The sequence below is a fragment of the Hemicordylus capensis genome, chromosome 5, assembly GCF_027244095.1.
Source record: "Hemicordylus capensis ecotype Gifberg chromosome 5, rHemCap1.1.pri, whole genome shotgun sequence".
In the NCBI taxonomy this organism is placed as follows: domain Eukaryota; kingdom Metazoa; phylum Chordata; class Lepidosauria; order Squamata; family Cordylidae; genus Hemicordylus; species Hemicordylus capensis.
The window spans coordinates 222550669-222622757 of NC_069661.1; the positions used below are offsets into that span (position 1 = coordinate 222550669).

At 44.9% G+C, this 72089-nt stretch overlaps 1 long non-coding RNA gene across 1 annotated transcript; it reads right to left on the reverse strand.

The window, feature by feature from the left end:
* Positions 1-40463: 40463 nt before the first annotated feature.
* LOC128326604 (uncharacterized) lies at positions 40464-47159 on the reverse strand. The gene is made up of 2 exons (XR_008308136.1): positions 47050-47159; positions 40464-40607 (listed from the first exon to the last, which is right to left on the reverse strand). It is a non-coding gene; the product is annotated as an uncharacterized LOC128326604 (long non-coding RNA).
* Positions 47160-72089: the final 24930 nt, after the last annotated feature.

A 72089-nucleotide genomic window follows, 5' to 3' on the forward strand; every position in this document is an offset into this window, starting at 1 on the left:
GCTCGCCTGCTCTAAAGCTCTGGTGCAGGCTTCACACCTGACATTTCACTTCTCATGAGGCACAACACCACAGGTAGGAATGCAGAGAGATTCTTCCTTCCACTGCAGAATGTGAAAGACATGCTTTGGTGGGTGGTAGGTGGAAATTTAGCTTCCTCTCACCTCCCTCCCACTTGTCCCCTCTGGATCAAAAGCCAAAGTGACAGGACGGACTTGCGGGGGGGGGAGTTGTGTTGTTCCCTGTGGCGAGTTGTCTCTGCGGCGTGTTGGCTGTGTCCAATTGACAGGCGGCGAGTTGGCCACAGCGAGTTGGCCACAGCGAGTTGGCCCATTCGCCTCCCAAGCAAGGCTATTTTGCGCCCTAGGCATGACTAAGTACTTACACCCCCAACTGTGTTGAAAACAACGAACTGTTTTTTTAACTCATATTTCTACTCATTATTCTGGTTTCTCACATTCTTAATACATTGACACTCTACACTCTGCACCCCTCTGAGGTCTGCGCCCTAGGCGGCTGCCTAGTTGGCCTAATGGTAGCACCGGCCTTGCTCCCAAGGGAAAACATCAGATAATTTTCTTTAGATTATGAGTCCTTTGAGGACAGGGATCCAGCTTTAGCTAGCTAGCTATATTTCTCTAAGGCATACCCGTCGCTAATCCCATGCATGGCAGCTCTCGTGAGATTTCATGAGCGAGGGGAGGGGGAGAGGAAGGTGAGCAGCCAGTGAGAGGAAGTGGAGGCCAGGCAGGTCGGCCGCCAGGTGGCGAGAGGAAGCGGTGGCCAGGCCATCCGTCAGGGGAGAAGGAACTGGGGCTGAAGGGAGAGGGGAGAACAACTGAAGGGATGTGGGGGAGAGACAGGGAGAACTAAGGGCACAGATGCTCTGTGCCAGGTCAGCTAGTTTATTTTTATTTCTCTATGTAAACTGCTTTGGGGGCTTTTGCTGAAAAGCAGTATATAAATATTTGTCATCGTCATTATCTTACACAGTTTCTCCACATCCTTAGCCAGGTTGGAGTCCACAGTGACAGTACCTTACTATCTGCCCAGCAGTCTCCCGGAGTTGCATTCTGAAGGAGGGCAAGCACATTCCTGTAGGCCATTTCGACAAGAAGCTCGAATGTGCATTTGGCCTGATTAATGTCGAACTCTCCAGCAGTCCTAATCTGAATTCATTCTGTGTATAGCATTTAGCACTTTATTTTGTCTGAAATGCTTTGGCTATCCCTCCCCAGGCCATTTAGATAAATGAGGTTTTGCTGGATTTCTGTATGGGTCATTTGGGGTCTCACAACAATGATAGTTCCAGGTTGCTTCCAGCACATTCCCTCCTCCCCTCTGTAGGCCTTGATCCCTGATGAAACAACATTTTCCATAATGCACTTGGGCCTCTTTCTGTTAACTTGCTAGAGTGGCGCATCATGGGCATGAGCATTAGAACCACATTCTATCAAAAAAGAAACCCTTCCACTGCCCTGGAACCTCAGAAGCAAAGGCAAAGTCTTGCCAGGACCGAGGTTTGGAAAGCAGGGAGTTAACTGAACCTGATCCTGAAGATGAACCCCAAAACCTTGTTCAGTGAGGTTTCTTTAGTCCAGGGTTTCTTAACCTTGGGCCCCCAGATGTTGTTGGACTACAACTCCCATCATCATAGTCCAACAGCATCTGGGGGTCCAAGGTTAAGAAACCCTGGACTAAAGAAACCTCCTTTTTGTGTTTGCAGGTTTGTTTCTGACTCAGGTTGAAGGCTAGCAAGAGATTTGAGATTTGGGTTCAGTCTAGGGATGAGCACGGAACTGGCTGGCCTGGTTCAGTTTGACTTGAACCAGACTTGAACCTGACTGGACCGGTTCGGTCTGGCACCACTTAGAACCCCCTTGGTTTGGTCTGGTCTGGGGGAGGGGGTTTCGTGATAAAAAAAAAATTAAAGGGTTTTTAATCTTTAGCCCTTTCAGGGGGCTTCCTCTAGGCCGCGGTGCGTGTGTGTCTGTGAAGCCCACCCCCCCCCCCCGCAGGCCTCCCTCATCACTGCTGTGGCCTGTTCTGGCCCTTTGTTCAGCCTGTTCAGGCCTCCATATTTTTGTGTGGCGGCCATTTTGCCCACCGCCACGCATGTGCAAATGGCCTCTGTCAGGTCTGGCATGGCCAAGGGCATCGCAGAGGCCATTTGCGCATGTGCAGTGACCATTTTTAAAAAAATAAAATTAAAAACTGACCACCGCCATTAATTTTTTTTTAAAATGGCTGCCGTGCATGTGCAAATGGCCTCTGCAAGGCCCTGGGCCATGTCAGGCCTCACAGAGGCCACTTGCACATGTGCGGCAGCAGGCAAAATGGCCACCACACAAAAATATGGAGGCCTGAACAGGCTGAACAAAGGGCCAGAACAGGCCACAGCAGTGATGAGGGAGGCCTGCGGGGGGGGGTGGGCTTCACAGACACACACGCACCGCGGCCTAGAGGAAGCCCCCTGAAAGGGCTAAAGATTAAAAACCCTTTATTTTTATTTTTTTAATCACAAAACCGCCTCCCCCAGACCAGACCAAACCAAGGGGGTTCTAAGTGGTGCCAGACCGAACCGGTCCAGTCAGGTTCAAGTCTGGTTCAAGTCAAACTGAACCAGGCCAGCCAGTTCCGTGCTCATCCCTAGACTGAACCCAAATCTCAAATCTCTTGCTAGCCTTCAACCTGAGTCAGAAACAAACCTGCAAACACAAAAAGGGGTGACAAAGGAAGCAAATTCATAACCAGGCATTTTATAATAAATGTTATAATTAATGTTTTGTTTTTCTGTTTTTAATCCTCCTTTAGTAGAATTCAGAAATAATCAGTTTAAAAATAAATATTTTTCTCAAATTAGAGAATTGCGTTCATTTTAGATACGTACATTGCAAACAAAAGTGTTTAATATTATTCTGCATGAAATTTATCTAAACCAATGCAAAATTGGTTCACAATGCGTGAACCAGTTACGAAACAATTGTTTTAAGCTAGCATCTGAATTAGTACTGAACTGGAGAGTTTAAAAAATGTCAGTGCAATTGAATTGTACCCACTACCCTAATGGTTGACTTTCTTCTGAAAAGCTGGTAAGCTTCAGTGCTGACACATCCACATTTACTGTCAGGACTCACATGGACTCCAATCCATATAAGAACCTTTCAGAAGAAGAGGAGGCACTTACCCCAAAGAATCCCGGCCCTGATGAAAGGCTGCTAGATCCATCAGTCTCTGTGCAGCCACAGCTTGTCACCTCTGCTTAAGTCAGCCCTTTGGAGGAATCCTGGAGCCTTGGGGACCCAATGCCCCTCTCCAGTTGGGTTCCTGTTCTATCTCTAAAACTCCTTCCACCGCCCTGAGACCTCAGAAGCAAAGGCAAAGCCACGCCAAGGCCAAGCTCCATCTCCAGAAGTGGAGTGTTGGCTGCTTGGAACCTCCCTCCTAGTGGATCTACTCTGGAGGAGGGAGAGGCCAGCTCAGACAACTTCTTCGGATCATGGCTGACCTGCAATCCAAGAAGGAGCAGGGCTCCTGGCTATTATATAACCCCTTCATTTGGAGCTAGCTTTTGCCTGGGTCAAAAGCTACTTGACTGAGCTGCTGCACTGCTGAACTTTAGCACAGACACAGCAACACACCGACACATCTCACCAGGTTCTGACAAATTCTACCAGCTTCTGATCCAAGCCTCCCATATGCCACCCTGGATATGTACCTGATGGTCCAAATTATGCCTTGGCTCCACCCATGATTGATTGGCTCCACCCATGACTGAGAGCCCTTAAAACCTATCTGTTTGGCCTGGCCTTCCAGGGTTTTTAAGTAGTTTTAATTGTTTTAATATTGTAACCTGGTTTTCAGGGTTTTAATTGTTCTGATGGTTTAATTGTTTTTTCAGTGATGTTTTAATTGTTAATTGATGTTTATATTTATATTTCTGTTTTAATTGTTATTGGTTTTAATGGTTCCTGTTTTAATTGTAAACTGCACTGAACCATTTTGGAAGGGCGGTATAAAAATCGAATATTTAAATAAATAAATGATTGATGACATTTCTGCCAAGTTTGGTAGGACTCCATCTCTGACCCACCAGTTCCCTTCTGTTCTACTGTGGCTTTGCCCTCCGGCTCTCCTCAGGATGACAATATTTTTTAAAATTCAGAAGTTGAGCGGCATTAAACTTCATTTTCAGAGCTATTGCTTCATTCAAGTCCATATCATAGACTCCCATTATACCCAAGGGGAGAAAAGGGCCAGTGAAAATGTAAGAACATAAGAAGAGGCCTTGCAGATGAGATCAAGGCCCCATCTTGTCCAGCAACTTGTTTCCAAGAGATTCCCAAAAATTCCTGAGGATTGTGCTGCCTTTGGGGACATATTGTTGGGAATCACAGAGGGCTTTAGAGTGAAGGGGAGACTGACAGAAATCCACCTTCTTCTTCACCTGCCAAATGAGCAAAGAGGCACCTTTTTTTAAAGTCATGTTTCTCTTTATTTAGCAGGGGGAGAAGAACTGGCCCTGTCCCTCCCCAGCACAGCATTCTTCCAGTGGCTCTTGCTGGTGTCTATCTTATGTTTCTTTTTGAGATAGTGAGCCCTTTGAGGACAGGGAGACATATTATTTTATTTTATTTTAATCTATAAGAACATAAGAACAGCCCTGCTGGATCAGGCCCAAGGCCCATCTAGTCCAGCATCCTGTTTCGCTCAGTGGCCCACCAAATGCCACTGGAAGCCACAGACAGGAGTTGAGGGCATGCCTTCTCACCTGCCATCACTCCCCTGCAACTGGCACTCAGAGGCATCCTGCCTTTGAGGCTGGAGGTGGCCCACAGCCCTCCAACTAGTAGCCACTGATAGACCTCTCCTCCATGAAGTCATCCAAACCCCTCTTAAAGCCATCCAGGTTATTGGCTGTCACCACATCCTGTGGCAGAGAGTTCTACAAGTGGATCACGCATTGTGTGAAAAAGTACTTCCGCTTGTTGGTCCTAGACCTCCTGGCAATCAATTTCATGGAGTGACCCCTGGTTCTAGTGTTGTGTGAAAAGAATTTCTCTCTCTCCACTTTCTCCACACTATGCATGATTTTATAGACCTCTATCATGTCTCCCCGCAGTCGTCTTTTTTCTAAACTAAAAAGCCCCAGGTGTTGTAGTCTTGCCTTTGGGAACTTTTTCCCAAACCACTTTGGGAACTTTTTGTTGAAAAGCAGTATACAAGTATTTATTTATTGATTGATTGATTACATTTTCTATCCCGCTCTTCCTCCAAAGAGCCCAGAGCGGTGAGCTACATACTTAAGTTTCTCCTCACAACAACCCTGTGAAGTAGGTTAGGCTGAGAGAGTCACCCAGCAAGTATCATGGCTGAATGGGGATTTGAACTCGGGTCTCCCCAGTCCTAGTCCATGCTGGCTTGTATTGTATTGCATTGCACATGTGCAGCATTAACTACAGGAACAATTGGTTAGTTTGAATGTCAGCCACTATATTTTATTATTCTACCCTGGCCTATTTCTAATAATTTTTTAATGTTGCTGCATATCTATCCTAGCTCTCATCTATCATAGAGCTGAAGGTGTGTCATATATAGGATTCCACAACAGTTTCCCATCCATTCACTTACCAACAACTAGGGGTGTGCACAAAACTGGCTGGCCTGGTTTGGTTTGGTTCAAGGCCAAATTGGACTCAAACTGGACCAGACTAGTTCAGTCCCCCCACCCGCAGACCCTCCCCCCGCCCCGCAGATCAGTTCGGCTCAGGGAGTTATTTCACATTTATTTATTTATTTATTTATTTATTTATTTATTTATTTAATGGTACTTACCCCCTCTGGGGGGCTTCTCCGAGGCTGCAGCGGGGGGGGGGGTGTCCGCGGATGTTCCCACTCCCCCCACCGGCCTCTGTTTTGCTAAAAAGCGCCTGGTTTGGATGATCTTCAGCCCTTTCCAGGCCTTTCTCCATCACAATGGCCATTTTGGAGGCCACCACGCATGCGCAATGGGCCCTGCATGACCCAGGCCATGCAGGAGCCCATTGCACATGTGTGGCAGCCTAAATGGCCATTGCGACAGGGGAAAGGCCCAGAAAGGGCCAAAGATCACCCAAACCGGGCACTTTTTAGCAAAGTGGAGGCTGGCAGGGGTAGGGGCAACGTCTGTGGACACTCCTCCACCCATGGTCTTGGAGAAGCCTCCCCAGAGGGGGTAATTACAAAATATAAATATATTTTTTTCTTAATTTGGTCCAATTTAATTTGGTCCAATGTCGAGCTGAACTGGGGCGGTTTGACTCGACATCAAGCTGTCAAACTGAACTGGTTCAACTTCGAACAGGTTCAGATTAGAACCTGTTCATACATCCCTAGCAACAACCAGACTTGCTTCTTTCTGATTCCCACTGTGCATATATCCACTAAACCAACATTGAGCTCTCATTTATATTCCTTTTAGGCCCATGATTGCCAGGATACTTGCAAGAAGTGAGCCAATCACCTACTGGCAATTTCATTTTATGAATAATTGATTATATAGAATGTAAATGCTAGGGGGGGGGGATGTAGAAGACCGCAACTCTGCTGCAGAATCACATTTGTGGAGAAATTAGTGCCTTTTATCAGCAAGATTGTTGCCTTTCATCCCCCAAATCCCATCCCACTTTGGGACTGCACCTTCACTGTACATCTGATTATGCTAGACTTATTTGTCTTCCTTGATACTTGACCTATCAGTAAACTTCTATGAGTCTAATCCTGTAATATACTGCTACTCCATGCAATCTGAGGCTGCTGTAACAGGATTTCTCTTGATGAAAAAGACAGAAAAGTTTATGAAAAAGTCTGAGAGGTTTAGCTGGGGCCCTGCCAGATGGCGATCTTACTCTGGAAGGGCAGGTGTGCATTCACATATCATCCAGCTTTATGTCGAAGTCCCTGCAAGCTATCGGAGAGCACTTCATACATGATTTGGCTTTTTCATTGTGCATTGGAAATTAGCCCAATTTATGTCCAGGGTAAAAAAAATCCACTTTTGGGGTCTTGGTTTTGGGCAAATTCAAAATATCCTATATACATAGAATATACATAGGAAGCTGCCATATACCGAGTAAGACCATTGGTCCATCTAGCTCAGTATTGTCTACTCTACACAGACTGGTCGCGGTTTCTCCAAGCTTGCAGGCAGAAATTTCTCTCAGCCCTATCTTGGAGATGCCAGGGAGCGCCTCTACACACCCTGGGGGCCCCAAAATTGCCTTTAATCTGTCCTGGGAGATGTGGTTTATGCCCTCAAGAACCTACGTGTTAAAAAATGATGCTTAACTTGCAGTGGGGGGCCTCCAAAGGCCTTTAGGTCCAGGATCCAAAATTACCTAGGTGCACTTCTGCTAACATGGAAGGTTCTCCATGTATTTTTCAGTGCACTTGGCTAGATTCAATGAAAGACCAGAATTCTATGATAATTCCACAAACATGTATAAGATTGGGCAGTACATTGGTAAAATGCAACCCTAAGCTTGGCCAAAGCTGAGCGTGTGAAACTTTCAAAAATATTTATCCTCCTCATCATCATCAGTCATCATCATCATCGTCGTCATCAGGGATAGATAGGCCTTAGTGGCAGGGGTTAAGCTGATGTGAGAAGATGATATTACATCTCATTTATCAGCTTTGCTGCTTTTTAATCCATGTGTTTAGAGGGATAGCCTGTATATGGAAAGTAGCTAGAGGGGTGCAATACACTGCTGTGAAGGGAATGCTCCTTCCTGCTTTCCTTCATATTAAGGCAACAATTGGTTTTTCAGTGTAATTAGAAGGCAATATATTCAAAGCAGATTAAAGGGGAAATTGTTTACTTGGTGCATGATTGAACTATGATTTTCCTCAGTTTTGCATAATATTGAGGCAGATGGCATTTTAGGTTCTAGAAATGTATGGTAATGAGAATAACATCCACAGGAGCACTACCTAAAAGAATTACAAGGGACATCAAATTGTCACACTTTACAGCATAGTGACCTACGAGAATCAGGTGCAACCTCCTCAAGCTTTGATAATTCACAAGTAGGCAGACTATGATTTAGGGGAAGGAAAACGTGCCAATGGCTATTAGCAATTACTGGTAGGCATCAGAAGCAAGACCATGAGGCTATTCCCATGATCACTGGAAAGCGGGCAAAGGGAACTTAGCCTGCTTTCCAGTGTTCGTGGGAACCACCGGGCGAGCCCAGTGACCCCAAGGCGGCTAGCCCACCTCAAACACCCTTCCCTTAAACGAGGTTAACGGAGTGGATGTTTGTTTTCCTGCTCGTGTGTCACCGCCGTGCACGACAAGCAGCCTCCCGGTATTGGGGGTTCGCCCAGAATGCCCCGCGCACTCACGTGAGGCATCCTGGGACTTCTGGGGGCCAAGAAGCCCCCGATCCCCACAGCCTCCACTGGGTCCGCGACAGAGCCGGTAGTCATGTGGGTGGCTGATCCGGCCACCCAGGGCTGCATAACTGCTCTTCTGCGGGGAGAGCGGGCTAAGCCCACTCTCCCCACAGAACCCTCCCAGGCTCTACACATGGATCATATGTAGAGCCCCCATGTCTTTTCGGGTGCAAACAATGCCATTTGTGCCACGCTGTCGTACATGTGGCTGTTCTTGAAAACTTGAAGTGGAGGAAGTTTCCACTCCCCTGGTTATACAAAAATGTGGAACATGGGGTCAGTTTTATATTAATTTCAGGTTTGCATCTGAGGAGGCTATAACCACAGCAGTTCTGCCTGTCCACCTGAGAAATATGGAATCTCCAGGAATCTGAGGAGGCCATAACCACAGCATTTCTGCCTGCCCACCTGAGAAATGTGGCATCTCCAGGAAGTCTCCAGGAATCCACATCAATCCTGAAGCAAGGTTGCCAACTCTTCCAAATATTTTGCACAATATAAAGCCATTAAAATCTCCAGGTGGCTACTGAAAGAAATCCTGGAAGGTTATAATGGTTTGATATTGTGAAAAATACTAGAAAAAATATTGGGGTGGGTGGGGGAAATCTCCAGTAATAGCTTCAGTCAGAGTTAGCAACCCTATTACATGCCCATTCCTAAAAGTTAATCTTCAGTGCAAAGTGTAAGTCTCCGGTTTGTTTTACGTGTGGAGAAAAAGGAAAACAGTGGCAGCCGGTGGAAGCTGGAGCAGAGGGGTGGGCAGAGAGGAAGGTGGAATACACCTTTTTTTTTCCCCAAGCTGACCCCTCAAATAACGGCTGCACAGCTGTATCAGCCAGCTGAGCACTGGGGGTACAGCAAGCAGCTTGTTGTCCACTTAGAATGCCAGGCATTTACCTGTACATTTACATTTACCTGTAGATAAAGCTGTACTCTGCCATCTGCTGCGTCTGGTCAATTTCACACCAAGAAAACCTCAGGCCACTTGTATGTTTATGTTCTGGCTATTATTCTGCAGTGACTCCTCACCCTCTTTGAACCCCTTACCACAAAATTTCCGGCTTTGGGAAAGAAGTCCAGATTGCATCCAGGTGCAATTAAGATTGCATCCAGGTGCAATTAAGAAATTTCAGTTGAATGTAGCCTTGTGCCTTTCAAGACCACTTCACCAACTGTGTTTTTTCCAAATATACATTCAAAGGCCTGGTCCATATGTAATGGGAAACCAGAGGTCCTTTCACCTCCAGTTCCCAAACCTGAACATAGGAACTGAGGCATTAAAGTTATTTTTAAAAATGGACCCACGGTTTCTCTTCCCAAACTACGCTTTGTTACCTTCAGGTATCTCTAAGTTCCTTCTGCTCTGCCTTCAGTTTTCATGTGTGCCAGTGTTACATATGAATGCTGACATGCAGTTTCACAGCTCTAAAACCAGAGTGAAGGGAGGAAGCTCCTCCCTCGCTCTGGCTCCTATTGGCTGTGCAGGCTGTCCTTCAAGAAAGAAGGAATCCCACACAGCCAGCTCCCCCTCCTCTCTGCAATCTCGTTGACTGCAGAGAGACTGCTCTCCCAAAAGTACGAATGTGTATGGGATTTCTGGGGGAGGGAGTGTGTGAATATGGCCATAGGCATTAAAAATCTGCTGCATTCTTGCTAATGGGTCTGCATTTTTCTCTTTGAAAATCTGAAAGCAGACCATTCTCTGGAGACAGGGGTTGTGATCCAATGATTTCCCTAAAGTATGCATTAGAGTTTGTACATCTTGTACAGTGCATGTATTGCCAATATCATTTCAGCAGTTACACACATCCATACAAATACACCACAAAATAGCAGAATTTGGGATTTGGTGATTCAAGATAAATTATCCTCTCAGTTAAAAGTTTCTATGCATCAAAAATACAAGTATTTCTTATTAAACATTGGGTGCAATTTTTAAGTTATGTAGATAACGGTAGGGAGAATTATACTAGACCAAAAATATTTAAAGTAATTTTTATATTGTATATTTTTAAAAACAGTTTAAGGTAATTAGAGTTTAACTTTGTATTTAATGCTGTTAATATTTGTTAAAATATTAACATAGGATGCTAACATAACATAAACAATTTGAATATAAGATGTCTTTATTGATGTATTTCTGTCAAAGGTGAATTCATCTGCTATGTTGTATTGCCTTTGTTATATATATATCTTTTATGTTATGTTGGAAAATATCCAATAAAAGGTTTAAGGAAGAATCTCAGCATTCTCAGTATAGCAGAGAAGGAGCTGCGGCTACTACTACTACTATGAATATTTATAGACCGCTCTTCAACCAAAGCTCACAAAGTTGTTTATATAGAAAAATAAGTGATAATACTGCTGCGCAGTATGTCAGCCATTATGTGTAGTGCACAGTATCTAGTGGGTGGAATCCATTTTTCAGCGGTGTGTAATGGTGGAGGCAGGGGGGAATTGGGCAGTATTTCTTGTATGAGAATTGCTTGTTACAAATTGCCTGTTACAAATGTATCTCTTTTCAGCTCCACAGTGCTAGAGGGTGTGGGTTTGGCTGCTCATCTACTTTGGTAATCTGGCATGATGGGCTGTGTAGGCACTTTATTATCTGTTTTCCATTTGTGGCTTGCTTGCAGTCAGAATTGTACACCCCATCTCCCAAGTTGCTTGACCACACACCCCGCACATTCACAGGCACTTGGCTCCTGAATCTGACTGCAGATTCAGGGCTGAATCTTGAAATATATGTAGGAACATAAGTTGCTGCCTCCTGACAGGCCATTGGTCCATCTAGCTCAGTACTGTCTACACTGACTGGCAGCAGCTCTCCAAGGTTTCAGACAGAATCTTTCCCAGCACTACCTGGTCATGTCAGGGAGTGAACCTAGGACCTTCTGCATACAAGCAGATGTTCTACCACTGAGCGATGGCCTCGTCTCCCAAGGGAAATAAGAACATAAGAACAGCCCTGCTGGATCAGGCCCAAGGCCCATCTAGCCCAGCATCATGTTTCTCACAGTGGCCCACCAGATGCCACTGGGAGCCTACAGGCAGGAGGTGAGGGCATGCCCTCTCTCCTGCTGTTACTCCCCTGCAACTGGTACTCAGAGGCAGCCTGCCTTTGAGCCTGGAGGTGGCCTTTAGCCCTCCAACTAGTAGCCGATGAGAGATCTCTCCTCCACGAAGTTATCCAAACTCCTCTTAAAGCCATCCAGGTTGTTGGCTGTCACCACATCTTGTGGCCGAGAATTCCACAAGTTGATCATGAATATCTTACAGCCTTCAAATCTAGTCACCCATCCAGATACAAACCAGGGTGGACCCTGTTTAACAAAGAGGTCCATCCATGCTTAATACCACAAGACTAGCTCTCCTCCTCTTCAAAATGCTTCTGAGCATGTGCGAAGCCCATTCTCTCATTACTGAGCAGCCACAGCTTATCCTCAAACACTCAGCATCAGCATCAGGACCGGGACTGGCAATTGGCATGACTCCCAGCCCGGTTTGGTTCTCTGCATCTCTTTTTTTCATAAGCTGCCCTTCAAACGTGCTACATTGTTAGCCAGCCGTTTTATAGGAAGTATTTCCTATATAACCGTACAGGAAACGTTCCTATGTTCAGAAGAACTGCTTCAATGGGAAAACCGCATAATGCCCTTGATTCCGAAAGGTACTCATGCATGTGGTTAAGTGTTTTGCTGAATCTGGGCCAAAGTTTTTCTGAACACAACTGGAGAAACTAGCATGTCTGCAGAAGAATGGTTTGCTTTGCATAAGCATCCTGCATTATGCTGCTAGTAGTTCACCTAATAACCCCAAACCTTTGATCTACTGTCCTTGAGGGTACCACCATGTAATTCCAGCCAAAAACTCAAGTTACATACTCAGTGCTATCCATACTGTTCTGTGGCTCTGTCTCACTTTGTTCTTCACACCAGTGTTCATTTTTATTCGTTTGCATTAAAAGGTATTCTTTTTTAAAAAGTTTTCCTCTGATAGCTTGTTAAGCACCTTTCCCAGTCAACACAGTGGAAGAAAACAATTTTAAAAGTTAATTCCCCCTTTTCAGTTCAAAATCCATTTACATGGCCCTTCATTGCTAGAAAGGAAGCTGATAAGAAAAGCAAGAGAATGCATATCTCTGCTTCTCCCCAATGCCATTGGTTTGCACATATTTACTAGTATCATGGCAAAACTGGCATGTGGCTGGAAGTGCAGATACTGATGGAATTCTAGAATTTTGTAGAACATTTCTAGAATTTTCGCCTGATAGTCGCATGAACTGCTCCAAAATGTTTCTGACATTACATTTCTATGCTCACATTTTTAAAATGGTACCTATGCAAACAGTCAGGAACTATCTGTAGCATCACAAATATTTGTTCATTATTTCAATGAGAGAAGTTGATTGAACATATAGAAGAAAGATCTGCAGCACACTTAATGTAAGCTCCAAAGAGTTTGTGTTGTGTTATCATTGGGGACAAGGGGGATACTAGATTTGAGAATAAGAGCATGTGAAGTGCAAACACTATTCACAATTTTGCGGTACAGCTGGCAAACACTTTGGTTTAATACATGTAATAGCTCTTAGCACACTTAATTAGGGATGGTGAACCTCTTTGGTTAGCTCTAGAAGTAATTCAGATTTGGTTGGATCATTCTGCTGAAAAATAGGAACATTTGAATCTGCCTTACACCGAGTTGGGCCATTGGCCCATCTAGGTTGTCTACACAGACTGGCAGTAGCTTCTCCAAGGTTGCAGGCAGGAATCTCTCTCAGCCCTATCTGGAAATGCTGGAGGCAAGGGGGACTTGGAACCTTCTGCATGCAAGTATGCAGATGTTCTTCCCAGAGCAGCCCCATCCCCTAAGGGATGGTTGTTGTGTTCACACATGTAGTCTTCCATTCAAATGCAAACCAGGGCAGACCCAGCTTAGCAAAGGGGACAATTCACATTTGCTACCACAAGAGCAGCTCTCTTCCAACTGAACTTGGAGTTTATTATTCTGGAGTCTAGCATATGAGTGTAGGAGACAACATTATATTCTGATTCCGGAAAGTCTCTCCCAGGAGTCTTCCACAAACCTATGGGAAACAACACAGCTTAGGAACAGGGCAGCTGCTGGACCATGTTTGCCCCTATGAATCCACCAGGATCCCTTGCTCTCCCTCACAGGCACTGCTCTTGACCCCACTGCTGACAATAACAGAGTCTTTTCAGTAGTGGCCCCTTGCCTTTTGGAATGCCCTCCCAGAAGAGCTTTGCCAGTTTCCCTCCCTGGTGAGTTTTAAAGAGGGCTTGGAAACCCTCCTCTTCCAAAAGGCATTTTACATCTGATTTTAATCTGATTTTACATTTTAATCAATTTTAATCTTTGTGTTGTTGCTTTTAATTTGTGTTACTGTTTTAATTGTTGATATGTGTTGTATTTTCTTGTTTTTACTGTAAGCTACCTTGAGTGTGCTAGGGTGTGCTACACTAGCACACTCCAGTAGTAATTGCAGAGTAGTAACGTAGAAACATTTTAAATATATAAATATGTAGAGAAAAAGGTAAAGTGTGCCGTTGAGTCGGTGTCAACTCCTGGCGACCACAGAGCCCTGTGGTTGTCTTTGGCAGAATACAGGAGGGGTTTACCACTGCCTCCTCCCGCGCAGTATGAGATGATGCCTTCCTGCATCTTCCTATATTGCTGCTGCCTGATATAGGTGTTTCCCATAGTCTGGGAAACATATCAGTGGGGTTTCAAACCAGCAACCTCTGGCTTGCTGGTCAAGTCATTTCCCTGCTGTACCATTATGGGCTGCTATATAGAGAGAAACTGCAGAATTAACCAAAAAATTACAGCCTTAGTTCTGGAATCAACTTGAGATTTAAAGAGAGTGATCATGAATCCTATAAATCAGGCCTGCTCAACTCCCCCCTCCCCCGGCCTGCTATTTTTTGGACTACAACTCCCATACATTGGTGCTCTTACCCTGGTCTTCCAGGCCAACGTCCAGGATCTTCACACCCCCCAGGGGCCCCCAAATCCTCTTTAGTCTGTCCTGGGTGGTGTGGTTGCTGCTGACCGGCACTGTGCCAGGCAGCCAAGTGTGATTGTGAGCTGTGCTGGGTGCTTTAGAGACAGACAGGAGTGGGGAAAGAAATCTGTGGGATGGGGATATGGTAAGTTGCGTGTTGAAATGTTTCTGCTAGTGAATATTTGCATAAATATAACTGCTTTATGTTCTCACATTCTTGTGAGTTCAGTTGCTGTCTATGCCCCCAAGAACCCATGTGTTGAAAATACTGTGTGTGTCATGGTGTGGGGGGGGGTGAGGGGGATGATGCTTAATGTGCAGTGGGGGGGAGGGGGATCCATCAAGGGGGGTGCCTCCAAAGGCCTTTAGGTTCAGGTTCCAAAATCACCTAGGTGCACCTCTGCTCCCATAATCCCCAAGCTCAGTGGCCAGTAGCCAGAGATTATGGGAGTTGTTGGCCAAAATCTGCAGGAGGGCCGAAGTTGAGCAGCCCCACTCTAGACGGAGGCATTTTTAAATTGTATTACAACAGGCACTCAAAAGATGAATGTCTAAGAGTGCTTACTTTTCTCATCTAGCAGGGAAAGCAATAGATTTAGCTTCCACAGCAAACATCTTTGCTGAGACTCTTATTCCCCTTAGGGAGGTTTGGGGTCAAGTACCTTTTTCTTCTACCAGACATATTGGTGCATATCTCTACTCAGTATCAGATGTGAATATTGGTTGGCATGATGAACATCCTCAGCACCTCTCTAATGCTCTGCCCCAGGGCTGCTGCGGACTTCAAAGGCAGCCCCAACACTATTTTGAAGCAGCAATTGCAGAAGCTGTGCTTTCAGAAGTGTCCCTATTTGCAACAATGAGGAAACTTCCCGAAACACAGCGTCTGCAATTGCTGCTTCAAAACAGTGTTGGTGACATGATGCACAGTCTACTGCATCCCTAATGATCCCTATTGCATCCCTAATAATGCAATAGACTCCGCATCATGTCAACGGCTATTATCAAGTTGGTAGAGGCTCATCAAACTTTATAAGGGAGGCAGAATCCTCACTCTAGTCCTGCTCATTCTCCAGCTGTGTCCTGAATTGTGTATCAGATGGTATCCCATTGACTTTGGGTCACAGAACTCAGTGGAAGCCCTTGAGATCTAAGCCAGATCCTATTTGTATTACCCCATATGACTGCGGGGAGTGGAGAAAGAGGATAGAGAGAAATTCTTCTCCCTCTCACATAACACTAGAACCAGGGGTCATCCCATGAAATTGATTGCCAGAAAATCTAGGACCAACGGACGGAAGTACTTTTTCACACAACACATAATCAACTTGTGGAATTCTCTGCTACAAGACATGGTGACAGCCAACAACCTGGATGGCTTTCAGAGGGGTTTGGATAACTACATGGAGGAGAGGTCTATCACACTGGTTACTAGTTGGAAGGCTATAGGCCACCTCCAGCCTCAAAGGCAGGATGCCTCTGAGTACCAGTTGCAGGAGAGTAACAGCAGGAGAGAGGGCATGCCCTCAACTCCTGCCTGTGGCTTCCAGTGGCATCTGGTGGGCCACTGTGTGAAACAGGATGCTGGACTAGATGGGCCTTGGGCCTGATCCAGCAGGGCTGTTCTTATGTACCCACGATTCTGTTTCTTGGTCACACTAGAGTGTGACAACAAGTTGTGAGTGAAATTGAATGTTGGGGCTGAGAGAGAGAGGGAGAGAGAGCAATGACCTATGGCTATGCAAATCATTGCTAGTTTGATTGGCAAAGGCAGCTATCTTTACTAAGCTTTGAAAGTATCAATCTACTCTGTGTATCTTGTGATTCATTCACAACATTATGCACAAGCAAGATAGTATTCACTGGCACATGCCCATTGGAAAACATGTTTTGTGCAGACATAGAGTCAAGTACTTGTCAGAATAGCTAATGATTCTGTATATCTAATTACTCTTAGTTGCCAGAAATCTTCAACTCTTGCCCATTAAGTACAGTGTACAAGACACACACATACTTGCTGACACAAAGAGACTTTCATGGATCTTGTCTCAAGATGTGACGATAAATATGGTTCCAAGTGTGTTTATCCAGTGTGAAGGTACACACTTTTTAGCAGAGAATAAGCGTCATATTGGAAAAGGCAACACTTAAAGTAGCTGCATCCCGTTTTCAGCCTAAGCTCTAGGTGAGCCACATGCTTGATCCTCTCAGAACTGGCCTGAGTGACCTTTAAAACTAATCAATGGGAATAGCCTATGCAAGTTTAATGCAGGCATCACGTTCTCTACAGCTCCCACTACCCATTCTGATTCTTTATACATGGCAGAAAACTCCAGAAGATCATAAAACAGGCATAAAACTGATGTTTTCCAATGTTTGTTCGTTCATTCATTCATTCATTCATTCATTCATTATTGGTGGTGGTGGTGGTGGTGGTGGTGGTGGTGTTGATGGTGGTGGTGATCATGATAATGCATTCTGATAGCTTTCCACACTGCTCTGCAATCTTCTTCTCTAACTAAAAGAGAAGAAGCCAAAAGGACTAGGATGATACTATGGTTTGGGCAAGAACTGCTGATTAACCCTGGGGAAAATTTTAAATAACACAGGAGTTGTGAAACCAAAACATAAACAGGCATAGAAAAAGACTTCGAAAATGCCATTCTGTATAGCACACTGACTTGGCATAAAGTTAGTGTTATGCGAACATTTCTACAATGAAAATACTGCTTTCAGGAGAAGTGACATGTTCACTTGGTTCTTTGCTTGTTCCGATTGCTGCTTCACTACCATTTTTTAACTCCTTTCTTACATGAATCAAGCCAATCAGGGATCATATTGTCAGCAGTGGTGTAGTGGAGGGGGAACGTGCAGGGAAGGCGCGCTGGTACTTCTCGGCTTCTCTGGCTGTTGGGATGGGCATGGCTATGGGGCTGTCATGGAGAGCACCTGCACATTTGAATTTGCAACTACATCACTGATTGTCAGGATGTGATGACAGGAAGTGATGACAGAATGATGCTGCATAGCCAATCATCGCCAAAGGCCTAACCACACATTATGTAACCATGTTCAGTATACATGGTTAGAAATGTTACCAGGAAGACCCGCCGCCACACTCATGTGATTTTAAAGCCCACCCTTCACTTTCTACAGGGAGAGTGTGTGAAGAGACAGAGTACTTGAGTGTACTCTCCATGATGAGGAATGCTAGTCCCTGCATTCTGCACCACAGGGGGAATCTCATCCCAAGTACAGGATTTGTCCCTTCAGACAATGCTGTCGGGGGGGGGGGGTGAAGGCAGGCTTTAAAATTGCATTAGCATTGGGGCAGGGCTTTCCAATAATGTATGTACCCTATACATGTACCTATGCACTTTACAGTAATCCCTCACCAACCACAAGGGTTCAGTTTCAGGAAAACCTTGTGGATGGTGAATTCATAGTTGGCAAGGCATTAAAACCAATGGGAAACAGGGGGTTAAGGGGACTGCAGTCGTGAAAAGACCACAAAATTCAGTTAAGAATAGAAAAAATCACTCCTGAACCCCTGAAAATCACCCCTGAGCCCCCCCAAATGCCCCTTGAGCCCCCCAAATCACCCTGATCCCCCCAAATTACTCCCAAGCCCTTGAAAATTACCACTTGACCCCCAGAAATCACCCCAACCCCAGAAATTACAAAAAGCCACCCCAAATTGCCCCCAAATCTCAACAAACTGGATACTCGGGTCATGGTTGGTGGGACCTGCCACAATTTCCTAGTTGCGGATACTTAAAACTATTATTAGTTTAAAACTAAAATTATTTATTTATTTATTTATTTTATAAATTTATATACTGCCCACTACCAACATCTCTAGGCATAAAGCAAACCAAGAATAAAACCAATAATTTTACAGTTAAAATATATTTTAAAAACCAGATTAAAATATCCATAAAAACACCAATTAACTAAACAGTTTGGCTGAAGAGATGTGTCTTCAGTTGTTTCCTAAAAGCCAAAAGGGATGGAGCAGCTCTAATCTCAGCAAGATGTGGCATTCCACAGTCCTGGGAATGCAGGCCTTTGAGTCGCTACCAGATGAGCTGGCAGCACCCTCAGATGAACTTCCCCTGAAGAACTTAACAGGCACCTTCAAATATCTTATAATATTTATTATAGAAGAGTTATCTCCTTCACAGTGATTTATTTATTTATTTATTTAGTTATTTAGTTAGTTAGTTAACATATTTTTATACCGCTCAAAATTTATGTCTCTGGGCAGTTTAAAACAAAATAAAAACAGAAAGTAAAACATTAGTTAAAAACAAAAACAAATAAATTAAAACACAACAATTTAAAATTTTTAAAACAATATTTTAAAACAAAATTAAAGCAATTAAAACAATATTAATTAAAAGCCTGGGTGAACAGATGCGTCTTTGGAGACTTTTTAAAAGCTGTCAGCGATGGGGAGGCTCTTATTTCACTAGGCAGCGCATTCCAAAGCCTCGGGGCAGCAACTGGGAAGGCATGTCCCTGAGTAGCCACCAGACGAGCCGGTGGCAAATGCAGACAGACTTCTCCTGATGAGCTCAGTGGGTGGTGGGGTTCATGACGAAGAAGACATTCTGTTAAATACCCAGGGCCCAAGCTGTTTAGGGCTTTATTGGTTATAACCAACGCCTTGTATGTATTTTGCCCGGAAACATATCGGCAGCCCGTGTAGCTCCTTCAATAATATGGTCTCCCCTAGATGACCCAGAGACCAGCCTGGCTGCCACATTCTGGCCCAACTGTAGTTTACATACAAGGGCAGCCCCACATAGAGCGCATTGCAGTAATCCAGTCTGGAGGTTACCAGCAGATGTACCACTGTTCTGAGGTCGTTCATCTCAAGAAACGGACACAGCTGGCATATCAGCCAAAGCTGATAGAAGGCACCTCTGGCCACTGCCTCAACCTGGGACACCAGGGAGAGGCTTGGATCCAGAAGCACCCCTAGACCACATACCTGCTCCTTCCAGGGAAGTGTGACTCCATCCAGAACAGGCAGATCAAAATTGTCTCTCGAGTTTCGACCCCGCACAATGAGTACCTCCATCTTATGTGGATTCAGTCCCAGTTTGTTATCCCTCATCCAACCCATAACCACCTCCAGTCAGGCATTTAGGGAGGTTATGCCCTCTCCTGATGATGCTGACATGGAGAAATAGATTTAGGTGATAGCACCCTGATAGGTGATAGCACCCTGACAGCATACTGATAGCACCCTGCACCAAATCTCCTGATGATCTCTCCCAGCAGTTTCATGTAGATGTTAAATAACATCGGAGACAATATGGAGCCCTGAGGCACACCATACAAAATTTCAGATTTGAGCAGTCTCCAAGGGACACTATCTAGAACCTGCCCAAGAGGTAGGAGGGGAACCACTGTAAAGTCCAGAAGGATACTATGGACAATAGTATCGAAAGCCACCAAGAGGTCCAAAAGGAGCAACTGAGTCACACTTCCTCTGTCCATTCCCAATTGGAGATCATCCATCAGGCCAACCAACGCAGTCTCCACCCCATAGCCAGCCCAAAAGCCAGTTTGAAATGGGTCAAGATAATCAGTTTCCTCCAAGACTGTCAGGAGCTGGGAGGCCACCACCCTGTCAATTACCTTGCACAGCCACGGAAGGTTGGACACAGGCCTGTAGTTACTCTGCTTTGAGGGATGCAAAGTAGGCTTCTTCAGAAGCAGTCTAATATTCGCCTCCTTAAGACATGGAGGCATCCTACCTTCCCTCAGAGATGCATTTATAATCTCTAGCAGGCCTTCTACAGCAACCCCCCTGCCAGATAGTATAAGCCATGTCGGGCAAGGGTCAAGAGAACAAGTGGTAGGCTGCACCATTCCATTCAGCTTGTCCACATCCTCAGGAGTCACAAACAGGAACTGATACAACCTAACCACATAAGAGGAGTCACTGGACACCTCCACATCAGACACTGAAGTAATTGTGGAGATGGAATCCATGTCAGCCTGAATACAAGAGATTTTTTCCACAAAGAATTTGTTAAACACATCACAGCGGGTAATCGATGGTTCCAAACTATGATTCAAGGGAGGAGGGGCACATACTAGCCCTCTCACAACCCTGAACAACTCCACCAGACGTGAACTTGCGGATGCAATACGGGCAGAAAAGAACCGCTTCTTTGCCGCACGTATTGCCTGAGCATAGGTCTTCAAATGAGCTCTATGTTGCAATCTGTCGGATTCAACCCGAGTCTTTCTCCACTTGTGCTCCAGTTGTCTACCTCACCACTTCAGCTTCCGTAGTTCTTCCATACACCAAGGGGCCAGTTTTGAAGCGGGTCAGAGAGGATGCTTAGGAGCAATCATGTCTACTGCCCCAGTAAGCTTGCTGTTCCAATTCTCCACCAGGGCATCAACAGGATCACCGGCAGAGTCAACACTAAATCCCTCCAAGGATCCAATAACCTTCTTGGGTGGGACATCCTAATAGGTCCCTCGCCCCTGTGAAGGTGGGGTGTGACTGTAAGTCCAACCTTAACCAGATGGTGGTCCATCCATGACAATGGGGAAATCACAGGAGTCCCCACACACGGAACACCACCCTGATCAGAGTGAAAGACCAAACCAAGCGTGTGACCAGCAATGTGTGTCGGTCCCATGACAACTTGAGAAAGGCCCTTAGTCATCATGGCCGCTATGAACTTCTGAGCTGTTCCGGACAAATGGGTCTCAGAATGAACAATGGAGCCCTCAGCACCACAAGCCTGGGGGGACTCCAACACCAAACCCAAAATCAAGCCTGTCAGCTCAGTTAGGGACTCTGTTGATTAGTGGGGCGATCGGTACACCAACAGAAGTCCCAGTCTATCTCTGGTCCCCAAACTTAAGTACACACATTCGATATGGTCCAACACCTCAATAGAGATCCTGGTAAGGAAGATATTGTTCTTATAGATCACAGCCACTCCACCTCCCCACCCAAGGTCCCTCGCCCAGTCCTCAACATAGGACCATGGAGGGAGAAGCTGGGACCACACTGGGCCCCCAGCCTCCCTCAACCAGGTCTCTGTAATACACACCCGGTTGATGCCTTCATCCAGAATCAAATCATGGATGGTTTCTGATTTGTTCTGGACCAACCTGGAATTACAGAGGAGCAAGGTGAGGTTCCAAGGGAAGTCGGCACTGCTCCCAAAGGTCAAAGAGCTGGCAGGACAGCTGGAAAGGGAAACAGCTGTTAGATTTCTAAGTCCCCTGCCCCTGTAATGGCCTGCTGACCTGCCAACGTCCCTTTTTCTGTTCACCACCACCACCGGAATTGCCGCCCCACAGCCAGTGGACATGCCTCCTGTCTCCCCTTCTCCAAATAAGCCCAGACACATTCTAAAACATTCTCACCCAGGACTAACTAAAACAGAAACCCCACTATTAAATACCCACCCACGTACAAATACCTGGGCCAAGAGGCCTGGCCCTCGCCCTCGCTGTCCCCTGAAGTGGCTCCCAAGGGGGCGACCCCTTTTGTTGTTGCCCCTTCAGTGGCAGGTCCGCCACCACAAGCAGTGTCCCTTTATAGGGCCAGAGATAGCCACTCTGGTCAGATGGTAAGGCCGGGACTGCTGAGTCACTCCTGGGCCCTGATCCTGTGAAGCAGTCAGTGCCAAAGACTACAGTTCCATAGGTCAGGAAGGGGGCAGGCAGGTGGTCTCACCTTCTCCCTCTCCCTCTCCTGCAGGCAGGTGTTCAACGGCAGCAGCAACAGGAACAAACAGCCCACACCAGTCTTCAGCCTGGGGGCCATCTGGGAAGCAGGTGGTCTCTCCCTCTGCTGCAGGGCTTCTTGTGATGTCACAATTTCTTTTGTGACAAAACCAATCACCAGAAATTTGCATTAGGAGTATGCACAAACCATTCGATGCCAAACCTGTTGAACTTTGAACCGGGTCAGTTTGGCAGCTCAATCATGAACTAAACTGGGGTTCGGTTTGCAAACCGAACCGAACCAAACCAGTAAGAAAAGAAGTGTAATGTGCTTGCCAGCCCAGCATGACTGCTGGTGCCACCACTCCCCCACACACACCGCCCTTGCAGCCCAAGCATGTAGTGATCCCTCTTCGTGCAATTCCAGCTTCTGCGCATCTGCAGAGGCCAGAACCATGCCACCATGTAGGTTGCTTGGTAAAGAAGGATTGCTGCTCGCTTGGGCTGCACTGGAGGGGGTAGTAGAGGTGCTGGCAGTTGCACCAGGCTGGTAAGCACTTTAAACTACTTTCCTCACTGCCCTCCCCGGCTGCCCTTTAGTGGATTCCCCCACTCCTATACTTGTAAAGGGGAATCCTCACTGGATTCCCCTTTACAAGTATAGCTGCTCAAACTGCTGAACCAGTTTCAGTAACATCCAGTTCAAACCGGTTCAGCAACATGCAGTACAATTCGAATTTGATCCAAATTCGGATTGGACCACAATTATTTGTTTGTGCACAGCCCTAATTTGCATGATGCTTCCCAGTGATGAATGAATCAATATCCAAAGTAAACATAAGAGTCAGGAACAGAAGTTACCAGTTGAGATCTTATTAACAAAATAGCCAAATTTACGGAGATATTGACATAAATGTCTAGCTGAGAAACAGAAGCATTCTTTAAAGGGTCAGATACTTGAAAATGTTTTCAATACATATTTTAGCCTTTGCCCTGTTGTTAATTTGCTCCTGTTGTTAATTTGTTAATTTGCTCCTGCAGTCTGTTAGCAAGAGATAGGAAGAAAGCATTGTACCCAGACTAGAAGCCTCTCTTGCCCATAGTTCCGTGTAGAAGAAGGTATCTGAAATTCCTCCCATCCCATCCAAATAGTTATAGTTACCTGACCCATCAGCAAATGGTGTAGAATGGTGTAATGGCCTTGGTTTCCTGCCATACAAATGGTGAAGGAATTGTATGTGGCAGAGCAGGGGTTCCCAGGCTTGGATCCCCAGATGTTGCTGTTGGACTACAACTCCCATTATAAGAAGATAAGAAAAAGCCCTGCTACATCAGGGCCATCCAGTCCAGCATCCTGCCTCATGCAGTGGCCAACCAGGTGCATCTGGGAATCCTTCAAGTGGGGGAAACTCATTGGAGTTCCCTAGCATCTTTTGTTCAAGGTCTTGCCAGTACCACCCAATGGAAATACACATCTCTCAAGGCTAGTAGTCTTCTATAGCCCTATCCTCCATGAATTTGTCAAATCTCTTTTTAAAACTCTCTAGCTAAGTGCCCTCACCTCCAAAACTGTCTACCTTGATGGCTATCACAACATCCAGTGGCAGTGAATTCCATAGTTTAACTACATGATCATAATTAGGGTAGGATTGCGCCCAGACACAATGGCAATGCCTAACTGGATGTGTGGGCATCAGGGGGGGAAATGGAGGGGGGCACAGAAGGGGCAAAGTGCATTTATGAGTGGGTGAGCCATGCCCCACATATTAGATTTCTGGGACACTCTTTGAATAATTTTTTCTCATCATGTCAGCCATTGAAATTAATAGGGCAAGTTTGTTATGACTAACTTGCCCTATGCATTTCAATGGGACTCCCATTGAGTAATTTAGTCAGAATGTCAGCCAGTATCAGTACTTCCAAATTGGCTTCAACTTCTCCAAGCAATCATATCAGGAGGATTCTGGTTTGAATCCTCTCAGATTCTGATAGCAACTTCAAACTGTTTGCCAATTGCAAACCATACAAATGAAAGCTTAGCTGAAATGGTTTAATGGTGTAATATTCTAAAATTACCGACAGTGCATCCCTCCCACTTCCATTCTCCAAAATATGTGGAGTAACAACCTTTCTCCCCCAGTGAGGGTTAATTACCGTTGTGTCATCCCTTTTTAGCAACCACTTGCACCTCCCTTTTTAAGATGCAGAATGCTATAGACACATTAGGCCCTAAACACATATTTGACTAGAAATTTGCAACACAGCTCTAGTTCTCTGAGGAGTTAATGTTCAAACATGAGTAAAAATATTTATCTCCCAGTGTGGGACAAATTGAATTTGAAATGGTTATGGAGAGTCGTCATTCTTCAAATGGACCTACCACAAGCCTTCACGAAAGAGAAGCATATCTTGTGCCAAACAGATTCATCTGGAGAGGTTGTTTATTATTATTAGAGAACGGAGGGTGTTTTAAAATGCAGGAATGTAATTTATCATGACGGGATTTTGTAAGCATGGTGTTTAGACAGTTTCTCTTTCTGCAACCTAATAAGTCATTTTATCGGTGCATTTTATTTCCTCGGCTGAGACATCTCAGCAACCCTCTTCCCATTTCAGTACCACATGGCATGAAAACAAATGACAAATAAATAGGAATCATTGGTAGTGAACTTTCTGAAATTGCATATTCCAACTGGAAGTCTTGGATAATGCAGTGTTGTAATAAAGCCATGCCCATTAAAGGAAGATAAGGCCGTATTTCTCTGCTTGTATTGGATTCAGAAGGTGGGGAAAGAGTAATTGGTAATTAGGTGCTATATCATCAAATTTGGTTCATGGTATTTCGTTATTAACTGACACTGGAACTACCCCCCACCCACACACACACACACACACACACAAAGAAAAATTAAGTGGGTTGGGGAACAGCCCTAAGTATGAAGTTTGTTGTTTAAGATTGTTCATTGGATCTTATTAATTTCAGATTTTAGTTTGGGGAAATCAAAACCATCCCCATTGGGATTTGTCTCTTTCACTAGCTCTTTCTCTGTTACAAACATACAATTCCCCATCAATCTTGGAAATCACTCTTTGAGTTACTGAAATTACTGGAATAGAATGAGCCTCATCCCATTCCCTAAATGTCAGTGAACGATGTTTCTATAACATGAGCTAGAGTTGCCACCCAGTTTCACCTGCAACAACATTTCAAGGTGAATTTGGATGTTCATATCCTGGTGAAATATCCCAGGGCGGGGGAGGGGTATTCAAGAAAACTATCAGCATTTCTCAGGCCTGGGTTTCCACAGATCTTTCCAAGTTGATCACTGGGATTAGAATTGCCACCAAATTTCACATAAAGTGAAACTTCAAGCAGAATTTGGAAGCTCCTAGGAGAAATATCCAAGGAATTCTGAATGAAGTAAAAGCAAGTTTCAGTAAAACTAGCAATCCTCTGGAGGGATCTGTACATGCTTAATATTAGCAGAAAGGAAAAAGCTCAACTTTAGCTGGTGCCCCAGCTGTGCCCATTCCTGGAGAAGGCAGGCCTGGCCACATCATGCATGCTGTAATTCTGTCTAGACTGGACTGCTGTCATGTAAGCCAGAGGCTGCCGGTTCGAAATTTCTCCACTGGTATGTTTCCCAGACTATGGGAAACACCTCTATCGGGCAGCAGCTATATTGGAAGGTGCTGAAAGGCATCATCTCATACTGCGTGGGAGGAGGCAATGGTAAACCCCTCCTGTATTCTACGAAAGACAACCACAGGGCTCTGTGGTCACCAGGAGTTGACACCAACTCGACAGCACACTTTACCTTTACTCCCCATGGAGCTGCCCTTGACAGCTGACTTCCTCACCAAATTAACTCAAGGAAGTCCATTGAAATTAAAAGGATAAGTTATTCCCCTGCTATTCCAGCTGCACTGCACTCTAAAAGCATCTTGTGATGACTTTTGCATGTCCCTTTGCTCCCCAAGGTACAGTTGGTGGGGATGCTAAAGAAAGACTTTTCTGTTGTAGCAGCCACAGTGTGGATCTGCCCCAGGAGGCTGATTTGGCCCCAATTCTATGAGTGCTCTACTGCCACCTGAAGATTCTTCTTTTCTGGCAAGTCTTTATTTTATCTACTGTGTAGCTTGATTTTGTTTAGACTCAGGGTATTATTTTTTTTAACTGCTGCTTATGATAATTTATAGATCTTGTTTTTCATTGATATTATTGATTCATTTTCAGTTTTATTAGTTGTGTTAAAAAGCCACCTTCTTCTGCACCACGATTTTGAAGGTGGGAAGGCAGGATACAAGTCACAACAAAAGACATGACATGAGCCAGTGTCTAAGGATCCTCCCCCAAGGACATCTAGGCCAGAGATCCCAACCTCAGGTCCCCAGTTGTTGCTGAACTACACCTCCCATCATCTCCAGCTACAATGACCAAAGGCCACTGTGATTGAGGATGATGGGAATTGCAATCCAACAACACCTGGGGTTCCTAGGTTGGGAGCCCATGGTCTAGGCAATCCTTACTAAGAACTCAGAGGCCCTGGAAAACTGCAATTCCCAGGGATCTTTCTGCTGAGGACTTGCTACTGGTAAGGCTTTAAGGTGTAAGGATGGTCTAATGAGCAACCCTCTCCCTGCTTACTCCTACCATCACTGTATTTCCAAGCTGCCCCCCATACCAAAAGTTGGAAACATCAGTAATATATATGCACATCTGCATTTCCATTTCTCTCTGTGTGTGTTGCATGCCACTCCTCTTCCTTTCTTTTGTATAGTCAAGGCTACAGTGTATAAGGAAAGCAGCATGAGGATGGATGTGTGCACTTGATTTATGGAATTGGCTATGTGCTCAGCCCCCAACTTCACTGTACTCAGAACAGTATAAGCTTGGTAGATATAACCAGAAACAGTGCCCTACACATGGACTCTGGCTTCAGGTTGTTCCTGTCAGTTCCTCAACTGGGGATCCTCTTGGGTGGTTGATGGGCCAATGTGGCAGAGCTTCCAAATTACTTTCCTGAGATATCTGAACCATTATCTCGACGTTCTTCAGTTGACAATTTGCCTTCCTCTCCAAAGAGGTCTGACCCATGCACAAGGTAGACCTAGGCGATCGCCTCAAGACTGACCCATGCACTAGGCAGACATAGGCATAGGGGTATGCATGAACTGTTCGATGCTGAACCGGTTCATCTCCATCTGGCTGGTTCAGCAGCTTGACCATAAGTTGAACTGGGATCAGTTCGCTCCGTGATCAAACCAAATCAAACCAAGTCCAGTTCAGGCAGACCAGTTCCGCATCGGGAGGGCGGCCAGCAGGGCAGTGAGAGAAGTAGCTTAAAGGTCTTACCAGCACAGCACAGCTGCCAGTGCTGCCACTCCTGCCCCCCAGGCACAGTCCAAGGGTGTGACAATACCTCTTTAACACAATCCCAGTGCACCAGCAGTGCAATTCCAGCAACCGCGGATGCATGGAGGCAATTTGCATGGCCACGCAAATTATATGGCTATGCAGATTGTTCAACCGAACTAGTTGAGCAACAGGTGGTTCAGTTTGAATTAGATCTGAATTTGAACCAAACCAAAGTTTTTGGTTCGTGCACACCCCTACCTAGACAATTGCCTCAAGGCTGACCATGCACTAGGCAGGGTTTCTCAGCGTGTGGGTCCCCAGATGTTGTTGGACTTCAACTCCCATAATCCCCAGCCCCAGTGGCCATGGGTTGGGAATTATGGGAGTTGAAGTCCAATTACATCTGGGGACCCACACATTGAGAAACCCTGCACTAGGGGGACCTGGGCAGTCACCTTTGGCTCCAACTCTTGGGAGGCATCGTGCAGGGACCACCACCCCTGCCTCCCAAATGAATAGCTACCACAGCATCCAGTGGCAACTGGGGCAGAGAGGGTGATGAGGAAGCAGCTTATACCTTAAGAAATTGTGTAAAATGTCCGACTGCTGCTGCCACAACCTTGTGCCACCACCCCACTCTATGCACCCTGCTCCCACTGCTCAGCTGGCTGAGGCCCATGCAGCACTGCCATTTGTGGGGCCAGCCCGGTAAAAAAAACTTTTTCAGACAGACCCTTTAAATGGCCACTGCACATTCGCACCAGCCAACTGAGCAGAAGGTGCAGGGCGCATGGAGTGGGGCAGTGGCAGGACATTTTCATGGTATCCTCTACTTCCCCACCCCAGCCAGCAGCAGCTACCAAGCGTGACTTTGCCCCCCTCCTGCCACATTCAGTTAAAAGGACATTCTGTACTGTACAGAATATAATTGTAACAGAATGATCAGGGTGGGGACACCAAAGTCATACTTTGCCTAGGGCATGAGAAACCCTACGGCCGGCCCTCATCCTCCTCAATCGGCCTCAGGCAAATGCTGTTGCTCTGGGATTGCCCCTTGTAGCTCAGTGCCATGACCAGAGGGGTTCTAAGGCAGTCAGGACAGGTCCTGACTGAATATTTATCTCTTATAAAGCAACCTCACTCTCAAGCATCCACTGATCTAGAAATCAAACTGTGTGGTGCCTTTCCAACTGCCTGAATAATGGTTAGACAGGTGGCTCCATTTCACCACAAATATACAGTCCATCATAGGCCCATTCATCTGTCATCTGTTGCCTTCTTGTCTCTTTTAGCTGTGCACCACCGCATGAAATATATCCCTCTTGTTGCTTGTCTGGAGCCCTTTTTTAAGTTTTATTTTTATTGCTGTTTATTATGCAGTCACAATGAAATATTCACATAGAGCAACATTGCAAGCAATAACCATGAATTGAAACTTGGCCAATTTAAGGAATAAACAGCTTCTTCCCATTTTTCTTTCTCTTGTTACAAAACTGAAATGAGCACATTATTAATTACACTTCTGTCTCTCCTGTCTGCTTAGTTTGCTCCCGTTCATTTTATTAGCTATCAGAAGAGAAGTGTTAAAGGTTATGCTGCATTCTCTCACGGGTTCGTTATTATATAACTTTAAAATAGTGAGCAACGCTAATAGTTGAGTTGCATCTCTGAAGCAAATTATCGGCATTGTGTTGTCACATAGGGGTTCAGACATAATCAATTATATTATTAAAAACTGCAAGGATTACTTAAAGGGCAAATAAATTATAAGGGAAAAGGGAGAGAACTGTTTAGGCATTCAAGCTTATGAATTACTTACTCCAGCACAGAGGTGTGCAAACTTGGCCCTCCCGCTGTTGTTGGATTACAACTCCCATCATCCCCAGCCACAATTGTCCACCCCTGCTCTAGCATCAAGAGTGACTTTGTTCTGAAAGAGTCCGCCAACACTGACTCTTTAGCAGGCTTCCACCCCTTCTTTATATCAAGGAATTGCTCTTTATTTAGGATTAAAATGTAGTGGTCCTTTTCAAATTAATAAGGAACATAGTTTGTTCCTTTGTTTGGCCTGGGGCTAATAGAGTTCTGTTAGTGTTCTGACACATGTAATATGTCATTTTATTAAGGTCGTACAATGTATTCTTATTTTGGAGCTCTTCAGATGGCAAGACTACCCTTGGGTAGCTTCATGCGAATTAATGGATGAGCAATAGCATATATGAATTCCTATGATGAATTATTTCAGGCTTGTCTTTACCCTTCTAATAAGAACTACAGCTGTCACCCAATTTAAGAAATGGTTGTTGATTCATGTATTAAATAATAAATTTGCATAAATGCATAGGAGTAAAATCAATATTTCTGAAGGAAAACTCTTTCTTTCTTTCTTTCTTTCTTTCTTTCTTTCTTTCTTTCTTTCTTTCTTTCTTTCTTTCTTATGCCTGCATGTGCTGTAGCAAGCATCAACTCAGATAAGGCATTCCCTCCTGTGTGAGAGAGGCGGGGGAATGCCTCTTTTAAGATTGTAATGTTGTTCGCACAACATGGGCTACTTGGGTAAAATCGCTCCTATCTAAGTAGTCCATGTTGTCTGGGAGTCCGGGAGGTCTCCTGACCCAGCAGCCCAGGTAGCCCAGATCTGCTACTTGGGCAAAACGTAAGGTAGAACAGAAAAGGAGTCTGTCCTTCCTCACTTTTTGGTTTGTGCAGCACTGAAAACGGTCGCTGGGAGCAGTGGTCATAGAGCCCTGGCTGCAGCTCAGCCAGTGAGAGGAGCCCTGCTGCATGTCTCAGGCTGCCTCTCCGCTGCCCACATGGTGCATTGTGGGATGCAGGAGGATTTCCTCCTCCTGATCTCACATTGGGCAACCACTGCCAAATTGGTTGTGTAGGCTCATGAGTGGCAGCATCCCGAAGAGGCAACAATCATGTAGGGGAAGGTAGGTAGACTCCTGCCTTCCCCCAGCCTTCCCCATGTGAACAACATTTGTGTCTTCCATCGGCAGTTATTATAAATACTTGTGTTTAAAATAATTTCATACATATGAGATGCCCAATATAGCATGGCTCAAATAATAATAACATTACTGTAGCAAGTCAGGAGTAAAACCAGCAAGCCATGGCCTGGCCTGTGCCTTCTCTGGGGACCTCAGATGTCAAGGAGAGGGAGTTGTCAGGCAGTTGTTGCTGGGCCAGCAGCAGCAAGATGAGGAACCCAGCAGACTGGACCCAGTGGACAAGAAGCCCAAAGCACCCTGCCAGGGGATAGTGCCTGATCCTAAGAGTTGTAGCAGGGAAGGTAAGAGTAGAACAAAGTGGTGGGAAACAAGGCAAAGGGCCATGGGATTTAAGAGGACCAAGGCAGCAGCCAGAAGAGAAGTTGGCAAAGGAAGCTGATGCTGTGATGCAAGTTTGACACCTCTGGGGATGGGGCAGAAGGACCACTCAGCCATTGCAGTGACAAGAACAGTAGGGAGCAAAGACTTGGGGCCTGTTAACAGTCTCCCCAGAACACTGGTAGGGATGTGCAAATCAGTTCGGCCGGTCAGAGTTCGAACCAGTCCGAACTGGTTTGGAGATATACTTGTAAAAGGGAACCTGGTGAGGATTTCCCCTTTACAGGTAAACAGGCATTCCCTATACTATGTCAGGCTGGGGGGGAGGGTACTTAGTACCTTCTCTTTGCAGGCAGTGGGGATGGCAGCAGAACAGCCCACGCTGTTCTTTAGGAGGCCAGTTGGGGGTTGGAGGAGCCATTGCTGCTGCCCCCACTGATGTTTCCACCACTGCCGGCAAAGAGAAGGTACTAAGTACCCTTTCTCTTGCCTCCTCCCACACCTTAGTATCAGGAATGCCCCTTTACTTGTAAACCTTTACAAGTATATCCTGCAAACTGGCCCATGGACCAGTTTGGCCTGGTTCAGCAAGATCCCAAACTGAACCAGGCCAGGTCGGTTCGAATTTGAACCAAATTGGCCAAACTGGTTCCATGCAAACCCCAACCACTGGAGATGTCCTGGAAGAAGGAGGAAGTCAGGAGCAAAGATGACCCAGCTTCTTGGGGCATTTGTGAACAACAAGCAGGAGGATCAGTGATAGCTGCAAACTATAGCAGGGCTATATTTAGGCAAGCAATAAGAGCTTGGCCTTGCCTATATACGAATGTGTCTGGAAACTGCTTTTTTTGCAATAGAGTTTCATGGGCCGTACAACATCAAGACATCCCATAGGCTGGGCGGGGTGTCACAGCTCCCTGGGTGGAAGTCAAGTGAGCAGGGCCTTCCTCCTAATTGATTTCTGGTTTGCTTTACTCCTCTTCCTCCTTCTCCTCCCCCCTCAACATGCTCTGTCCCCATGCCCTCCCTGCCTAGCTTCACTCTAATACTGATGCAGCTGCTCAGATGGGAACTTCCATCCTGGTTTCTCAAGTGCCCAGACCCCAAACATGAAGTGGTGCACACAACTGTTGGCTTGGCTACAGCTGGACTTGGTTGGCCGTGCAGGGAAGCTCCTCACAGTGATTGACCCTGAGGATCTCAGAGCTTGCACTGCTGAGAGGAGGGAGGCAGTGGCAATACAGGAAGGGTAGGTGTTGGGTTGGCACCAAGCTCCTCAACACTTTTCCCTTTCCCATTGTATTCCCAAATCAGTGCAGGGATTTGAGTGCATTTGCTACTCATCTGTGTGAGCTGGGGAGGGAGTGTCAAAGTCAAACTTCGTCTAGAGAGCCAAAAACCCTGGGGCCAGTCCTGCCTATAGGGCAATGAGATTGGCACTCCCATATTTTAAAAGCCCTGCTTTACTGTTGAGGGTTTCAGGCGATCATTTGCTGAAGCACTTACCTGGGATACACAAACTGCTCTGAGTACTTATAGAATCTGCCTTTCTGGGTTGTGAGACATCGCTTTGTATGTTCCACACTATCAACTGAGTTTGCTGAACATAGCCACAGAAACTTACAAAGTGGTGCATCTCCAAAACATGGCATGTATGTATAAACAAGCCCTAATTGCTAGTAAGCTTTTGTGTGATCTCACACAACAGCTCCTGTGACACGCAGGGGTTCATGCACACATTATATTCTATCCCATAATTGCTTTACCAAGAGATATGTGCCCTGCCTTGTTTATCTCTAGACAGCTGCAAGCCTACCCTGAAGCAGTGGTTAGAGGCAATTCACTGAGGGTGAATGAGAATCTATCAAGAGATAACTATGGCTTACATCTAGCACAATCTGGGGAGAGCTGGCAGCTTTCCCTGAGTATTACAGTAAAATCACCATGTGTGTTCAGGCGCCAAGTGCTTTTGACTCAAAGAGCAGCCTATGAGAAAAGAGGTTTAAGAAGTCCTGTATGCATCAGCATAATATGACAGACTGCTTTCACGAAATAATAAAAAGATAAATCCACAACCGAGTAGAAATAAATAAAAATAGATCAGCCTGATAATCAGCTAAATGTGATTTTTTTTTAAAGCTTATTATGGTATGAAATCTCTTCATTGGAAGATTTCCTAACAAGCCTTATTCAAGACATGAAGCAACAGTATTGCAAAGGGAGCTGTGTTCATTAAAGTGCTAGTTCATTAGAGGTGAGGTGGCAATATTTCTGATGCAAGCAGCTAGCCGACACCTCCATGGATGTAAGGCAATTGCTCACTCCTCCATCTCTTTCTTCCCTGATGAATCAAACAGACTGATGTTCAAAGCTGTACATCCATTCTTGCAACACCTCACAGCTTCCCTGCTCTCCCCTAACTGTAAAACTACTCATTTGCATGTTTCCTTGTCTTGTTATCCCATACTTTCCTCTTCTCCCATCTCCTCCAGCAGCAATATCTCTCATAGGCAGCCTTTACCTGGTTCCATGAAAAGTGGATGGTTCCCATTGGGCTTTTCCCAGATGAAAGGGACTTTATAAAAATGCAGTCACTTATGAGTTGTGGCAGGAAGTCCAAATACCTTTCTCTTTGCTTCTAGGAAATTGGTTGTTAATAATAATAATAATAATAATGATTCGATTTCTATACCGCCCTTCCAAAAATGGCTCAGGGCGGTTTACAAAGATAAATAAAACAAATAAGATGGCTCCCTGTCCCCAAAGGGCTCACATTCTAAAAAGAAACATAAGACACACACCAGCAACAGTCACTGGAGGTACTGTGCTGGGGGTGGATAGGGCCAGTTACTCTCCCCCTGCTAAATAAAGAGAATCACCACGGTAAAAGGTGCCTCTTTGCCCAGTTAGCAGGGAAATCACATTTTCCCAGCATTCAACTGACAATAGTTTCTTTTTGCCATTAGAATGCTGTAAGTGGAAGATGTGATTACAGAGACACGCCCTAGTGGGAAGGTGCAATTACAGAGACACACCCCAGCATTCAGGTTTGTTGAGACAGTGCTTGCTATGTGGATTATAAGCATTTGCCTTGCTGGATCAAGCCAAAGGTCTTTCAAGGTCTTCCAGCATTCTGTTTCCAATGGCCTTCCAGGAGCCTCTGAGCACTCACAAGCAAGTCATGAACATAATGGTCTTCCTTTGTTGTTTTTGTCCGCAGCATAGACTGGTTATCAGATAGAAATAATGCTTCTGTATAATATTTGTATGTAAAGGCAATTTCCATACATGAAAAAAGAATCCCCAAAAATATTTAAATTGAACCTTGGGTGGGCATACTTGGGTCCTAAAATTCACACAAAAGTAATTTTAAAAGGGTAACGTGTGTTTATTTCTGACATACTTACATTATTTCTGACATAATCATCCTCAGGGTGATTATTTTTTTTATCTGCTCTTTCCCCTCTCTTTTGCTATTTAAAAATGTATAGACTGGATCTTTAGGTTTCACTGTAGTCCAGTATGATGACATTGTTGTATCAGTGGTAAGTGAATTGCACCATGTCAGGCTCTGAAATGAAACAGGAAAGATCCAATTACTCCCTCCCTGCCAAACTCAGAAAATACTTTGTTGGCTTTCCCCCCAGTTCAAAATCTGTTTGATATCACTGGGAGCATGGCAGGGTCCAATCCAATCTTGCCCCACCCACCACTGAAACAAAGCCCCTCTTAATTTTTATCACTCCTCCTCTGCCTCCCTCCCTTCCACACCCCCTGCTGCCCCCACACTTACCTGCATTGTGGCAGCTGCAACAACTGGAGAATGGGGAGACATTTGTCTCACCTTTTCTCTTATCTCCCTGATGCTTAGTTAGTACACAGTTATCACAGCATGCCAGATGCAAAGAGTGCTGGAAACTGTAGCCTTTCCAGTGTTTCCTCAATGGATCAGAAGTGCTGGAAAGATTACAATTCCCAGTACTCCTTGCATCTGGCACACTAGCAACAACCAATGTATTGAAATTACAAGGACACAGATTCAGGCTAAATTTTAGGAGAACCTTCCTAAAAGCTAAATGGCTAAATACAAGAGCTGTTTGGCAGCAGAACAGTCTGACTCATGCAGTGGTGGGCTCTCCTTCTCTAGTGGTTTTAAAACAGAGGATGGATAGCCATCTGTCAGTGATGCTAAAACATTTTCCAAAACTGAGCAGGGGGTTGAACTGGAAGACCTTCAAGATCCCTTCCAATGCTAACATTCTAGGATTCTACACCGGAGGTCACAGGCCATGAGGAAGGAGAGCAGTCTCACCACTCCATGATCTGGGACCAACCTTCAAGAAATTTTAGGATCTAACCGCCCAGGTAGCATAAAACCCTTAGACTACTGCTATTACAACACTTGCATTCTGCTAGCCAACGTCCTTAGAATGGTTGAGCACACTTCTTCGAAGACAGGCAGACACATATGTAACCCTTCTTAGTTCCTATGCAATCATTCATTCATTCATTCATTCATCCATTTAAAATAATATATCAAAACAGCATTAAAACCATTACAACAATGAGGCAATTCTCACAATCGCCAAAAAGCAGGTTAAGGGAGCCTAGCCCGCTTTCTGGAGACTGTGAGAACCACCGGGCTCCCACGCGAGCCCGATTGCTCTCCAGCAGGTAACTCACTTGTAGAGCCCTCCCCTAAGCCCAGGTTAGTGGAGCGAGCTCTCCGCTAACCTGCGCTCTATGAGCGTGTGTTGCCGCACTGCGGCAACACACAAGGAGACCCCCGCCGAGAGGCTAAAAGCAGCCTCCCAGGCTTGGGGGGTCTCTCCAGCATGCCCTGCGCACTCACACAGGGCATCCTGGAACTTCCGGTTGTCATGTGGCCCCCGATTCCTGCAGTCCCTGCTGGCTCTGTGACAGACCCAGCAGTGGTGTGGGTGGCCAGTCCAGCTGCCCAAGGCTGCAGCCTGCTCATGTGCGGGGAGAGCGTGCTAAACCCGCTCTCCCCACTAAACCTCTCGAGGTGGGTCTCACTGATCGTGAGACCCGCCTCACAATTTAATTAAAAGCCTAGGTGAACAGATGTGTCTTTAAAGACATCTCAAAAACTGTCAGAGATGCGGAGGGTCTTATTTCAATAGGGAACACATTCCAAAGCCTCAGGGCAGCAGCAGAGAAGGCCCATCTCCAAGTAGCCACCAGACAAGCTGGTGGCAACTGCAGATGGACCTCTCCTGATTATTTCAATGGGCAGTGGAGTTCATGATGAAGAAGACAATCCCTTAAATACCCAGGGCCCAAGCCATTTGGGGCTTTATAGATTACTAGTATTTTTAAGCCCGTTATGATAATGGGCGCTAGCTTTCTCTCACGCCTTTAAGTGTTTGTTTGTTTTTTAACCTTTCTGAGGCCGGGACCGGGGGCGGAGCGGAGGCCATAGAAATCGTTTTTAAAAATGCTGCCGCAGCTGACGCCACCAACCTACCACCCTCCCTCCCAACTGCCTAGTCCACCTTACCCCGGCCCATGTCAGTTGGGCAAAGATAGTCCTTAATTTCAGAGGCAGAGAGGAGCTTGCAAATAGAGCTCCTCTCTGTGCAAAGGCTCTGCCGGAACTGGCAGTATGGACGTAAAGGACGCAGTAGGCGTCATTTGTGCCCAATACGCCATTTCGGGAAGAGGCTTTGCAGAGAGAGGAGCTCTGCTTGCAAGCTCCTCTCTGCCTCTGAAATTAAGGACTATCTTCGCCCGACTGACACGGGCCAGGGTAAGGTGGACTCGGCAGTTGGGAGGGAGGGTGGTAGGTTGGCGGCATCGGCCGCGGCAGCATTTTTTTCTCCCTCCCGCCCAGCTCCAGCGGTGGCGCCAGGCCTCGGCGGTGGCTCTGCCACCACCTCGGCCAGCTTCCCCCGCCGCCTCTTCCCCCCGCCCGGCTTTGGCAGTGCCGCCAGGCCTCGGCCATGCCACGTCCTCAAGATGGCCGCCGGGTGCTGGCAGTCGTGTCTCCCTTGCTCTGTTCTGGGCATGCGCTTCGCGCATGCCCAGAACAGCCCAGGGAGGCACAAACACATGCCTTGGTGTCCGTCCATGGACGGACACAAAGGCTTTTATTAGAGAGGATAACCAACACTTTGTATTTTGCCCAGAAACATATCAGCAGCCAGTGTAGCTCCTGCAATACAGGACTAATATGGTCTCCCCAAAATGACCCAGAGACCAACCTGGCTGCCACATTCTAGACCAACTTTAGTTTCTGGACTACATACAAAGACAGACCCAAATAGAGCGCATTGCAGCAATCCAGTCCGGAGGTTACCTGCAGATGTATCACTGTTCTGAGGTCGTTTATCTCAAGAAACGGACATAGCTGGCGTATCAGCTGTAGCTGATAGAAGTCACTTTTGGCCACTGCCTAAACCTGGGACACCCTGGAGAGGCTTGGATCCAGAAGCACCCCTAGACTGCGTACCTGTTCCTTCCGGGGAAGTTTGACCCCATCCAGAACAAGCAGATCAAAAATGTCTCCCGAGAGTCAACCCCGCATAATGAGTACCTCCGTCTTATCTGGATTCAGTCCCAGTTTGTTATCCCTCATCCAGCCCACCACCGCCTCCAGGCAGGCATTTAGGGAGTTTATGCCCTCTCCTGATGATGCCGACATGGAGAAATAGATTTGGGTGTCACCAGCATACTGATAGCACCCTGCACCAAATCTCCTGATCTCTCCCAGCACTCATCTTCAGAGGTGTCTGTTCACACATGACTCTTTAAAAAGCAAGCTGGGAAATCAGCCCTTTCTTTGGATGCAAGGAAAAGGCAACTAATGTCTGATTCCCATATTTTCCCCATATTATGTTCAAAACTCATTCTCCATTCTAAATCTCTCGATATATAAATTTGAAACTCTTAATCGAGGCAACTCTTAAACTTGCATGAAAGACCACTCACTGGGATTTCCCAAAGAAGAGGATTGTTGTATTCTGTCTAGTAATCTTTTATGTTGTGTTGTTGAGAAGTTTCTCCCAGTGCAGATCCTGTAAGGGTGTGTGTGTGTGTGTGGAGAGAGAAAAGAAAAGCGAGGGAAAGAAGAAGAGAAAATGGAGTTGTGGCTGAATAAACCTTTAGCTTTACCATGCCCCTGAATCTTACGCTCTTGCATGTAGACTAATTTTCAGGTTACTGTGAGTGCTGCATAGAAGCTCCCTGCAGTGTCAGTCTCTCAGAGGCATAACACCGTCTGTGACAGTAACAGATTTCATTTTTGGTTGTCTAAACAGTGAGGAGGTTTGTTCGGAGATCTGCAACATTCTTTTCCTTCTGAAGATCTCATAGCAGCAAGCCATTGGGATGGTTCTTCATGAAGTAGATGCTTCAGCCTCTGCAATAAAGACTGATGAGGTTTGACACTATCCCTCCACTAGTATTTCTAGCCTGCGGCATGCACATGTTCTTTTAGATAAAATAGCTTTTTCTAGTAGCCTAGAACCTGACTGATGAAGGTGTTGTGTGTGTTTGTGATGGGGGCAGGGGACGGCTACAGGATCAACCACCAATAAAGAAGGGGACAACTGGAAACCCACAAGTTCAATGAACTTGAAAAGTGCTCAGAAAATCTCCCACTAAATAAGATATACTTTCCCCATGCATCATAATTATTCTAAAATAAATTAGTGCAAATATGCATGCAATTTCTTTCCACCTACATTGCATTGAACTGAAATGTATTGTGCACATTTGCTATTTATTTAGAAAGCTAGTATGGCGAAGAGACTGAGCTAAGAACCAGGAAGTCTTTAACCTGACACTCACCTCTGCCATGAACTCATTAGGTGGCTTTAGGAAAGCCACTCCCTCTGAACCTCAGCTGCATTACAGGGATAATAAAGCCTAGCTTACAGGTTTGTTGTAAGGATGAGATCAGAATAATACATGTGAAGCACTCTGAACATTCAACATTCAAAAAATTCAAAAAGCATTCAACATTCAAAAAGCTAGGTATTATGGCTGAGAATTCGTATCCCATCTCTGCATTCTTATGAATGCCCACATACCTGCAAGCAAAAATGAATGTTAGTTCTGAGCTTTAAAAGAGGGGCAGGTAATGTTTAACCTCAATGGAGACATGGCTGACAATTGCAAAGAACTGATATCAGACTAAAGTGGAAAGGTTTAGGGTCCAATCTTCAGCCATTCAAATCAGAGGCACTGCTCTGTGTCTGTCCACTATCAGAAATATGGCTGATGGGCACCTGAGACACAGTCTTCTCAAATATGGTGCTGAAGTTTTTGAATGTCCTCCCTTGGGGAGCCCATTTGACCTCTTCACTACTCACTTTCCAGGGGAGAGCAAAGGCCTGGCTTTTTCAGCAAAACCTTTTGGGCTTCTTTATGGCTATTTATGGAGGACCTGGACTTCTGTGATGTATGGAGACTATTACATCCCAAAGACAGGGATTATACCTTCCTATCCAAAACTCATAAAACAAGTTCAAGTATTGATTTCTGGCTCTTGTCCCCAATTCTGGGGAAACGTACAATTGCCTGTGAAACTGGCCCACTTATTATCTCAGATCATGCCCCAGTCATATTAAAAATGCAATTGACAGATATTGGAGATCATAAGGAGAAACAATGGAGACTGAATAAAGCTAAAAGACCCTAAATTTATTACAATAAGAACAAAGGAACATAGGAAGCTGCCATATACTGAGTCAGACCATAGGTCTGAAATACAGGAGCTTGAGTTCTTGAAATAGACTCCTGGAATTAGTCATGCGCTCCTTTGGGGCACTCTCACGGCAAATTAATGGGGCAGGATCATTGCCTTTGCCCAAATACAAAGTGCTGATTATCACCTATAAAGCCCTTAATAGCTTGGGTCCAGGCTATTTAAGAGAGCGCCTCCTTTGTCATGAACTCTGTGACCTGTTACAAGCTTCTGGAGGGGTCAGGTTACGGTTGCTACCAGCTCGTCCAGTGGCAACTCAAGACTGGGCTTTTTCTGTGGCTGCCCCAGGACTTTGGAATATGCTCCCTGCTGAAATAAGAGCATCTCCTTCTCTGTTTCTTTTCACGAAGACCCTCAAGACTCTACTGCTCTCGCAAGCTTTTAATTAGAATTAATTGTAACAATTTTAATTTGTTTTATACTGCTGTTTTTATTGTGTTTCATGTATTTTAATCTAGTTTTTTAAATGTCTTAAATTTTGTACACCGCCTAGAGATGTATATATCAGGCAGTATAAAAATATGATAAATATATAAATAATAAATAAATAAATAAATAAATAAAAGAACACCTCAAGTGCATCAAAGAATCTGAAGCAAAATTTAAAGCAGTTTGGCTGGAATACAATGCCAGCCTGTCCCCACGTACCTACTCTAACCTTCTGAAGTTACAATATGAAGTAAATCTGGTGCATGCCAACCAGCCTGACTTCCTCCTAGCTTGCTCTAGGCAGACATACTGGGAACTGGGAGAAAAAACAAGCAAGCTTTTGGCCTATAGCATCAAACAACTACAAAACCATGCTAATATAACAGGCATCAGAGACAGTAATGGACAACTACATACAAACAAAAAGGCAATTAATTTGGCATTTGAAAGGTTTTATTCAGCACTTTCCAATCATGTCCCCTCTCATGACAGGGAAGATATTCAGCAGTTCTTGGCTAAAATCCAGATGCCGACCCTTACCGAATCCCAATCTGCAATTCTTGCTGCACCAATATCGTAAGCTGAAATACAAGAAGCAATTAAAAACTATTATATCAGAAAAGGCCCCAGACAAGGATGGTTACTCATCTGATTGGTACAAAACATCATCTGATAAACTAGCCCCTCTATTGGCAGAGGTGGCTGCGGAGGCTACGAATACACATGAATTGCCACTTACTATGTATGAAGCAAAAATGTCTCATACCAAAACCACAAAGGGACCCTTATCAATGTGAAACATATAGGCCAATTTGGTTATTAAATGTTGATGTCAAAAATTTTGCCATGATACTGGCAACCTGTCTCAGTAGCTGTGTGCATACTGTTGTACACCCAGGACAGGTTGGCTTCATCTCTAGGTGGCAGGGGGTGGTCCATATATGCTTGTTGCACAATATTATGAACATTACATCCCAGAGGACCTCACAGACCCTTCTACTGTCCCTTGATGCAGGGAAGGCCTTTCACAGAGTACAAAGGGACTTTCTCTTGGCAACTCTTGAGACATTCACGTTTCCAACTAACTTCCTAGCCTGGGTACATACACTTTATAAATGCCTATGGCGAGAATTTGTTTGTTTGTTTGATTTCTATACCACCCTTCCATGGCTCAGGGTGGTTTACACAGAGAAATAATAAATACAGTGGGTATAGGAAAGAATCACCCCCTTTGATAGACCTTAAATTCTGGTTCCCTTACATCCTGAAATGAAAACACAAAGAAAATTCCCTTCACCAGCTGTACTTATCCAATGCAACCTATAACATCCAACTGAAAAACATCACAATTACAATCCAGAAAAAGTGTCAGAAATAAAAAACAAGAATTACTGAGATTGAAAAAGGATCACCCCCCCAATGTCAATATTTTGTTGAACCACCTTTTGCTTTAATAACAGCCTTGAGTCTGTTGGGATACTTCTCTATCAACCTTGCACATCTAGACGGAGCAATATTTGCCCACTCCTCCATACAGAACTGTTCAAGTTCGGTCACATTGGATGGTAGGTGTTTGTGGACTGCTATCTTCAAATCTCTCCACAGATTTTCTATGGGATTTAGGTCTAGGCTCTGTCTGGGCCACATGAGGACTTTCACTTTTTTCTCCTTCAGCCACTGTGTGGTCAATTTTGCTGTGTGCTTCGGATCGTTGTCATGTTGAAAGGTGAATCTTCTGCCCATCCTCAACTGTCTGGCAGAGGGTAGCAGGTTTTCTTCCAGAATCTGACGGTATTTTGCCCCATCCATTTTTCCTTCTACCCTAACGAGAGCCCCAGTCCCTGAGGCAGAGAAACACCCCCACAACAGGATGCTGCCACCTCCATGCTTCACTGTAGGTATGGTGTGTTGTGTAGGTATGGTGTGTTGGATTTACGCCAGGTGTACTGTTTGGTGTTGAGGCCAAATAGTTCAATCTTAGTCTCATCTGACCATAAGACCTTTTTCCATTTGGCATCAGAATCTTCAAGGTGCCTTCTGGCAAAGCTCAAACGAGCTTTAATGTGGCCTTTCTTGAGAAGTGGCTTTCTCCTTGAGACCCTCCCGAACAAGCCACATCTGTGGAGCGCTCATGAAATTATTGTCACATGCACAGAACAACCACTCTTTGCCATGAAGTCCTTTAACTCCTTCAGAGTGGCCATTGGCCTCTTGGTAACCTCTCTTACCAGTTTCCTCCTTGCTCTTCCATCCAGTTTGGAGGGCCGACCGGATCCAGGGAGGATAGCAGTCCACCAACACCTACCATCCAATGTGACCGAACTTGAACAGTTCTGTATGGAGGAGTGGGCAAATATTGCTCCGTCTAGATGTGCAAGGTTGATAGAGAAGTATCCCAACAGACTCAAGGCTGTTATTAAAGCAAAAGGTGGTTCAACAAAATATTGACATTGGGGGGGTGATCCTTTTTCAATCTCAGTAATTCTTGTTTTTTATTTCTGACACTTTTTCTGGATTGTAATTGTGATGTTTTTCATTTGGATGTTATAGGTTGCATTGGATAAGTACAGCTGGTGAAGGGAATTTTCTTTGTGTTTTCATTTCAGGATGTAAGGGAACCAGAATTTAAGGTCTATCAAAGGGGGTGATTCTTTCCTATACCCACTGTAAATAAGATGGCTCCCTGTCCCCAAATGGCTCACAATTTTAAAAGATACATAAGATAGACACCAGCAACAGTTACTGGAGGTACTGTGCTGGGGGTGGATAGGGCTAGTTACTCGCCACCTGCTAAATAAAGAGAATCACCACGTTAAAAGGTGCCTCTTTGCCAGGTTAGCAGGGAAATCGACAGAGCCATGAGGAAATTTCTCTAGGGAAATGGCAGGCCATGGATTGCTTACACCAGTTGCAAGAAAAACAGGGGGATTCAATCTGGCCAGGGGTGTAACGAGGGTAGGGCAGGCAGGGCACGTGCCCTGGGCGCCATTGCAGGGGGGCGCAAAGTGCCTGCTATGCCCCGCCCCACCTCAACTGCCATCCGGAGAGGTGTCCCCACCCCCAGTGAGCACTTGCCACATATTTCAGGCAGAGTTTGCTGCCTGAAAGTGTCTATTCCCCTTTCTCTCTCTCCAGAGAGGGAGAGAAAGGAAGAATAGATGCTTTCAGGCAGGAAGCCCTGCCTGAAATGACGCTGAAGAGCTTGCTCAGGCTCTTTGGCGCTTGAGGCCACACACCCTTTGCATGTGATGCCAAAGGGGCATGGCCTCAAGCTCTGAAGAGCAGTCATTTCAGGCAGGCTTGCTGCCTGAAAGCATCTTTAAGCTTGAATTGTAGCCATGGGAAACCTCTTTGCTTCTTTAAGCAGGTCTTGCCTTTTTCCCTGCCAGAGATAATTGTTGTTTACACATGCTTGCTATTGGCCTGGCAAAGTGAGTGAGAGTGTGTATGTGTGGGGAGGAAGGAAAAGTTACTGTTTTGTTGTTTTGTTCTTTAAAATAAAGGGAGCCTTGCAAACATGTATCAAGTCTGCTACTCCACGATATTTTACTTAGATCATGAAGAGGAGAGGAGAGCTGGTCTTAGGAGAGGAGAGCTGGTCTTGTGGTAGCAAGCATAACTTGTCTTCATAGCTAAGCAGGGTCTGCCCTGGTTGCATATGAATGGGAAACTTGATATGTGAGCACTGCAAGATATTCCCCTCAGGGGATGAAGCTGCTCTGAGAAGAGCAGAAGGTTTCAAGTTCCCTCCCTGGCTTCTCCAAGATAGGGCTGAGAGAGATAGGGCTGCCTGCAGCCATGGAGAAGCCGCTGCCAGTCTGTGAAGACAATACTGAGCTAGATAGACCAATGGTCTGACTCAGTATATGGCAGTTTCCTATGTTCCTATGGACCGGGAGCACTTTGTGTACTTCAGATGAACAATATAATAAATGTTAGTATCCATAGCTAGTAACTGAGTAGAGGCCTTGGGTCAGGCCATCATAATTAGTGAGTGCAAAACCACAACACACTTACTTGTCTTTATTGCCTCCCGGGCTGTGCACTGTTAATGCCACCTCTCTCTCTTCCTTTGATTGTATTATATCTCTATGTAAATCACTTTGGGAACTTTTGTTGAAAAGCGGTATATAAATAGTAGTAGTAGTAGTAGTTGCCTATCCAAATTCAAACCAAGATGGACCTTGCTTAACAAAGGGTCACTACCACAAGTAGTGCTCACTACAACTACCGTGCTTCCTACCACAAGTCCAGCTCTCCTCTCCAGAATGAACTCTTCCCATATGAACCTGAGAACACCAGCATGTTTTTCACACAGGGCCTCTAGCTCGCATCTCCTCCAGAATGGAGGGGGTGCGTTCACAGCTAGATTTACCTCGAAGTCCCTGCAAGCTCTCAGGGAGCGTTCCACAAACGATTCAGGTTTTTCATTGTGTGTTAGAGTGTAGCCCAATATATATCCAGGGTTAAAAAAAATCCACTTTTTGTGTTGGGTTTTTTGGGCAACTTCAAACTTGTAGTAAAGTCTGCTGTGTGAAACACCCCCCCCCGGCACCATTACTGCTCTCCTTTCATGGACAGTGAAAACTGTTTTGTTCCAGCAATTTAAATAACTGCTTTTTAAATAGGGTGCTTAAGCTACTGCTATTTTTAACTTTATTGTTTTTTAGCCAACTTTCCAGTAGGCTTATGAGATCACTCGACAGGCATAACTCAATGATTTAGTTTGTAATGATGACATCCACCCCAATTCAAGATGACGGACACATGAATATTTGAGGTGCGAGAGATCTAACTTGTGGACCTCGATTTGCATCAGATTTAGTCCAGATGTAGAGTCAGTGAAAGGAAAGCGAAATACGAGCTTGACTTGTATTTTTGAGCTGATGTTATGGTAAAGTTATCTGAAAGATGGGTGTCAGATGTTCGGACAGGGGCGCAATTTCAGTGCTTACCCTAGGCGCTGTTTTCCCTAGATACGCCTCTGAATCTGGTAAATCTTATATTGTATCATAACACATTTTTAATTGCACAAACCAAACACTGGAGTGCCAGCGTGGAAGGGGAAAGTCCAGAATGAGCACATGTGGTGCTGTCAGAACAGAAAACTTTTATTATTTGTTTGTTTGTTTATTTAACTTGTATACTGCCCAAACTTTTGTCTCTGGGCAGTTAACAATAACATAAAAACAATTAAAACAAATATAAAAGGTTAAAACCTTTTAACAATTTAAAAACAGTATAAAATTAAAACAATATAAAATTAAAACTACGAATTTAAAAAGCTGAAAAAGCTTGGGTGAAGAGATGGGTCTTCAGATGTTTTTTAAAAATAGTCAGGGAATAGTCAGGGAGGATCACATCTCAGCAGGGAGTGCATTCCACAATCTCGGGGCAGCAATCGAGAAGGCCCATTTCCGTGTGGCCACCAGACGAGCTGGCAATAACTGGAGACGGACCTCCTCAAGTGACCTCAATAGGCGGTGGGGCATATAACAAAGAAGATGTTCTCTTAAATACCCAGGAATTAAGCCGTTTAGGGCTTTGTAAGTTATAACTAGCACTTTGTATTCTGCCCGAAAATCAATTGGCAGCCAGTGTAGCTCCCTCAGCAAGGGAGTAATATGGTCTCTCCGAGATGACCCGGAGACCAACCTGGCTGCTGCATTCTGAACCAACTGAAGTTTCCGGACTGCGTACAAAGGCAGCCCCATGTAGAGCGCATTACAGAAGTCCAGTCTGGAGGTTACCAACAGATGTACCACTGTTTTGAGGTCATTGATCTCGAGAAATGGACACAGCTGATATATCAGCCAAAGCTGATAGAAAGCACCCCTGGCCACCGCCTCAACCTGAGAAACCAGGAAGAGGTTAAGTACTCCCAGACTGTGGACCTGTTCCTTTTGGGGAAGTGTGACCCCATCTAGAACAGGTTGGGGTTCTAGAACAGGTTGGAGTTGGGAAGCACTGGGCTCCAAGTATCTTAAACACCCTCACTACCATCCTCGTATAATACAAGCAGCCCGACATGCCTGGAAGGAGCTAGCAAGACAACTGAACTTTGATCCCTATGCCCATATGGACATGACATTATGGGGAAGCCCACACATATTAATTGGAAAACAGCCAATTTTATAGAAACAATGGGCAGCAAAAGGAAATAATTGGCTATAACAGTTGATAAATGAAATAATAACTACAAATCCTTTATAACCCTGAAAGAGGAGTTCCAAGTGCCCCCATCAAGTGCTTGGCAATATATGCAATTGAAAGATAGTATAGTATAGTATAGTATAGTATAGTATAGTATAGTATAGTATAGTATAGTATAGTATAGTATATCTGCTCAATTTGGACCAGATGCCCTGGCAGTTCTGACAAATAATCTAGTGCACACCATCAGTATGTCCTTTCCCCCAAAATTAAATAAATATCTATATGCATTTGTACATGGGCTTGGGTTTACTTAGGAACAAATGGAATCTGGAACTCTCACATAAACAAAACACCAGTGCAATGGCATGAGATGTTATGTAATGTTGGATGCAGTTCAATGAATAATAAACTGTGACTTATTCAATAGAATATTATTTTCAGGGCTTACTGGACCCCCTTTCATCTTGAGTGTTTAAAACTGGCTTCAAATAGTAACTGCTAGAGATGCAGGAACCCTCACAAAGACTTAATACATATGTTTTGGGATTGTCCTACTGTGCAAAGCTTCTGGAGGGAGGTTAATACTAGTATTAATTTAGTGATGGCGTCATCTCTTGAACTGAAGGACTTAAATGCAATACTGGGGTACATCCAGCTGACTGGGGACTAAATCCAAGTTCTAAACAATGGCTATGGAGATATCTACTAGTTGATTACTATTGTGGCAGTGGAAAACACCCCATCCCCCAAGGATTGAGGACTGGGTGCACGACCTGCTTGAGTTAGCAACACATGAAAAATGGGCCCTTATCAAGGCAAATAAACCAGATAAATGGGCAGTAGTTTGGGACAACTTCTTTGACTTACTCATATGTATTGTTATAAAGGTGTGCGTTCCTTCTTTCCTTTCCTCTCTCTTTTCCTGCTTTCCTTCTCTCCTCTTTCTCTTTCCCTCTGGAGGGCCAGTTGCTCTCCCCCTGCTAACTGAGCAAAGAGACATCTTTAAAAGTGGTGATTATTTTATATTTAGCAGGGGGAGAGCAACTGGCCCTATCCAGCACCAGCACAGCATCCCTCCAGTGGCTGTTGCTGGTGTCTACCTTATGTTTCTTTTTAGATTGTGAGCCCTTTGGGGACAGGGGACCATCTTATTTATTTTTTCTATGTAAGCCACTTTGAGAATTGTGTTGAAGAGCGGAATATAAATATTCATAGTAGTAGTATCTCTCCTTTCTTTTTTCACTTCCCGCCAACCAGTATGGTGGAGGAGGCTGGCATGGACTGGAGAAGGCTGGCTCAGGGTGTGCAGGGTGGGTATGAGAAGGAGGGAAACTGAGAGAAATGTTTGTAAATCACATAATGCCAAAAACTGTAAAGAAAAAAGAAAAAGAAAACTTGTGGCAAGAACTTTTAATGCAAGGTCAGTGGGAGCCATTGGCTATGCATAGCCATAGAGAAGAAGTCGTTCCCAGATGGTGGAATGAAACAACAAAATAAATGGTCTCACCCGATGGCTGAAAACCTGTACGCTTGACTTCCAAGACAATCACGAACCGTTACGTGTTTAAAGCACTAGCGGCCATTCTTCAGGGGGAAAAATTGCTAAAAATAAGCTACAGCTCAAAGCATGTTCTCAGTCTTCAAGTGAAACATCAGCTTGCTGGGAAAATAAAACCACTGTGCACCCTTTGTGGGTTTTCACAATCCTTTCCTCAGTATGGGCTCCACCACACAATTACAATGACGGAACAAAACCCAGCCACAAGGTCATAATTAACATGTGAGAATGGCAAGTGGCACATTTCCATTAACCGAGCCGTATGCAGTCTCACATACCATTGCCAGCCAGAACTCTGGGCAGTCATGGATAGGATCCCCACAATAAGAGAGGAGGCTGTTTCATCACAAGTGACTAGGAAGCTGCACATGAAGAGAGCAAATTAATAGATTACTGTGCAGCTGGAAGGAACTAATAAGTAGGATTTCCACAGGGGGGTGATCCTGAGTTCTATGTTGTTCCTTTTGTTCATGAATGACTTAAATGAAGGAATGGAAACTACAATACTCAACCCTGTGCATGAACCAGAATTAGGAGGGGCTGCAAACTCATCAGAAAATAGGATTTGGCTTGATGCACCAAAGCAGGGGTTCCCAACCTGTGGTACTCCAGATATTGCTGAACTAAAACTCCCATCACCCCCAGGCACAATTTTTTGTGGGTGGGGATTGTGGGAGTTGTAGTTGAGCAACATCTAGAGTGCCACAGGTTGGGAATATTGCTCAAATGTTAAAGGGCTAATACAAAGAATGGTGTACAAGAAACCAACAGCAAATCATTCAGTAGAACCTTGGGAGAAACTGACTAGGTTCTTGCACTTTGGTCAATAACTAGATCTTTTGTGGTAGTGGTCAGGGGGTGGCTGATTTCTGAATGGAGACAGGGGCAGAAGCCTCTAGTTCCCATTGCACTATGTGGCCTTTGTAGAATCCAAGGAAAAGAGTTATGGTATGCTAGGACAAGGCAGTGGAGTGGAATCAGGAATATTAATATTTCATTGAAATAGATGTTATGTACAGAGAAGCAAGTGCAGAGTGCTTTTCAGTGCTCTTGCTGCTGGCTGTTCGTTAGCCCTGCTTCTACTCCAGGACTGGAATACAAGCAATATTTATTTTATTTTTACATTTATTTCCCTCTCTTCCTCCAAGGAGCTCAGAGCTGTGTACACACTCATTTTTATCCTCACAACAGCCCTGTGGGATAGGTTAGGCTGAGAGATACGTGACTGGCCCAGAGTCACCCAGTGAGTTTCATGGTTGAATGGGGATTCGAACCTGGGTCTTCCTGGTCCTATCCAACACTCTAACCACTACACTATGCTGGCTCTAACTAAATCCCCATTCAAAAGCTAGCCTGGATCAAGGAATGGATTAACCAAAAACACCACAGCTTTCTGGCAAGTCCTGTTGATGGAAAAGCAACTATCTTCATATGCCTCTCTCATCACTGTGTTTACAGTGGGGGACAGGGTTTGGCTCAGGGCCTTCAATTATGTTTTCCCCTCACATCTCTGAAAAAGACTTCGGGGTTATAATTGGCAGCTGCTCCTCACTGGTGTCGGGGGTGGGGGTGCAGTGAGGCAGTTTATTTTTTTATTTATTTTTTATTTTTGCATTTATATACCGCCTTTCGTTAAAAAGATAACCCCAAGGCGGTGTACTTTAAGTTAAGTCGGTAAAATCTGCTCCCTTTGCTGCCCGGCATCCCACATAAGAGGCTCACCTTCACTCCACCATGCACTCTGCCATCACTTCTCAGCAGGTTGATGCAGATGTGCAGCAGCCACTTGAAGGGGCAGCACAGCAAAAACTTGCCATACTGGCCAGTGGGCCACAGGTTGGCTGTGCAGGATGCTAGCAAGGGGAGATTTTCCCAAATGTTAAAGACATAATCTGCCTTCCTCACCACCATCCCCGCCCCAGCGAGCACCATCCACCACTGAGTTAGAACTGGTATGACCTAAATAAAATCATTGTCAGGATTCGGGAAGTTACCTGAATTAAGGGTATTAATCTGAGAATCTAACCCCTGCTAACTGGGCAAAGAGGCACCTTTTACCTTGGTGATTGTCTTTATTTAGCAGGGGGAGAGTAACTGGCCCTGTCCACCCCCAGCACAGTACCTCCAGTGACTGTTGCTGGTGTCTATCTTATGTTTCTTTTTAGATTGTGAGCTCTTTGGGGACAGGGATCCATCTTATTTATTTATTATTTCTCTGTGTAAACTGCCCTGAGCCATTTTTGGAAGGGCGGTATAGAAATTGAATAAATAATAAATAATAATAAAATAATAACTGACACAGTAGTCTGTATGGCAACCAGATTAACTATACCAGCCTTGCCAGAATTTCGGGATTTCAGGCCCTGGTCTGAGCCTGCCTAAGCAGGTTGTTGACTGGATCTTTCTGGGACAGGAAGTATACAAAGGCTTCCTGCCTGGATTCAGATTTTGCCCCAGTGCAAAATCAAATTTTGTGATTTGATTTGAGGTAAAATTGAATCGCATAACTATTGAATTGATGCATCAAGAACAGCCGGCTTTGCCAGCTGTCCTCAATGAATCACCCTTGAATCACCCAAATCGATTCAGGAGATTTGACTGCTATTTTGCGGCCCAATTTTTCTGGAAAAACAGGCTTCAAAATGGTGCTTTTTTCTGGGGAGAACTGGTCTACCAATTGGGATTAGCAGACAGACCAGCTCTCCTCTCCAGACTTTAGTGCATCAGCCCACCTCAGAGGACTGGTCTACCAGGTAAAGCAGTCCTCCAAGGTAGGCTGACATGCTAAGTCGGGAGAGAAGGGCTGGTCTACCTGCTGATCCCAACCATTAGACCCTCTCTCCTGTTTTTCCAGGAAGAGCTGGTCTACCAATTGGGGTTGGCGGGTAGACCAGCCCTCTGCTCCAGACTTTGCACATCTGTGCACCTCAGAGGACTGGTGGGCAGACATGCCATGGTAAGCTGCTAAGACTATAGGTCAGGGGGTTGCCTGGGCTGTCATGTGCCCTAGGTTTTGAGATGACTTCATCTGCTCAAGGAACAAATGGACCTTTCCCACCCTGGAAGGATTAAAAATTAGGGGTGTGCATGGTTGGGGTAGTTTGATCTGAATTTGAAGCGAATTTGGACCAAACTGCTGGTATGCAGGCTGGTTTGGTCGAACCAATCGACTGGGCTGGTTGGTTCAATGAACCACCTCAAAACTGTTCAAAGCAGTTCACAATTGAACCGCTTGAACTGGCCCGGTTCGTGGTGATCCAGTTTGATTGTGAACCAGTTCTGCATATCCCTATTATAAATGTTCTGAGGCCAGGCTGGGTCTTTTGCCTTAGCAATACTAGTCTCTACCACCCTGGGCCCTGGGGAAGAGTTATTTTTCTAACTCTTGTTCCAGAATTACCCCTCTGTGGCTTTCTAACAAGTCTGCTATATGACAGAATAGAAGTGGGGAAATGTTCTGCTAGTAACATTGATGGCCATATAACGAGTCAGCGATATATCTCCCATTACCACGGACTTTGACTTTCCTAGATAATAGACCCAAGATCTGTGAAATATTGTTCCTCTGAATCTTTGGTTCCCTGATTTGACCGAATTCTGCTCCTGTTCCCTGCAAAATCCAACATGTGGCTGCATATGCTTCAGCTGCTCTGATTCATTTAGATAATCTTTCTAAGGCATTGAAGCTAACACAACATTACGTTTTCAGTAGCTGGGCTCATGTTGAATCCAAATAACTCAATATGAAGAGTTGTTGTCAGGATGTGGATTGAATCATTCATAAGTTATATGAACACATGGAGCTACCTGTCACTGAGTCACATCATTGGTCCTTCTAGCTCAGTATTGTCTACTCTGAGTGACAGGGTTTCTCTCTAGGATTTCAGACAAGGGTCTTTTCCAACCCTAACTGAAGTTGCTAAGTATTGGCATGGGACCTTTTGCACACAAAGTGTGTGTTCTAACCTTGAGTTGCAGATCTTCCCCTTTAAGAAGTTTAGGGTTTTAAGTCATGGAAACCCAATGAAACATCAGCTGGACTCCAGCATCCAAAAGCTAATATTGTGGGCAGGTTCCCAGTCTCTCTTTTTCTGCTAGATGCACAAGCATACATCTGTACCTATTTGAAGCAGCCATTTCCCATGCAACTCTGATCTGCAGTTGTCATGGCTAAGGACCATAACCTCTTGGGCAACATTCTCTATGCACTGCCAGCATAGTTTATAAAGCTCTCAGCTGTTTGTCTGAGGTTGGATGTTTGTTTGTTTCTAAGCACTTTTAAAGAGCTGGAGGTAATGCAATTTCCCTGGCTTAGAGCCTGACTATTTTCTATGCAACCTGTGCTTTGTAGAATTTGTCCACAGTTTGTGATGGCCTGCAGTCTTGAGCTTGCACCAGCTCCATACAGCTATTGTCCTTTAACCGAGTTCAAAGGAGCCTGCTAACCATTTCATTAATCCAGGATGCTGTGGGTACCACACAGAAAGAATGGGTGCAAGCTAGAGAGAGACAGCTGGAGTGGTAGTCATCTGTGATGTTCGAACTGTGCTTATCTTAGCTTCCTTACCCACAGCCTTTGATCTAAACTGCAGTGTAGGTACAGTCTGAAATTCTCAGTGCTGTGAAACCACTGGAAGGGGAAGCTTCATATTTTACTTAACTTACTTCTACTTGCACAGAAGCAAAACCTGAAAATCCTTATTAAAATGGAATCAAACTTTACCTGGAGCATGAGATTGGGTTGCCATCCATTCCGAAATGCAAAGGATAGACCTACTTTCAAGGGATCTGCCACACATCCACCTTGCTTTTAAGTAGCTCCATGCTAATTTCAGAAAAAGCTGCCCCTCAAGGATGGAATATCCTAATATTTCATATTAAGACTTCATTTCGAGCAGCCTTAGAAAACCACAAAGCAGCTTCACACAGTGCTATAAGTCTCAGCTAATAATATTGGTAACATGATTTTGCCTTCTGAGACAAATGAAGATCAATAGTTTGCCTTCAGGAGATCCTGCTAGGGAAGTTTTGTTTGTGCATGTGGAAGCATACTAAGACGTTCATCCTGATGGTGAATTTTTATTTATTTATTTATTTTCTCAGCAAAGCTTTTCTGCTGAGCACTTTGCACTTAAAGCATATTTCACATTTTAAGAATCTCTTTATGGATGTACAATGTACTAGCTGCATTTGCATCTGGCCCAGCTCTCTCTGGTTAATGATAGAACTTTTGCACTGCAACTCCCTCCTCCCCTGGCAAGCCTTGCACAGACCCAAAGGAGATTGAGATGCTCCGTGTATCAGAGCCTAGCCATGCGTGCGGACAGGGGGAACATGAGGTACAGAATGGATCTTTACTCCCATTCAAAATTCCTGGGTCTGGGCCAGCATTACTCCATATGCAGATCTGCTGCTGTGGAGAATCATGGGAGAGGGGAGCTCTAATTTCCACCAAGCCCAAGAAAACGGGGTTGCTGTTTCGAGACACAAGCAACAGTGTACATGTGCATATGGGCTGGCAGGGGGCATGCTTTGACAGCTTTTTGGTGACAGCTGCCAAGACAGGGAGTGCAGTTACAAGGGTACCTGTCTCCACGGCTTTTCATGTATAGAGCAACCTGGCTCAATATAGAGCCCCCATGGCCTGACACTCTCGTGAGAGAGAGGTCCATGGGAGAAGTTTTGTCTTCACACATTGTTAGCGAATCTGTTCAAGAATCCCTGGTTGGGGCTGCCTTTTAAACCTGACACCAGGTATCCCCCTCCCCAGCCATATGTTTCTGTCCCAGTGCTCTAATGGGGTGCCCGGCTTATCTTGCAACCTGGAGTGTTTGTGCTTGTGCACATACATCATTTTCACTTTATTCTCAGGGAGCAAGACACTTAGTGCCCATCTGGTCATCCCGTCCCCTTTCCCTCCTGCTTGCCAGGAGGGGAAAACAAGGGACAAAGTGGGAAGAGGAGACGCCCCTGTGTGAATTTTCCACTTTACAGGCTGATAAGCTTTGGACGGGACATGGTGGCATCCCTATTGCAGGGCAACTGCCTTGCTGCATTGGAGACAGGAGGGGCAGGGCTGGTGCTCGGAGGGATGGGCAGTGAGACGTGCTTAAGGCATGGAGTGGGTGCAATTCCAAATGGGCCTATGCCACTGTCTCCATTACTGCAGTTTCAAAAACAGCACAGAACCACAGTTATAGCACCGTTTGCATTTGGATGTAACACTTTGGCAGCCAAACCTCGGGTCTCAGTGGCGAACCTTATTGCAAACCAAAGGTTCAAATGGGAGTTTGGCGAGGCAAACCACAGGTCGCATTGGGCTTGAAACCATGGTTGCACACATTCAGACATAACAGAGTCCCAACCTCTGCTCCATGTAACTCCAGTTTCACATTATGTCCAAATTCAGCCACTATCTTTTTCCATATGAATCTCTGCATTCACTTAGATGAGGAGTGGCCAACCTGAGGCTCTCCAGCTGTGGTTGGACTACAACTCCCATCATCATCAGCTACAATAAACTCTGCTAAAGATACTCAGTTTGGTCGCCTCTGCCTTAGATAATCAACAGAGACCATGCTGTGCATTCCACTCTTCTATTCAAGTAAAGTCACAGAGGGCAAATACCAAAGCCTTCTTAGTTGTGGCATCCACTCTCTGAAAGGCCTTCCTGAGACCTTAGGGTGGTCCCCTCTCCATATACACTCTGCCAATAGTTGTGTGTATGTGCAGATCACAAGCTAAAAACATAGATGTCTGTACACATGTGCATGATGTGTGAATGACGGTACATACATTCACTTTAAAAGTGAACCTAGGTACAGGCTCCTGTGTTCTCTGTATCTACAATGAATATGCTTTGTGAATAGGGCGAAAGTCATGTGTGTACAGGCAGAGGCTTTTTTTAGGGACAGAAGCAAACTCTTAACTCTACTGGTGAGCAATTACTTATACAACTAGTCCCACTGACTTCTCCGCCTTTACAACTTTTTCTTGGAATAAGGTTTTGCACATTTTGACTTCTATTGTAGGCCCTTAGAGACCTGCTTTTTATAACATTCTCTCTCATCTCAGGATCTGCTCCTGAGTCCACAGAGGTGCAGATCTTTTCTGATATCTCCTGTTTAATACCCAAGAAGTCAGAAGGCTCCAGAGACCGCACTTTCATGCTCTGTACCAAGATCAAGTGAATTTTTACTTTTATGTTCCATCAGTGTTACATATTCTATCCTGACAAGGGAATTGAGAGGAAACATGATCTGTTAATTCTGATTCATGATTAGAAGGCATGTGTTCTCCATTTCATCTTCAGCCCTGCCTTTATCTGGTAGTGTGACTTCAGACAGAGCACTGCACTCTCTCATGATTTTGTGTCTCAGGACGAGGTTGACTATGGGTGGCCAAATTAGGGACCTGGCCAAGACTGCATGTTCTCCATGGTCCCCAGAGTCATTTGGTGGAGTCTAGACTGCAGTGGAAGGAGGGTTTCTGCTCTGTTCATCAGGCAAGGGCAGAATGCCAAGACCTAGCTTTTTATATCCGGTCTGGCCAAGCCAGAGACTTCACACTGCCTGCTAATCACAGGAAGTGAACGTGGCACATCCCTCTTCTGGTAGACCTGTGCCAGAAGAGGAGTCTACGCTGGGGTGGCCCAAGATCTTCAAGATCATAAGGTGCAGCACTAAATGTGGTCTACTCCTTGCTGCCTAGGTTGGACTCTATTTGAAAAAGAGAAGGGGCCAGAGTGGGAAGAAGAAGTGGAAGAGAGCAGAAGGGGGCAGTGAGCTAGAGCTTCTGACCACTACTATTGTCTCTTCCTTTCCTTCTCCATCTCACTACTCTTTTTCACATGCAAGTGAAGAACAGGTAATGGGGTGGCCACGGGTGCTCTCATGGTGGTTCAGGCAGAGCAGGTGCTGCTCACTGCTCACTCAGATCACTCAGACTCAGTCACCAGGCTGAGTCTGGTGGAGGTGCAGCTGCGGCCTTGTCTGCTGCCTCCAATACTCAATTGACTGAAGCAATCATTTCTAGGGATGTGCATGGAACTGGCGGGGGTGGCTCGAGGGGGGATACCTTTAAGGGTGGGGAGGGTGCTCTTACCCCTCCCACCGCATTTCCCCCACCAGCACTGCACTTTAAAAGGACCCAACGTAACTCCCTGCTGCCCTGTTGCCTTTTCAGACTGGAAGTGACCGGAAGTACCCGACGTGGATGCGCATGAAAGGCGCATGGCCAGTGTGCACACAAGTGAGTGTGACGTGTGCACACGCGTCGGGTACTTACGGTCACTTACGGTCTGACAAGGCAATGGAGCGGGAGGGAGGTACGGTGCTGCCCTGCCAAATCCTTTAAAAGTGCAGCTCCAGTGGGAGAAATGTGGCGGGAGGGGTAAGAGAACCCTTGCTCACCCTTAAAGGTATCCTCCGCACCTTCGAACTGGCCGAAATGCCGGCCTTTTGAACCTGTTTGGAGGCCCATAAAAGGACCTCCAAACAGGTTCATGCACATCCCTAATCATTTTGTGTGAGAACAGCTTCAATGCTTCTTTATTATCACCTCCCCACCCCCTTCATCTATTGCCATTGTTTCCTTCTCTCTTCTGGGAATGCTCCCAGCCAATCAGGGAACATGTAGTGAACATAATGATGTCATGATTCTACACAATCAATCAATTTTTGCTATGTAAAAACAGTGCAGGCAAACAAATCCAACTGAGAATAAGGGCAATTCTTCCTGTATCAGTGACATAGACAGTCTCAGTCAATTGGATCACGGATTGCCCTCACCCTGCATGGATGAACAGTTTCACCATTTTCCCCATGCCATTAAAAAAAAAACCACTCAAAGGAGACATATTTCAATACTGATGAAAATGTTCATGAAAAGTGTTGCCCCTTCTGGCTCATCCCGAGCATGGACCTCTATCAAAGATGGATTTTGTTTAGTGAATCCTGCCATCACATGTGGGGGCAGGGAAGATGGGCAGCAGACATGGAGACTCTGGACAATAAATCAATAATGTCTTCTTTGCTGCAGGAAAACAGTTCATTATTAATGGGGCCAAAGGGGGAAAGTGATATGTAGCTGGCTTTCTTAAAAAAGAAACAAAACTAAAGGTTTGTAAAAGGATTGCCCTTGGGATTCCTCTTATTTTAACCCATATTCTAGTATGGCTTGCGGGCACCCTGTCAGTTTTGTTCGAGTATATTTCATTTTAAAATAAATGTTACTGCAGTCACAGAGGCCATAAAGAAAATCCTTGGACAACCAAAGTGTAAACGAGCAATCTCTATTATGAAAAGGGCAGCTGAGATCTGGGGAACGCATTCGTTGACCTCTCTTGATGGGGCTTTGCTGATAAATGCACACAATACAGGTTACAGAAGAATCCAATTATAAAGTGATTAAGAAAGCATAGCTTGTCAACTCCCTTGATTGGCTGAATATGTGTAACCTTCTCTTATTAATAGAAGGTGTCACATACAATGCAACTCGTGCAGAGAATAAACCAGGACCCATATGAATGCACCATTTGTATATAGCATTTGTATAATGGGTTGCAGAAGCCCATTCTGCAGCTGTGAGTATGCTTCACTTTACAGAAGCCTCCATCAAGGCTACAGAAAGGTCTAGCAATAAACTCAGTAGATGCTGCCAATGATGCAGCCCCAAACTAAAGAAAGGGAAAGCATAGGTATTTGGGAACATGAAAGAGGGACGACAACATGTGAACAGCAACAGATAAGGAGGGAGGGTGGCATCTGCCTGTGAAGGAACCATGCAGTAGGCTCTGCTGACATGGTTCCTTTATGCACACATTCCCAGAATGGCATGAGATCACACAGAGTATTTCCTGGTAGATGAGGTCAGGGCACATGAGAAATGTTTAGCCTCTTCCAGTTTGAGAAGGATAGGAGACCACTGTCACCAGTGGAGACTATCTTCTGTCTTGTCCTTCCACAATTAATACTAAAAGATATCCATACCTGGGAGTGAATACAATGTGCAGATGCAAGACTACGAGGTCATACACACAGTCAAAAATGATATTCTACCTGAGTTTGGGAGCTGTGTGTGCTCCCAATTTTCAGTTGTGTGGAAGCAAGTTAGGGGGGAAACCTGGGTAGGAACATAGGAAGCTGCCATATGCTGAGTCAAACCATAGGTCCATCTAACTCAGTATTGTCTACACAGACTGGCAGCAGCTTCTCTAAGGCTGCAGGCAGGAGTCTCTCTCAGTCCTATCTTGGAGATGCCAGGGAGGGAACTTGGAATCTTCTGCTCTTCCCAGAGCAGCTCCATCCCCTAAGGAGAACATCTTACAGTGCTCACACATCAAATCTCCCATCCCTATGCAACCAGGGTGGATCTTGCTTAGCTAAGAGGACAAGTCATGCTTGCTACCATAAGACTAGCTCTCCTCTCCTACCCAGGGAAACCTGGGTAGCTGTTCCTCCTACCTTGCTTCCACACAATCACTTCTACCCAGGTTTTCCTCCTACCTTGCTCCCAAGCCTGGGTAGAACACAGTTTTTGATTGTGTGAATGACCTCTCTATTTAATACTACTTATATTTAATCTTATGCACATTTTAAATCTATCAGTAGTTATTGTGCAAAATTTTAAGTCCCATCCTGGGAAAGCTAGTGGTTTAATTAGACATTATTAATTCTGGTGGTGGGTGTTCATCAAAGGTTTATCCTATTTGGTCCCATCTTGGCTGACAATGAAAACCTGAGCTCCCATCCATGCCAAATTAGTGGAGAATCAAAATAAACAGACATCTCTAAGGACCTTTGATTGTGTATAAAGTGTGCAAAAACATTTTAAAATCTCTTGGAACAATCTGTTTGGATAAGATTTTAATGCATTTATTGGAGCTGTTGACATTTAAGAGAGAAATTTATGGTTCATAAAGAGAGACATTGGGATCCCCATATTGGACAGTAAAATCAAGGAATGACACATGGTGGAAGCAAGTCAATACTTAAAAGTAACAAATTAGTCTCTAAATTATATGCATAAACTTTATATACCGGTTTCCACTTAAATGCTAACTTTATGGGAATGGTTTAGAATGCCAGAAGCTGGGCAAACTGTTTTTAACAACCAAACAGTTTTGAGGATAAATGCAAAGTTGATATCTATTTTCTGTATTAGTGTATATATTTGGGGACTACTTTCCTCGGCTGTACTAATTTCTGTCAGGATGTTAAGAGATTGTTTGGCTATAGTCTGATGTCATCACTTCCATTTGAAAGTTGAGAAGTTATTACTATATACCAGGGATGATAACAGTACAGTTATGATGTAATATCTAACTTCTGCTGTCTCATATCTATTTCTGAAAGAGCTGGAAAAGAGCTATCCGTGCTTATGGATAGAGCACCTGCAGGCAAGGGTGACCTACAGATACATCTGTTGCATACAAATCTGAAGAATAAACCCTGAGGGGGCCAACTCCCCGCAACTGTCCCCATGTTAGTCAACAGGACAGAATGTTTGGGAGCTCCAACAGTCAACAGGGCGGAGCTAATGGAACTCACTAGCTAGGATGGGGGCGGGGGGGCGCTTCAGCAAAAAGAATGAGACATTTTTCAGCTTGAAGAATGCTCTCCAAACTGTCACCCCTTCTGCTTCTGAGGGGTGGAACTGTCTAACAGTCTCCACATAAAAAAATCCAGAAACTCTATCATTCCCTCACCAATTAAGTAACCCTGTTCTGTGAAGGGGAAAGAGTTTGACACAGTTAATCATTTGGTGCTATGGAGTACTGCCCTCCCAGGAGCTGGTGGGCAGGTTTTGAGGGAATTTCCTCGCAATTCTCCAGCTTTATAGGAGCATTCTGGAGATTCAGTTAACTACAGTAAGACTTATCAGAATTAACATGCTTTCTGTAGCATTTACACAAAACTCAAGAGCCCTGCTTCATAACGTATTGGCCACATTCACACATAACACAAAACCAGAGGTCCCTTCACCACCAGTTTCACATAGTGCACATCCGAATGCAGGCAACCACAGTTAAAGCAAAAAATGGACCCACAGTTTCCCTCCCTGAACTGTGTTTTGTGTCTTCAGTTATCTCTTGGTTCCACCACCTCTACTTGTGGTTTAGTGGTGCCAGCATTATGTTTGAATGCTGGCCCCGCTGTTAGCCTTTCCCCCAACTGGAGCTGAGGGAGGAAGCTCCTCCCTTGCTCCGGAACTCCTGTTGGCTGTGCAGGCTGTCCTTCACGAAAGAAGTAAGTCCACACAACCAGCGACCCTGCCTCTCTGCAGTCTTGCTGACTACAGAGAGGATGCTCTCCAGTGCATCCAAATGCAGAGGGGAGAGCATGGCCTTTGGCTGGGGATTATGGGAGTTGAAGTGCAAGAACATCTGGGGACCCAACGTTGAGAATCCCTGGTGTAGAGTATTCCATATTGGCTGAAGCTTCACATAGGCCCAATAAACAATTAGTCAGGAAGCCACACTTAGGGTTGATGGGGACTACAACTGGTTCCTGGGCCTTGCAATGAAGAACACTGCCTTAAGGCTTCATTTCAAGTGAAGACTGGGATGAATGAATTAAGCTTTAAAGACAAGGGGGGGGGAACACTGGCAGATGAATATGACCAGATGCAAAGTGGCAGTATTTCTGCAGAAGGGCTTCCAATGGTTTTAGGAGGGGTGCCTATAGTAAGAAGCTGGAATGTAGATCAGAAAGGAAACATGCATTCAGGGAGTTCATGCCCTCTTCTTTGGTAGAATTTCCAAAGTCTCAGCAGGTATATCCAAAATGCACTGCTTCCTAAAATAGAGCATTCATTCTATTTTTGCATCATTCTCTCTCTCTCTGCCTCTCATCTTTATTCCACATGCTAATGCCTGGCTACTAGTCAGATGTCACATCTCTTCTACAACATGTCATTTTGAAAGCTCAGCCAATCTGCTTCAATACCTAAACATTTCCTAAAGAATTGATACACCACTGAATGCTGCAGGTGGACAGCATATAATGAGGAAGCCATCAAAAGAAGAGAAAGAACCTGCAGCATTTCAGAGGTGTCAAAGCTGAATTAACATGGGGAAGTAGTCAATGCCGGGTGTGTGTGTGTTTATAGAAAAGATAGGAAACAGAGGAACATAGGAAGCTGCCATACACTGAGTCAGACCATTGGTCCATCTAGCTCAGTAGTGTCTACACAGACTGGCAGCGGCTTCTCCAAGGTTGCAGGCAGGAATCTCTCTCAGCCCTATCTTGGAGATGCCAGGGAGGGAACTTGGAACCTAGACGCTCTTCCCAGAGTGGCTCTGTCTGGATAGAAGCTTTACCTCCTGTTATTTGCTATCTTTCCATTTACTTGAGCAGCACAGAGGACAGAAAACAATAAACACAGTATTCAATTGGCAACATTGGTTCATCTTTCTTTTGTTTACTCCAAATATGTGTACCTAATCAGGCAACCATGAAAGCAGCAGCAGCAGCAGCAGCAGCACCAGCGGTGGCATCACGTCCCTTCAGACCAGTTTAACTTTTGGTGAAATCTAATAATTGCATAAGGATATGCAGGGGAGTAGCAAGGTTGGTGGTGGCCCCATGACAGCCACACTGAGGCCACCGAACATGTACTGGTGCAGGGGGAAGGAGTGTGGCCAGTGTGTGATAATGCACTCAGCCTCGGGGGGAAGGCTCAGCAAAGGGAAGGGATAATGGAGCTGGGGCACAGGGGTATGCCCTGGGGGTAGGGGGCCTTGGCTGCCCCGGATCCTGGCAGCCCAGGGACATTCCCCCTTGACTCCATTATCCCTAAGCACCTGAGACTGTGTAGAACTCCCCTCCTGAAGAACTTGTTGGTAAGTTCTTCAGAAGGGTTCCATGCATCCTCCTGTCATCTTTTGAGATTCTTCAGATGTCCTGCCTGAGAAGGACCCCTCCAAATTTGCTTTGAAATTTAATTGGTAGCAACTCTACTAGCTACTATGTGTTCTTAAGGAGATGTGTATTTATCACACAATGAGCCTCAAAGGAATGGAGGTCTGTCTGCTTTGTATACTGATCAAATCAAGTACACTGATGTTCCTTGGTGCATTATCTGGATTGAGTACAAACCTTAGCTTGACTGCAATGGTATAAATACCAACACTTAAGCTTTCTTCGGTATGTAAGCTTATGTAGAGTCTAGGCCTCGAGGGTTCTGTGTGCCTTCTGACTCATCAAGACTAGAAAGTATGATGCTTAAAACTTCCGATAGGAGAAATTCTTAGCTTTCCAAAGGGTCATAGCACTTGCCTGTAGCCCTGGATTTTTCCACAGCTATCATAACAATATTATTATGTAGCGAAAAAAGCTATTTGAGGTCATTGTAGTATTAGTAATACTTTTCTTCCTAACCTCTGTCCAGCTGAATGGGAATCACATAGCATGTGCACAATTTCTTTCTAGTTTTCATCTCTAAGGACACTACTTTTGACGAGAGTGGGCCAATTAGTACCCAATGTGATTTTCTCATTAGCATCCATAATCAGCCAGAAGAATGCTGGTGCCCACATTTCCACTAGTCAGCTCCCATTAGTCCTGAATGATGCAGTAGGACCCAGGTTACGTGACCCATTTTATAACATTATGTGGCAGAAGCTCTCAAGCTCCTTTTCCATCATTGCTGCTTCTCAGTCCATTTTTGTTCTTTCTCCTTATGTATTTTGACAACATACTCAACTTTCTTTTTCATATACTGTACTTATATTTGAAATAATTCTGTTTCCGGCTGATTCTGGGCACTGGCCTCACTGAAGCTGTCAGCAGAAAACCACAGGCTTTGACTGATGAGAAAAAGACATTTGAAGTCAATGGAATTATAGCATTGATTTATAGCAGCAGAGGGTTTATTCTTTGTATATAGGGAAGCAAATGAGCATTGTTTGAACAATGCATGTCCAAACACTACTTGGGGATGCTGAATTAGTTCTATGGCCCTTTGGATCCTGGCCCTGGTCTCAGAAGATGTCACTTTCACTGCCTGATCCAAAGTCACAGAAAGTGGCTGCCTTGCTCATTATGTCACCAGCCAGGTTCTGTGCTGAACCACAGTCTGCTGAAATCCACTTAATTACTGATGGGTCTTTCCCATCACTAAACTGTACTTCCTGTAACATCCTTAGACAGAGGCAGGCCATTGAGTCTAAAATACCTTTGGGAGAGCCCTTGGAGTCTAACCTCCTAATGACTTCACCCAGATGCACTTCCATCCCTCACCCATTAGATCTATAAATAATAATGACCAATTTTACATTTCAATACATGGAATGTGCTTTATTGATGGGAAAAATGCATCAGAAATAATAGTAAATCATTGCACTAGCATCATCATATTTTATTTTTACCAAACAAGCCTAGGCTGTGAACAGCCTCGTCCAATTAAAGCAGTCCATACGATTTGCAAAAATCATTACGTGAGCTTCTGCTCCTCAAAACAATGTCTAGAAAGCCTGCAACTATGGCATGAATGTAGGCCTTTTCTGTGCCATAGATTGGGAATTGGATGTTGAGTGGTGGTCAGCAAGCAACCATGATCTGGGCGAAAGACCTGCGGAGGAGATTTTCGAAGCCTGTTTTATTTTGTATGTAATGCCATTAACAAAAGTAATTGAGAAAGTGGGCCTGCAGGAGACTATAAAAGAGACTTTTACAGGCCAGCAAATTAAGAGGATAGTGCTACAGTCCCAGTGGCAATTCAAGGCCTCTCAGCATCTGAGGCAGAGTGCCTTAAGGGAGGAGACCTGGTCTTGTACTAGCAAGCATGAATGCCCCCTTTGCTAAGCAGGGTCTACCCTGCTTTGCATTTGAATGGGAGACTACATGTGTGAGCACTGTAAGGTATCCCCCTTAGGGGATGGGGCCGCTCTGGGAAGAGCACCTGCATGTTTGCATGCAGAAGGTTCCAAGTTCCCTCTCTGGCATCTCTCCAGTTAGGGCTGAGAGAGACTCCTGCCTGCAGCCTTGGAGAAGCTGCTGCCAGTCTGTGTAGACAATACTGAGGTAGATAGACCAATGGTCTGACTCAGTAGAAGGCAACTTCCTATGTTCAAAATGCTACCCTCCTGTCTGCCTTCCTCCTTTTCTAAAAGGCAGGGGACAGAAGGGCATCTTGCCATCTCACTGATGCTTCAATAATCTGCTGCCTGGGGCGACCGCCTAAGCTCGCCTCATAGAAAGGCCATCCCGCAACAGTCCTGTTCTGGCAAATACCTCTCACCAAGGTGTCTAGACCACTAACCACACTTGGTCACTGTGCACAAATGGGCTGGAAAACAGTTCCTTAACATCGGGGGAAGTCTCAGACCCTTGCTGACTGAAGGTCCTAGTCAAAGAGCTGATCCAAATGTGCTGCACTGAGATGGCAAGTGCTGAGTCCTGCAGAGAGTCCATCATCTCAGTTTTCACTTGGGGAGCCATTTGTTTGAAGGTTATGCACATGAAAAAAAAAAAAACAACTTTTGGAAAAGATCCTGAGCATGCCAATCATGCTCAATTTCTGCCAGGTGCAACTCAGTTTGATTCTTGAGTCTTCCTGCTTTAAGCATAAAACTACAATCTTCATACTGTGTGGCACAGTTGCAGTTTAAGATATTTTAATGGCTTCCAAGAAAGCCAGCCAAGTACCACTGAAACTGGCAGCACTGAATGCACAGTTTCTACTTGTGTCTTGAAAAACTTCTTCCTGAAACAACACTATCTGTCTGTCCATCCATCTATGAAATCTACACTTGGAGGTAATTCACACGATCATGAAATCAGGGCTAAGAGGTAATATACCCAGGGACTGCTGATCATGAGAACTCATGGGAATTCTTCAAGCCCAGATCTCTAACAGCAGGGTAACCCAGATACAAAACCCTACTCTTAACCCAGGTTTGGGGAAAATGGGAGCTTCCCCTACCTCAGGTTGCTGGCTGTGTATTGGACCTTCCCTGTTCCAGCAGCCATGTTTGTAATACAAAGCTATGGCCACAGGGGCTGCCATCTGTGTTTGTGCCACTCAGCACAGCACACTCTGTGCTGTTCCTTGGAATGGCTTTAGTAGGGCTGGGTCCTCCTCCTGCCCCCAATGGCTAATCAGAAGGTGGCTGCTGATGCCATGAGCTTTCCCCTTTTCCTGGAAGTGAGGTGCACTGTGGGAAGGTTCTCCTGATTCTCATCTGACTTCCCTGCTCCAAGCTTGCTGCTGCAGCACCCGTGTGTACACTGGGCTTCAAGAGCCCAGCAGAGGGTCTGCTCATCTGTTCAACATGGGGTAACAACTCTTCCCAGCCCCAAACCATCCCCACATGATTGTGTGTACATTTGGAGTAGTAAATATGTTAAATATATATTCTTGAGATCCACGTCTTAAAATGGAGCACATTGCAGACTGGACTACTGCAATGCACTCTATGTGGGGCTGCCTTTGTATGTAAACCGGAAACTGCAGTTGGTACAGAATGTGGCAGCCAGGTTGGTCTCTGGGTCATCTTAGAGAGAGACCATATTACTCCTGTGTTGAAAGAACTACACTGGCTACTGATACGTTTCCAGGCAAAATACAAGGTGCTGGTTATAATTAGTTATTAGCTTAGTCCCTGGGTATTTAAGAGAACATCTTCTTTGCTATGAGCCCCACCACCCGCTGAAATCATCTGGAGAGGTTCGTCTACAGCTGCCACCAGCTCGTCTGGTGGCTACTTGGGGACGGACCTTCTCCGTTGCTGCCCCTGGGCTTTGGTATGCACTCCCTGTTGAAATAAGAGCCTCCCCATCTCTGGCAACTTTTAAAAAGGCACTGAAGACACATTTGTTCACCCAGGCTTTTAACTGGAGTTATAGTTTTAATAATTTTCAATGTTGGACTTTAAATTATTTTAATGTTTTAATCATTTTTAATTTTGTTTAATTTGTATTGTTTTTGTTGTACACTGCCCAGAGACAGAGGTTTGGGGCAGTATATAAATCTGTTAAATAAAAATGAATGAATGAATGAATGAATGAATAAGCAAGCCATTCACACAACTGGGTGGGTGGGGCAGCTGGCGGGCAGGCGAGGCGGCTTGTTTTACTCACCTTCCCCACAAACGAGTGAGTTCTTGTTTTGAGAGCATAGACTGCGCTCCCATATGAGCAGCACTGCATGGTGCAGCACACAGCTCTGGAGACTGAGACGACCTCCAGGAATCCCACAATGCACTGTGCAACATGTGTGATGCATTGTGGGATTCCCCCAAGAGACGGGTGCTCTAGGAGCCAAACTCTGTGTGTGGCCAGGCTGGAAACAGCCTGTGCAGGTAGCCTGGGTTATGGGAGTGCTAGTTTCCTTAACCTCAGCTAACAGCTGGGCTAAAAAGCCAGACTAGGTGGCACTGACCAATCAGGAATGGGCCCGATCCTGGTGGTTCTCATGTGCAGCCTAACCCAGGCTGGGCTTCCCTAGCCTGGGTTAGGCTGCTTGTAAGAACAGCCTAATAGTCTGCTTGTTTACTTCATATCTCAAGTACAATAGCATCCCTGTCTAGCCAGGGGCCATTAAGAGCTATGATCCGACAGTTTTCTGCATTCCTGTCCTAATTGTATGAAGAATTGTACATGGCAATAGGTGCTGCCAGGGGCGTAGCAAGGTTGGAGTGGGCCCAGAGACAAGATTTTAAAATGGGGCCCCCCCACTCAAAGTCCAGGGCCTCCACACACCCCAGGCCCCCAAGGATTTAAGTCTGATATTCCAAAATAAGTATGCTGCCTGGAAATACATTTCACTGAATACACACACGCACGTCACAATACATAGTGATATACATTGAGTACTATACATTTGTTTTACTTTTAATGCCTAGAACACACTAGAAAGATGAATGATTAAAATGGGCCCCTCGCTGCAGATTAGCCAAGGAGACTTTCAACCATGCAGGGTGAGCCTATGTTTGTTTTCTCAGAATTCTGAACAAATTCAGTCAAGTTCGATTCCAGGAGGTTTTTCACAGGAGGCTTTTAAAGCCCTTTAACACACCTCTCCTCCTCTGGAATTATGGAGGTGCTGCATTCACATGTTGGCCAGATTTACCCTGAAGTCCCTGCAAGTTATTGGGGAGCAGTTCACACACAAGAAAAATAAAATAAAATAAAAGCAGAAGACATGCTTCACAGTTCTCACTCAGACCTTCTGGGTTGCAAAACAACTTGGAACATAAGTGCATTTATAAATGAATGAATAAAATAAATATAATACTGTTTCTTCCAGAAGTTTTTGTAATTTTCTGCCATGAAACAAGCCACTTACAGGACTTTTTAGATAGTTTTTTTTTAAGCCAGCAAATTTTCCAAGCTGTTTAAAAATAAATATTCAGAGACTTCTCAGTCCCTCCCCCCCATATCAAAGCCCTATGGCAAGCAGATCCCTATATATCCGGGGGGGGGGGAAGGTAACCACAAAAAGGAGTTCACACTCTACCTGGCAGCAAGGGGTCTTCTGCTGCAGAGAACAGTGGAGGCCTCTCTGGCTGCCTCCTCCTTCCTGGCTGGCTTGGGCCCTACTGGAGTTCAGGCTTCACAGAGGCCTACACCAGACCTCCGTGGAAGCCCCGCCCACCCGCCGATCAGCTGAGAGGCGGGAGAAAAGGAGCTCTTTGCAGCGTGTCTGCTGCTGGATTGCCTGCCAGGAGAACAAGCTGGAGAGACGGTGAACAGGGCAAGTGGCTGAAGGGCCTTGGGGCTGGGCAGGGGGCAATGGGGAGTCACGTGAGGTGCCTCTGGGGGGCCCCTCCAGGCAGTGGGGCCCCCAGACAACTGTCTCCCCTCAAGTGCAGTCTACCTTGTGCTAGTCTCAGTCAAAATGCAGCCAATCAGCTTTTCAGAATGGAAAGCAGCGGGCTGCATTTATTCCCCAGACAGCAGATAGTTCTGATTGTGGTTGCACCCCCCCGCCCCCTCAGAAGAACATCACACCAAGAGGGATGACCAACCTGGCTTTAGCCATCATCTAGACTAGAGAAAGAGCATCTCCCAGGAGCTCACTCGGTCCTCTCTTTCAGAAAGAGCTGTGCTTTACTCCAGTTGCCAGTTGCCTGGGGAGAGCAGACCTAAAAGGAAGAACCCACTGGCCTCTGCCATTGGACCAAGTCTTTAAAGGCTGCTGGATGGTGTGTGCATGCCTGTTTATTACAATAATTGTAATAATAATACAATTATTATTGTATTAATACAATTATTATTGTATTATTGCAATTCATTGTAAGCTGCCATGAGGATCATTCCGCTGAAAGACATGGCATACATCTTCAAATAAATGCATAAATAGATGTTATATCTGACATTTTTGAAGCTTTGGCTGGTGCCCAAACATGGAGTTGGATCAGAGCCAATATGTTAAAGCTTTCTTTCCTTGAGTTTGGCACATATTAATTACTCTTTGATTCACTGATCTAAATGACAATTCACTTCTTGGAAAAAGCTTACACAGTCCCACTTTTTCTTTTCTTTTAAGAGCAGAGTTGTGATTCATTTGTTTCATAGATATTCAAACATTCTGCCATGTGACTTTACCCATTGTCTCTCAAAGAACTCAGTCTGTCCTGGCCATTGTACTTACAAGAAAGCATATTTGCCCCTCTCTCTCCTAGGATTGCCCTTTTGCTATTCTGCATTCAGAATGCCGCACTTCAGGGGATGGTGGAAAGTGAAACAGTAAAGAAAACCATCAATTCAAATGGATCTGCTGATCAGCTATGACCTGTGCTCTCTGTCACACAGCAAGGACATTATTCAATGCATATTGTTATTCCATCTAAATCAGTTGCATGACAATTTGCAAATTTCACATATAGTTCCATTTGTAAAATCTTTTTGTAAAAGTCTGTTGGAACAAAAATGTAATAGTTGGAACCATTTATTTTCACTACTGAAAATGGAGATTTTCTTCATATTTTTACATTTTTAAGTATAGTTTAGCTAGGTAGGCTCCAGTTATATGTTATGAGCACAGGAACCATTTTGTTTTATCTTTCAGAGGAATATTACCCAGTCTAGACTTTGTGATGGGCTGACTCTGACATAACCTCTTGCTCGGTGAATATTCTGTGGCAAATACAGGCAAGTTGTTCTCCTAGTTATGTCCTTCACATACCCAAACTAAGACCATTCCACTCATTCCCCACAATGCTTTGCACTGAAATCCTGGACTGACAAGTTGTATGGAAAATAATTTATCTGACAAACAAGTACTTCATTTGGATAGTCACAGATGTCATTCACACAAATTAAAAAAAACAGGTTTGGGAGCTGTGTGTGTGCGCTCCCAATTTTTGGTTGTGTGGAAGCAAGGTAGGAGGAAACCCTGGGTAGAAATGATTGTGTGGAAGCAAGGTAGGAGGAAACCCTGGGTAGATTTTCCTCCTACCTTGTTTCCACACAATCACTTTACCAAGATTTTCCTTCTACCTTGCTTCCATACAACCAAAAATTAGGAGCACACACAGCTCCCAAACCTGGGTAGAACACAGTTTTTGATTGTGTGAAAGTCCTCACAGTGTGTCTCTCATTGCTACACTATTCCCACAGTAACTCACGCTCTTGCTTGAGTTATATTTCTTGAGAAATATAGGAAGCACCATGCTGATGTCAACCTCACCCCCTACAAGTGGTTCCAGCAGACACAAGCAGATACTGGGTGCTGATATTGGGTAAGAGACACCTTATCCAAGAAGCTGTCCAGTGGAATCTGGGAAGACAGAGCAGCATCTTTACCAGAAGGCTGAACCTGGAGAGGAACTGACCAGCAGAATCTGAACAACCAGAACTGGATCTGCAAAGTCAGGCCAGGAATGTTGCCACAGAGCTGTTGTGCCAACAGTGGGCAGCTAAGGATTGATAGTTTTTTAGAGGATCTGGTAGATCTGCCTCTTCCTGGATCTATAGGGAACCTGATCCAGAGTATGTACTAGTGCTTGCTGCTACCACCTCCTTCTCAGCGAAAGAGTTATTGTCAGGCCCATAATCACTGCTGCCTCTGAGGTCCTGGGGCAATAATAAAAGAGGGTCTGGAACTGGGATGGAGTCACAAGGTGGGGCATTGGGTTCCATGCTCCATCTTTGGACAGTGTCACCTAGAAGGTAAACTCTGGCTGACCTTCAGAGAGTGTTGACTTCTGAGGTCCTCATCTTTCTAGGGACCACTGTTAGATTCTGCTCCTCCTCTTTGGAGGAGGTCTCATCAGGTTCAGGATCTGAGCACATGCTGGACCTGCCCTTGAACACCAAAGTAATGTTTTGTTTAGGGTGCTCAGGTAGTAATAGTCCACATACTGCACAGAGTCTAATCAGCTCCTATTTGAATTTATTGAGGATTGCCATCCCTTGGCTTTGAAGGGTTGCCTTCTTATTTAGCCAAGTTCATCAGCTCAGACTCCAGTAATGTCTGTCCTCTGTGGAAGAGTCAAGGCCTAGAAAAAAAGAGGAAAAGACAAACACCATAGGATCTAGTAGTGTCTGGATTCGCAAACTACTGGTGAATTTTTTAAGCACCACTACAAAGAAGAGCTGTTTGATACAGACAAGCTAATTGCCATCAGCTTTGCTGCTATCGTATTGCTCGACCTAAGCGCCGGCTTTTCCCAGCAAATGCTGATGAGGATGAAGACGATTATCCCTCAGCACTGACAGTTTCACTGCTGAAAAAAGGTGACCTTTTCTTTTCCAGGGCTGTCAGGGATAGCCCAGCTCTGCATCCATACATCCTCAAAAGCTGACAAGACTATATAGAAATTTATCTTTGTGCAAACAATCTTGGATTTTTTTTAAAAAAAGAATGCTTTTTAAAAAACTCTTCTGGGGGGAAACTTGGGCTCACCTCAAAGCTGAAAAGGAAATGCAAGGGCACTTGTAGCTGTCTCCCATGAATTCATAACCTTCACACTTAATACGGTAGCTCTTATATCTGCCCCCTTTCCTCTATATATTGGTGAGAGCCCAGAGAGATTTAGCCTCTTGACCAGTGGCTAAGAATAAGCCAGCATCTATTGTTCAGAAATAGGCATACTAACTTTTCATTATTTTCTTTCATGAGATGAGATTATGAAAGTGGTCTTCTATTTCCGGCTTCCTTCATCTGGCAAAGTGATGTCAGTTAGCATTATTGTGTTGGAGAACAAGAAGGTACTTTAGCTTACCAAATCATTCATTCCCCCCAAATAATGCAGATTTTCTTCTACAAAGAAAACTCTAAGAAGAACTCTGTTTAAAAAAAGAAAAAGAAATTGGTGTAATTTTCTTTTTCTAATTTCTAAATGTTATCTCTTTTTATTAATGTGTTGATGACTAAGACCGGTTTGTTCTGACCACCTGCTATTCCCCAAAATAATGTGTCAATCCAAAAAGCTGCTTTTTGCAATTGTATGTCCAAGCTGGCTCTTGCTCTAAGATAACATAAGAACATAATCTCCTGGATGACCAGGTGGCAGCCATGGCTAGAAGCGCCTAGGCACAACTTTAGTTTGTGTATCAACTGTGCCCTTTTCTGGAGACAAAGGATTTGGTCACTGTCACCCATGCCTGGTCATGTCAAGGCTTGACTACTGTAACACCTTCTATGTGGGGCTGCTCTTGAAAAGTGTCCAGAAAATTCAGTTATCTCAGAATGAAGCAGTTACTCTGCTGTCAGGAGTTAGCTATAGGGAGCATGTGACTCTCTTGTTGTACTATCAGCACTGTATTTGTTTCCAAATACAATTAGGAGTTTTGATGATTACATTTAAAGCTATAAATGGTTTTTCAGCCAGGATACCTTAAGGTCTATCTTCTCCCATAAGAAGCTACTCAGGCACGAAGATCTTTGCAGGGCTTCCTGCTTTGGGTTCTGCCACCATCCGAGGTGCATTTATTTATTTGATTCCCTTCTAAAAATGGCTCAGGATTTACACAGAGAAATAACAAATAAATAAGATGGATCCCTGTCCCCAAAGGGCTCACAATCTAAAAAGAAACATAAGATAGTCACCAGCAACAGGTACTGTGCTGGCGGTGGATAGGGCCAGTTACTCTCCCCCTGCTAAATAAAGAGAATCACCACATTAAAAGGTCAATTGGCAGTGATCTGGCCTTTTTAGTGGTGGTGCCTTAGTTGTGTAATACCCTCCTCCTGGTGGCTGACTCGATTCTCATTGGTAGATTTGCATCAATCTATGAAACTTTCCTTTTTAGAAAAACCTTTGGTGGTTGAATAGTCTACTGGTGGGTGGGTGTTGCAAGCTTTTCATCTTGATTGTTTTTGTGATATCGCATTTTTTTGTGTTTAATTTTTTTATTGTACTTGATTGTCTTCTCTTTTACTGTTGTACAGTACACTG